General features: G+C 42.9%; 4 protein-coding genes across 11 annotated transcripts in view; 1 reads left to right on the top strand and 3 right to left on the bottom strand.

Annotated features, from left to right (window-relative positions):
- Positions 1–831: 831 nt before the first annotated feature.
- Positions 832–7,829, bottom strand: LOC127009744 (beta-1,4-N-acetylgalactosaminyltransferase bre-4-like). Its single transcript, XM_050883123.1, has 7 exons — positions 7,725–7,829; positions 7,180–7,323; positions 6,767–6,956; positions 6,200–6,436; positions 4,636–4,819; positions 3,589–3,807; positions 832–2,431 (listed from the first exon to the last, which is right to left on the bottom strand). The coding sequence occupies exons 1-7, from the start codon at positions 7,827–7,829 to the stop codon at positions 2,302–2,304; spliced, it is 1,209 nt and encodes a 402-aa protein (XP_050739080.1). The 3' UTR covers positions 832–2,301.
- Positions 7,830–8,500: 671 nt separating this feature from the next.
- On the top strand, positions 8,501–10,550 carry LOC127009526 (uncharacterized). Its single transcript, XM_050882671.1, has 2 exons — positions 8,501–9,115; positions 9,351–10,550. The coding sequence occupies exons 1-2, from the start codon at positions 9,018–9,020 to the stop codon at positions 10,357–10,359; spliced, it is 1,107 nt and encodes a 368-aa protein (XP_050738628.1). The 5' UTR covers positions 8,501–9,017; the 3' UTR covers positions 10,360–10,550.
- A 30,462-nt stretch (positions 10,551–41,012) lies between these two features.
- On the bottom strand, positions 41,013–52,696 carry LOC127009525 (beta-1,4-N-acetylgalactosaminyltransferase bre-4-like). Of its 2 annotated transcripts, none has more exons than XM_050882668.1 (7): positions 52,602–52,696; positions 49,235–49,387; positions 48,744–48,924; positions 45,053–45,289; positions 42,904–43,087; positions 41,746–41,964; positions 41,013–41,223 (listed from the first exon to the last, which is right to left on the bottom strand). In XM_050882668.1, exons 1-7 carry the CDS (start codon positions 52,659–52,661, stop codon positions 41,094–41,096), a joined length of 1,164 nt encoding a protein of 387 aa, XP_050738625.1. In that variant the 5' UTR covers positions 52,662–52,696; the 3' UTR covers positions 41,013–41,093. The 2 variants fall into 2 exon arrangements, with proteins under 2 accessions (XP_050738625.1, XP_050738627.1); XM_050882670.1 differs by having other exon boundaries at positions 49,235–49,430; positions 52,602–52,670.
- Positions 52,697–67,564: 14,868 nt separating this feature from the next.
- LOC127009523 (beta-1,4-N-acetylgalactosaminyltransferase bre-4-like) overlaps positions 67,565–72,089 on the bottom strand; it is a 34,341-nt gene continuing 29,816 nt past the window's right edge. For 6 of the 7 annotated variants that reach the window (XM_050882660.1, XM_050882664.1, XM_050882663.1 and 3 more), the window contains 2 exons: positions 69,158–69,376; positions 67,565–67,844 (listed from right to left, as the gene is read on the bottom strand). In XM_050882660.1, coding sequence (XP_050738617.1) covers positions 67,655–67,844; positions 69,158–69,376 — 409 coding nt within the window. In that variant the 3' untranslated portion in view covers positions 67,565–67,654. The remainder of the gene's footprint in view (positions 67,845–69,157; positions 69,377–72,089) is intronic. The other variant, XM_050882662.1, reaches the window with a different exon arrangement.

The following is a 72,089-nucleotide window of genomic DNA, read 5'->3' as shown; positions in this document are numbered from 1 at the left end:
GCTAAATACAGAAACTATTTAATTATAACCTACTCCTCCTCATCAGTAGGTAGGTATGCCTCCATCCTTCCAGCCACACTGCTAAACTGGAGAAATTGCTTATGCATCTTTCTATTTAACCCTCATTTTCGCTTCTATAAGTTACAAATTAATACTAATGCAATGCCGAATTTACTCAGGAAGACGATACTGGCCTCAGTTTTTCTTAACAGCACGCCGCTGCCTCACGTACGTTGCATTCCTCTGTTTCCAATCAGAGCACGGGAGGTTGTTTATACTGCTGCTAAACATATCGTACGCTGCCGGCAGCAAGTATTATACTTATTTAATATTTTTAATTTAAATCATAATACATACATCTTTAGCATCTTATAACATTATTCACTATATGGAACTCTAAAAGAACAACATATGGATGTGACGATTGTTTATATGGGTAAATACATATATTTTAATTTTCTTTTTCATGCGTTTCCCAGTTTCTTAAATACTACTAGTAAGTCGTGTCTCTATACCGTTGCTACGAGAAGAAAAAAAAAGTGATTTCTAAATACTAGTGAAAAACTTGTAAATAAAATTATTTTGACATAGGCCGCATGCTAATTTTTTTGGTAGCTCCACGAGAGCCACTAGATGGCAGGCGATCTCAGTGAAGGACCCCATTAAAGGGCTCCCTCCTACAACCCCTATCGCGGAAAGAAGAGGTGTACTGAGATTAACAACTAAAAAAGCACATCGGGATAGATACACGGGTTCGTGTGGGTGTGTGGGGTGTGTGTGTGTGTGTGTGTGGGTGGGTGTGGCAGAGAATGGGCCGCCAGACCTGTGGGTAGTAGTGGGTTGAGCGGGCGAAATGATGATTATTTCATTTACTGGGATCAGAAATGCATTTACAGGATAATTAAGACACACATTGGCTAAAGGAGAGACGGTAATTAACCCTGGGGGGGGGGGGGCACTTAGGGGGAAAAATGGGGTGGAAGAGGGAGAGTCACGTAGTACAAACCTGTGGGTAGTAATGGGTTGAGCGGGCGAAATGATGCCCCGGGAGGGGGTGGGGGGGGGAAGATTGCTCCCTCTTGCACGAGGGAGCACGGGCCTTTGCCAAAGGCGGCCCGTAGCAGGGAGCCGACAGACCGACTCTATCGGCGATCGAAATCTAGCCGACCAAATCGGTCTGTCGACGAGGACTGGCGTGTCTCTGACCACGGGAGACGCTACCCCGCTTTTTATACCGGCCCTACGGCGGCCCCGTAGGGCGGGAAAGGAAGCCAAGTAGCGAATTTATAATCAATTGTTATGCCGGACGTGTTACTTGGGTTCCGTGTCGCCGTCAGGAGATTCCGTGGGAGGGAGATATGTAAACACTTTGCACAGCTTCTGTAGTTCAATATTCTTCCTTTGTAGTACACTTCACTTTGACTCTTCACTTACCACTAGCTTACTATGACTGGGACTGGGCTCCTCTCGCCCTCTTCTCCTATATATATCCAGAACAGTACAGTCTAGAATGTTACAGTATATTTTAGATCATACAAGAACATGTAGCTAAAATATGTGCGAGTTGGCAACACTCCCCGCCTGGCGCCTGGCCGCGCCCCGCGGGGCGCGGACGAGGCTTTGCTCCCCGCCCTCCTGCTCGCTTCTCCTGGAGCCTTCTAGAGGCCTATGGACGCCGGGGGAAGCTTCCAGCACAACGCTATTTCGGTTTAATTCAAAATGAAGGGAAGACTAGGGTAGTTTGTATATGGGTACGGTCTCTTAACGTGCAAGGTGACGAAATTTCATGTGGAGCAGCGGAAAAAATCTATGCAAGGGTGGATGACTTTAACTGGTAGGGCATTGACAAGCAAGGGCTGGCAACAATTCCGAAGTGCGTGCGCTGGTAGGGGGAAAGGGAGGAAAGGGAGGGGCGACAGCCGCTAAGTTCTGGCGGGAAAGTGACGTAAGTATTGCACCACATTGTGTAATTGGAGTCTGAGGTGGGGGGGGGATGTGTTATGTTATCGGTTGTGATCAAGAATACCTACTTACAATTTCTTACATATCTATGATGTCCTTATAGTGACTTATAATTACTCATAACTACTTATGGTCACTTATAACTACCTGTAATCACTTATAATGACTTAACCTACGTCTTTTCCTTATACTGTACTTCTAAGTTTCTTCTCCTGCCTTCACATCCCGGCATTACAACAATACCCAGCAAAATGTAAAATTATCTATAGCAATTAAAACAGGGGAAGTAAATATCTACAGTATCTAATCAAGGACGGACGCTCAATCTTGTTGACCGCCTCAGGGGCGGGGCAGAGCCACGAGCATCCAGGTAAAAAGCTGTCGCCGCTCGGTCTTAAGGATCTGATACTTGAGGCTGTTGAGGCCGTTTGTCTTGAACCTTTCCCTCCCTTTATGTAGGACCTCGACTCTGCGAGGTGAATAAAAACGAAAGAAAATAAGGTCTGCACAAACCATCACTATGAATAAATATTAGGAGTCTTGCCTTAACGACTATAGCTACTAATAGGTAATGTTTCTACCCTTAGATGCAGGCTTGTTGCAAGCTTACCAGGACCGTTTCTAGCCTTTTTGGGAGAAATGTTGTTTAAGGGCCCCTATGTTGTGAATCTATGATGGGTTGATAATAAAACAAGTGTTAATAGCACAAAAAACTGTGCTAAATCGGCGTCGCATGACCCTCCAACACCCCCCCAACAATTTATATTATGCAACTAGGGGTCTAAAATGGAAAATGCTAAAAAGTAAAGATGGCGCCACTATAAACACTTGCCTGCGCCACAACGGGCTGGGGCCGACCATCAAGCCCTACTATGAAGGCCTACCGGCGCCACGGGCCAAGACGTAAAAAGAAAAAGAAAAAAAAGAAACTGCTGACTGTTTATAATGCCATGTTGTAGGGTTCATCAGGGCTTACAAATGTTGCTATACAATGTCATGTCTACAATGCATGGGTAAGCCAGGAAAACAACTTGAAGAGAACAACAAGAAGATGGACAATCTGTTGATCGGCGTCTGCGAAGCCGATAAAAAATAACAATGGCAGCTAGGGCCCCAGTTCCTGGTGGCTTCGGGGGCCCTATGCAACCGCATAGTTCGCATATAGCAAGAAACGGACCTGAAGCTTACCATGCTATCTCTGAGAGTCTCCTCTTTGTGTCTTAGAAACATCACAGAGAAGTTCAGCATGCTCTCTTAAGACAATTCTTTCTCTACCACACAAAACTGCATGCAAATTGAAATTACATAATAATACACACACATATGCCGTCTCCGCAAAATTATACTAAAAATAATTACAATAATGAAAGATCCCAACAGTGCCTTGGAGCCCTTATCTGGGAAGGAAACCAGTAGACTAATTCTCACAGATCGGCAGTCCTTTGCAGTGACTCCTAGAGGAGCTATATATATTCAGACAAAAACCCTGTAATCTGTGAAATCAATCAATACTGTACAAACCAATTTTGGTCGGACACCCTGAAATTCCCCAAGAACCCCTTCGGTGTGCGGGTAACCCAAATTGGGAACCCTTGCTTTTTCGACTTGGTTGGTCTTGAGATTCACCTGGTAGGGTTGGGCTCCGCTTTTTTGTGTGAGAGCATGGTGTAGCGGCCCAGGTCGCCGGGGTAGCGGGAAATGTTCAGTTTCTGGTGTCTGACGCGGCTGAACAGGTCGTCGTCCTCGCCGCCCCATCCCCAGAACTCGTTACTGAATCCGTTGATGGCTCTGTACTGATCCGCTGTCATGGCGCTCACTCCCCCAAAGTAACTCTGATAAAGCAGTCTATGGGCGATAATGATTTTTGGGTATAGGTTTATGTTCTTACGACAATATCTTTAAAATATTTTTGTTTCACCTGCCTCCTAGGAGAACCATGGATGGGACTATGATTTAATACGCATGCAAAAGATGAAAGTTGTGTCACACTGTGAAAAATTTGACAAGCCGAGGGCTCCCTGAACGCCTTATAGTCAGGTCGTGTTGGAGAGGTTATAAGTCTGCCTGAATGGGCAGCGCCTTGGTGAGGAACGAGTAATCATTCTAATCCTAATGAATTCTTTAGAACATTGAGATTAAACGCTAACGCGTTAAGTTAGAATTAGTCTGGAACACTTACTCGATGATCTATTTAGTGGCAAAGGTAAGGGAACATTCTGAGTTATGGGACTTGAACTCTTTTGCAAGCATACACTCGAGAAAGATTCGCTTCCTTGACAAGGCTTCCACATACGCCTTGGGATCTCCTTTCTCAACATTTAGGACCGAACCTCAGCACATTATTCAAAACGACAAGAAATGGTGTAGATCCTCACACCGCCGCAGTTCTTAGAGTGGAGGACGCATGAACCATGAATGCTCCTCTTTATTTACATATGACGTTGCTTGCGGGTTACCATGCGTCCAGGTATATGAAAAGTGAGTGTGGTCGAGGGCAATATCTGGCTGCTCTAGTTCACGGCTAGTCAAATTTGACCCAGTGTGATGTTACCTAAGGACCGAAGGATTTATAGACCTGTGGGGAATCAGTGGTTTGATTATTCGTGTTTAAGGCGTAACACTTATAATTGAAAATTCATAGTATTTTGTGTTGCAAGTCTAAAGAAGCCAAACCTATAATTATGGCTGCTGATGGAGGCCGACATATGTCTGGGCGGCTGCGGGCACGTGTAAAGGTTGCGGTCGTCCTCCGGCACAAGATCTACGTCATGGAGCAAGATGCAGTCGTAGGGAAATTCCTTGACGGCCTCCGTGAAACCCACGTTCATCAGCATACCTCGGTTGAACGGACCGTTTCCTGTTACAAAGGACAGAATATTTAACACATTTTGGGGTGGAGTGATGGTCTAATATTCTTACTCGTGGTGTCCAGGCAATATATGTGAAGATAAGAGACGGGGGATTAGCAGGCCTTAAGCCATGACTGAGAGTACGGGGCTGTAAGGGTGACGATGGGGGAGGGAAGCAAGACATCTTGTCCACACCCCTCCAAAGCCCTGTGATCAACAGTTCCTTATGTTTGGAGGTGGAGGGGGTTACACAGGGGTACGAGGCAAATCATCATGTCAACACACCACCACAGCCCCGTGAGCAGCTGTTCACTATGGGTGGGGAGGAAGGGGTTACTCAGGGGCACGAGGCATGTCATCATGCCAACACAACGCCACAGACCCGTGAACAGGAGTTCGCACCTGGGCTTCGTAATGTTAGCTGATGTGACTTTCTCTACCCATCATTTCTGCGGCATGGACTGGCCTGTGTCACTTGTGCTCGCCTATCCATGCATATTGGGCTTGCTTGTATCACTTGTGCTCGCCTAACCATACTGGATTGGCCTGTGTCACTTCTTCTCGCCTAACCATGCTGGACTGGCCTGTACCACTTCTGGTCTATTAATATTGGACTGGTCTGTGTCACTTCTGTTCGCCTAACCATGCTGGATTGGACTGCACCACTTCTCGCCAATCCATACTGGACTGGCCTTTGTTACTTTTGCTCGCTTATGTAATACTGGACTGGCTCGTGTCACTTCTGCTCGCTTACCTATATATACTGGACTGGCCTGTGTCAGTTGTATTCGCCTAGCAATACTGGACTGGCCTGTGTCACCTCTGGCCTATCCATACTGGAGTGGACTGTGTCACCTCTGGCCTATCCATACTGGAGTAGACTGTGTCACCTCTGGCCTATCCATACTGGAGTGGACTGTGTCACCTCTGGCCTATCCATACTGGAGTGGACTGTGTCACCTCTGGCCTATCCATACTGGAGTGGACTGTGTCACTTCTGGCCTATCCATACTGGAGTAGACTATGTCACTTCTGGCCTATCCATACTGGAGTGGACTGTGTCACTTCTGGCCTATCCATACTGGAGTAGACTATGTCACTTCTGGCCTATCCATACTGGAGTGGACTGTGTCACTTCTGGCCTATCCATACTGGAGTAGACTATGTCACTTCTGGCCTATCCATACTGGAGTGGACTGTGTCACTTCTGGCCTATCCATACTGGAGTAGACTATGTCACTTCTGGCCTATCCATACTGGAGTAGACTGTGTCACTTCTGGGCTATCCATACTGGACTGGCTTGTGTCACTTCTGGCCTATCCATACTGGACTGGTCTGTGTCACTCCCGCCCACGTAGCTCACGCCCCTCCGCCAGCAGTCGCTCACCTGCCTGCTCCACCACATAAATGTTGTATTCGATCAGTTGCCGCTGCAGGAAGGGGTGCAGGTGGTGGACGAGGGCCGCCAGGTGGCTCCGACGGTCCCGATATGGGATGATAATAGCGACCTTGTGGAGCGCCGTACAGTTCCTCGGCCAGTAGTGGCCGCCCTTAGTCAGTTCGGGATGGGTCCTCTCCTGTTCCTCCAGACTGGGGGGGTTCCTCTCCACCCTGAGTCGCCCCACTGGAGAAGGGAGAGAAGTCATTACACCCACACCCACTTCTTATGGGTTCAGTTGGTATTTCTGGCTCGTTTGGGCGATGACACACAAGGTTGGGAGCATGTGTGAAGGTGTAACCACAATTTACCTTCCTCAGGTCTCTGTTTATTGATCAGCCCGAAAGGAAAGTACAGCTGAGTAGGCTGCGTGCCAGTTGTCCATGCCGGGATTCGAACCCGGGTCTCGAGAGAGAGAGAGAGAGAGAGAGAGAGAGAGAGAGAGAGAGAGAGAGAGAGAGAGAGAGAGAGAGAGAGAGAATGGTTATCGTCTCAACAAACGGGGTGACAACGTACCCAGGCCTGGAGGGTCGGCTGGGCATGGACGCCTGGCTGTGTGTGCTGTACCATTCTCGCCGCCGCCGTCTGCTGCTGGGACCGCTGGGTCAACAAGGATGGCGGCGTCTCCTCCCGCTTCCCCTCCTTCTGTATTAAGAAACCGGTGCTTCTCTTGCCCGTCCAGCAGCGAGGGGTTTAACCACGTTATCTGGAACTGAAGGAACATCAAGAACAAAATATGCAGCAATACATTTTTTTCTCTAATCCACGGTATGACAGTGAATATGTCTACATCTTTATGTAAATGAACATTAATATAAAACTGCTCTGCACTGCTTTTTCCCAGTTGTTATACATATTGCATTTTCCTTAAGCATAGGGAATATAGGAATGCTGAGAATGTCACCCGACCGTGGATCAGCAGCACCTACCGTAGAGTTGGGCAAGACGGACCCGGGGTGTCTGGAGAGTGTGATGCCGTTGTTGAACAAGAGGAAGTGACCGATCACGAGGGTCACAAATGTCAGCAGAACCAGCCTCCCGCACCTACCGGTGTAGTAGAACGATCGGAGATCCTAGGATATCTGGACTAGTGTTGTGCGCATGCCTTGGGATTCCAACATATCACACTGCGTGTCACTAATACCCAACCTCTCGAGCTGTGACAACAGAGTAACGAAGCTGTTGAATCTCTGGTGCGGGAAGGATGTGCAAACTAGAGGTACTCTTAACTGTTCTGGGAATGGAGATGATTAAATAAATAAAGGTTAAAAGATAAAGCAGATGCGGGTAATATTTCTTCGAAATATTCAAGCCAAGATCGAACAAGTAGGCTATATGTTCAGCGGCCGAGCGACGGAAGTAGGCTAATCTTCATCCATCATATCGTTGGGGTAACTGCGTGAGTTCTTGAATGAGAGGTTTGTTCGCTGCCACGGATCCTAATGTACGGTTACTAGATCAGCTAACATTTTACAACGTTGGTAACGCGCTTTGGATCCGGGTCCAGAGACAGGTGGCGGGAGTCGGGACGGCCTGGGAGAAGCGGCAGCGTGGTGCCGATGGGCACATCGCTGGCCATCGGTGCATGCGCACAACACAGTCTCAAAATATTCTGGGATCCCCGATTGTTCGGTTACACCGGTGTTTTAAACGAAAGGATACCAACACAGTTCTACTAACGGTTTCAGGGGGCGTGTTCCCCTGTTTTTCGCAAATAAAACTTTAACAAAGCGTCGGTCAAGGATGTTATTTTGGCAGTGGATGTTTGAGACCCCGACCTAATGGGCAGAAATATGATTTGGTGTCACATGTGGATAATGAAGCACTTATAAGAGTAAATTAAGGGTAAACTTGGCTAAAAGTTACAGGCACTGTGAGCGAGGCTAGTCCCGCCCCGCTCATCTTCTCGTGACGTCAATGTGACGTTTAGCTATGACGTATGAGTAATCATCCATCCAACCAGCAATTATGACGTCTTACTGCTTCAGACACACACACACACACACACACACACACACACACCGAAGCAATATGTAATCTACTGTAAATATGGATGTTCCTTATATGGACTATCAGTTGGGAAGAAACAGTTTTACTCGAAGGAAATTACTTATCCTTTAAATGGAAAATGTGACTATTGGTAGTACATGCTGCATGTATGTAAGCGTCCCTCGTTGGTTCGTCTACCTCCCCCATACCCAACCTTTCCTTCCTCACACAAGCATCCCCACCCAACCACCCAACAACACCTTTGTCGTTTATGGCATGTTACCACCTAAAGGGTGATACACTGTCTGATACTTTACATACGACCGTATCATTACGAATTTTATTACTAACACATGTGCAGGTTATCACATACTGTACATTCCACAGCTTTTAGAACATTGATACCGAACTTGTACATCTGCTGTGTGCCGTGAGGCTTTATGGCCTTTAGGTAATTTCACATGTCTGACATTTTGTGGCAATCCCTACATTTCCACATTCCAGGGAGACCTGTGAGGTGCTGTAATTCGAAATCTATTGTTATTTGACAATATGATCATTTAGTATTTTGTATTCAATTATGTGTTAGCCATACATCCCTTGATTTTCGGCACATACTTCTGAAATACCCTGTATTTGAATCGCCCTCTCACTCGTACCGTGATCTCGATGTGAAGCCCTAACTATGTAATCACCGCCTGAGCCGCGATCGCTGAGCGAGGTGAAGTGGCGCCCATGCCCTGACAGACGATAGGTTAGCCGAGCAGATGCTTCAGCGATGGTTGGTCTAAGCTTTTGTCCTCGTGGGTGCAAGACTAATTTCGCTGTATACAACAAAGAGAGGATCCGCATGCGGAATATGATAAGTCTGAACAGGTAAGTGGCCAAGAAATTATATAAGTTTAGCGCAATTAATTTATTGCCAGATAATAATGATCGATGAACCCGACTGCTACAAATGAAATATATTCACCTTCCCCAGATTGACAATTGTATTTTCAGCATGACCTTGTGATTTACACACACACACACACACACACACACACACACACACACACACACACACGTTATACGGCAAATCCTACATAAATATTGGCTTTTTTCTGACCAGACCTCCCGAACGCGTTGCGTACGTCATGGGGATGACGCCTAAGGTGGTGGTGAAGCGCGGCAACACGTCTCGGCCTGAGACAGCGGCAGTACCCCCAGCACCGCCAGTCATCGATAACTTCACTGTGGGCACCATTCGTCGCTTCGTTCACAGCATGTTCGCTGCCAAGCAATACTTCACGGTCGGCAAGCTGACGGAGAATCTGAAGAGGGCTGGAATCGTCTCAGAATTTACCTCGGAGACGTCGGTGTGGCGACTCCTGCACAACATGGGATTCCGGTACAAGACTTCTCAGCGCAAGGTCTACGTAAGGAAGGAATCCCTAGACATCGTTTGCCGTCGGATCAACGCTCTCTGGGCTCTGCAGCGCCACAGGGGAGAAGGGAGGGAGGTGGTATACCTCGACGAGACATGGTTCACCACCAGGATGAACCACAGCAGGGAGTGGGTGGACACCACGCAGGCTGTCACCAGCGACAATTATAGTCGGCAGATACCGCCTGGGAAAGGGGAACGATTCGTGGTGGTCGCAGCTGGCACGGCCAGTGGCTTCGTAGAGGGCTCATTCCTCTGCTACGCGGCCAAGAACACCAGCGGCGACTACCATGGCGAGATGATGGCCGACCTGTTCCTCCGCTGGCTGACAACGCAGCTCCTCCCGTTGCTGACCGAGTCATCGGTTCTGGTGCTGGACAACGCGCCTTACCACAGCAAGCTGACTGCGGAGAGTCGCTGTCTCACTACAGCGACCAAGAAATCTGACCTAATCAACTGGTTGGAGAAACGCAGACTCCCCGTCCCACCTGGCGCTACACGACCTAAGCTGCTGCTCATCTGCCACCAAAACCGGCCAAAGCCCCAATACACGGTGGGGCCACGAGGTCGTCCGTCTGCCACCTGCCCACCCAGAGCTCAATGCCATCGAGCAGGTGTGGAGGTGAATGAAGCGCCACGTGCGTTCTTCGCTGCAACGCTTCACCAGGGTGGACCTGCAGACCAGAGTGGCTGAAGCCAGGCTTTGTGCCACCCAGGAGGTGTGAGCGGCTGCTGTGCGACGATCCCGAGACTTCCAGGACGGGTACTGGACGTCGGACAATATTCACGAGCCTGTGGGACCCAAAATTGTTGACCTCGCCAGCGATGAGGAAGACACAGAAGACCTGTACCTTGATAGTGATGTTGAATAAAAGTTAACGTGTGCTAAGTATGTTATTGTTTACATCATTTGTATGGTTATCATATTTCTAGCTTTTGTCGCCGGCTATATTCTTCCTGTAATCTCTGAACCAGAAGTACACAGCATTAGATGAGGCCGATTAGCGTCACATAACTTCAATTTTACTTCAGGACTTGTACTTTAAACTCTCCTTAACATGAATCCTAAGACAAATTTTTTTTTTTTACTTTTGATCTCTATGATTACTGTGTGAGCACTTCAATCAATGCCGTCTAGTGAGTGTTGTACATTTGCAGTATTGTCTCTCCCACGAAACAAATGGGAAGAAGAATCACGAATCTATATCTATTTCAGACTTTATGACGCATCGTTTTTCGCGAATAACTTTTAAACAAATAGTTGTTTCAATAAGCCACTTTAGCACAGCTTGTTTGACACAGTCCTCTAATTTCGGGCACTACAGTGCATTGCAAAGTGTATTTCATTAAGGAGCTTACTCTTGGGTTTCATGGCCATGCTGGTAAGAGCCGAAGGGACATTCGGACAGAGGACGGTTTTACGTGACGAAGTTGTGACATGTATCACACAACCACCTCTTCACCTCTCTCTCTCTCTCTCTCTCTCTCTCTCTCTCTCTCTCTCTCTCTCTCTCTCTCTCTCTCTCTCTCTGCGTTGTTCATGAGATATGAAGCTATGCACATATCACTTGTCTATAATGGCAGATAGCTCGACAGTATATGGTAAGTATGGCAGGGAGTTTTTTATTCTTTTGCAAACGACAGTGATTGTTGTACCAGCGTAACTGGGTGTTGCGTAAGTGCTGCATGAGAATTGTTTGGTTATTGTATAACTGTTGACGGTTGTATATGACCCTCTTCCTCACAGGCTTGATCGTTTATAGGAGACTGTGTAGAAGTGGGAAAGGAATATGGGTATCAGTACCAGACAGTGTTATCACCCTTTAGGGTGGTAACATGCCATAAACGACAAAGGTGTTGTTGGGTAGTTGGGTGGGGATGCTTGTGTGAGGAAGGAAAGGTTGGGTATGGGGGAGGTTGGTGAACCAACGAGGGATGAAACCAGAAACTACTGCTCGTTTACATACATGCAACATGTACTACCAATAGTCACATTTTCCATGTAAAGGATAAGTAATTTCCTTCAAGTAAAACTGTTTCTTCCCAGCTGATAGTCCATATAAGGAACATCCATATTTACAGTAGATTACATATTGCTACGGTGTGTGTGTGTGTGTGTGTGTGTGTGTGTGTGTGAAGCAGTAAGACGTCATAATTGCTGGTTGGATGGATGATTACTCATACGTCAGAGCTAAACGTCACATCGACGTCACGAGAAGATGAGCGGGGCAGGGCTAGCCTCGCTCACAGTGCCTGTAACTTTTAGCCAAGTTTAGCCTAAATTTACTCTTATAAGTGCTTCATTAGGTCGGGGTCTCAAACATCCACAGCCAAAATAACATCCTTGTCTGACGCTTTGTTAAAGTTTTATTTGCGAAAAACAGCGGAGCACGGCCCCTGAAACCGTTAGTAGTTAGTTTCCTGTGCTAAGCTCTTCTAAAATGATGGGTAATTATCCCTCTAACCGCCTGGTCACAATATGCGTCATGCCAAATCATTACACCATGACAACCAATACACCAAGAGCTGTAGTGACCTGACCTAAGTGGCTGGCTGACAGTAAATGCTCCACCTACCCACACAAACACATGCATGCTACTGGAGTGACTCTCCCTTCCCCTATCGCTTTCATTATCTTCTACTTCCTTAGGTCCTTCGCTCACACGAAAAAAGAAGGGAAGTAAAGAAATAATGAAAGTGAAACAATTTGCTGTGACACCCCCCCACCTCATACACACAAAAACGAATTCAGATAGTCTCCATATTCTAGTATTGTGGAGGGAGAGAAATATGAAGGGGTTGCAGGATCAGGAAAAGACGAAAAGCTATGAGGGTGTCATTCACCATCGTCTGATCACGCTCTAGACTCGTGATGACCAGCCAGTACCCTCCTCGTATGAGCTAGGTCTAGGAGCTCAAATATGGGTACGGCTGGAACCTAACATCACACCTACACACGGCGGTGGTTGAGTGGTCAGCGTGCGAGGGTGGTGTCCTGGGGGTTCAAGTCCCGCATGTGGCAAGATGGAGGGGCGGAAAGGCAGTTGGTATATGTAACATCAGTGCGGAGCTGCTCAGCGCTGGAGGTGAAAAAGTTGGAAAGTTTCGTTTAGTCGGCGCAACATCTGTGGTCATATGCCGGAGAGAGACAGGAGGGGGAAGGAATTATAGGAGAAAGGAACAGATCCCAGGAGACGGGACACAACCCCCGATTAATACCTGGTACCCATTCACTGCTGGGTGGACAGGGGCGTAGGGTATCGGAAAAGCCGCCCATTTTTTTCCACTCCGCCCGGGAATCGAACCCGGGCTCTCTCGGTTGTGAGCCGAGTGTGCTAACCACTGCACCACAATTCGGCGTCCATTTTGCATTCGTGCACATTCGGCGAACGGCCGCGAATTTTTCATGCAACATGAAACTTTCGTGGCGGTCGTGACCAACTGTCAAAAGTCGCGTGGTGGACGCAGACATATCCCCGAACTGCCAAGAACAGGCAAGAAAGATGCCGAACTTGTTCGCGACACAGGATGACTTGCATATTCACGCACACTCGTGAGCCAAAATTCGGCAGTGTATTTGGGGCTTTACTCTATGACTGTGAGACATGGACAGTGAAAAGGAACTTGAAGAGGAGGATTGCTGCTTTTGGTAAAAAGTGCCTACACAGAATCATGGGAGATCGCTGGAATGACTTAGTTTCCAGCAGGAAATCTTTCCGTGAGACCGATTCGAGGCCTATTACCTACATAGTCCGTGAACGCAAACTCCAGCTATATAGGCATGTGACACGAGTAGTAACAAATGTACGGAAGTGGGGGTTGGCTCAGTGGGGACTGGGGGGTGAGCAGGGGGTTACGGGAGTGGGGTAATTTGGGGGTTACGGAAGAGGGGTATCTAGACCCCTAACCCCCCCCACACACACACACCCATCTCTTTACCTTTTCACCCCCCCACCCCACCCCTCTCGGACTAGCGTACGGAAGCGAGAAGGTGACGGGAGAAGTGCCCAGCAGGGAGGGGGGGGGTGACGGGAGAAGGATACTTGAAGGGTTAAGATAAGATCTTTCTTTGACCTCGAATGACCACCAGATTATAATCACGGAAAAGGTTAAGGACATTAGGTTAATGACCAGGCTGAATACGTCACGCGCACCTGGTCCCGGTGACCACAAGATTAGAATCACAGAAACAGGTTAAAGACATTAGGTTAATGACCAGGCTGGAATACGTCACGCGCACCTGTTCCCGGTGACTTATCTTTCTTCCCATACACACACACACACACACACACACACACACACACACACACACACACACACGCACACACGCTCACGCACACAGACACACACTCACGCGCACACACACACACACACACACACACACACACACACACACACACACACACACACGCACACACACACACTCACACAAGTTAAGATCGAGATCTCGAGTGACCCCAAGATTGATTACAATCACGGAAAAAGGTTAAAGACATTAGGTTAATGACCAGGCTGGAATGTGCCCCGCGCACCTGTTTCCGGCGTCTTATCTTTCCCTCCTTCCCACTGACGCGCATACACACACACACACACACGCACAGACACACGCACACACACACACACACACACACACACACACACACACACACACACACACACACACACACACGCTCACACATCTGGTCTTACGAGATAAAATCGCGGAAAAAATGGATCGATGACATCTCCATGTATCTGAGGCCACGCCTATTGAAGTCTTAATGATTCAAGTCATTACAATAAACCTCAGGTTATTAAGGACTGACCCGAGGAACACACATGCTTGCGCACACGCACAATCACACACACACACACACACACACACACACACACACACACACACACACACACACACACACACACACACACACACACACACACACACACACACACACACACACACACACACACACACACACACGTGCGCACACACACACACACACACACACACACACACACACACACACACACACACACACATCTGTTCATGTGAGATAAAAATCACGGAAAAAAATGTATAGATGACATCTCCATGTATCTGAGGCCACGCCTTCTGGTCTTCGGAAGCCTTAATGATTCAAGTCATTACAATAAACCTCGGGTCATTAAGGACTGACCTGAGGAACACACACACACACACACACACACACACACACACACACACACACACACACACACACATGTACAAACGAACACACAATGTCGAGGGGTATTTATGGACGTCAAGCCAACAAGCACTTCACAGGCTCTCAAGGTGGTCTCGGGTCAAGAGGTCTCCTGTTCTTGTTTCCCGTAAACATGAGGACCCCTGTACACCCCTGTATCAAATGTTCATGGTGTAATAATTACTTCCGTTGTCCGCACACGTAGCTCATAGGGCGGCCTGACTTACAGATGGCCATGCCACTGGATCGAAAGATATATCTAATAGAAACAATGGTAAGTACTTAAAGGTTTGCTTTACTTTATATGAATGTCATAAAAACAGTAGCAGATGTGGATGACGGAGGGAGGTAGAGAGCTGGGCAGCATGGGCAATATCGACTTTAGTCTTTCTATCTTTTTCAGAAGAGACGTCGTCGACTAGCTCTGATCGATCAGATGTCGGTTTCTCTCAACCAGACCCCAGCGATATTGGAAGTTGTTCTCCACGGGCGGGTCTCAGCGACGAAGCCAGTCAAAACCAAAGGTAGGTCAAAACCTAATATCTTCTGAAATGCAATATTGTTAAAATGTGTTTTACAAGAGACACATTTTCCATATTGTATTTTAAGTGTCACAGTAAAATATGTGCGGGATAGAGGGGTTCAAAAAATTTCATTTGTGTTTCGTATTCCTTAAGGACTATCTCCGAAGAAGGCGGGTCTGGTAGGCTCAGCCATTGGCCCTCCTCTTCAACGATCGGTAGTGGAGAAAACGAAAACAAGCGAATACAGGAACAAACGGTAAGTTTCTACGTTTTTATTGCGCACACGTCTGTTCTAAGGAAAAAATTGTAATTTCACTATTTCTCTCTAATATTATTTTACCTTTCTTCAGACACCTGCAGGAAAAAGCAAGCCCGTGAGGGATTCTCCCATCCAAACAGTTCTCCACAGCCAGGACCCAGCGGTTATAACCCGGGACGGCTGACAACAACACCCTCACCAACACCAGGTGAAATAAGCCAACATTTCAACGGGGCCTTAACAACGATCGACGTGCCCGTCCCACCAGCAGACAACGGCGACATTGCATCATATTTCAACAACAACACTGGCCGTCTTCGCGAGGCAGTAGAGTCTGTATTCCAAGGCTGCCAGCAGGTTAGACCTCCTTCTTTAAAGTGTACGTTGACATGCATCTGCGCTTAGTCAGAGAAGACCCCGACGGTGGAGTTCAATATAGAGATATGTATATGAGAAGTCATATGCAGGTAATTAGCTATGGCGATATGGATTCATATGTACGTGAACTATCCGAATATTTTGTTAATCGGTTTGAACATGACATGTCGGACGAAGAGGGCAGTGGATTTACGTTAGATGAAATAGTTAGCGTAAAATTTTCCTTCTCTCTTATAATGCTGCACAATAGTATTGGAGAGTATGTGCCCTATCCTAAGGGTGTTCCAGGAAAACACAAGTTCTCAACCTTCGGGTCCCACGGACTGTGTTTTCCAAGTTCTAACAGCTTATCGCTATCTAAAGTCAAGAAATGTAGTTCCATCGGGCAGGCAATGGGAGAATGCTTGCTTGGCCTCTATTAATACGGGTAACATTCCAACCCCGGTATCCTGGGAAGACCTCGGTCGGCTTGAAAGATTAAACAACATAAGTATTCGCGTTTACTGTCTAGACAACGTTGAAGACAAAAAGGCGAACTAACTCTAGTCAGAAAGGGCTCAAAGATCAAGAAGTTGTTCATTGTCTGTTGTTGGGGAACAGACACCTAGCTCTTATCCAAGACTTTGACGCATACATGAACCTGTTTACCTGCCAACGTCGCGGGAAAAAATGTTTTGCGATATCTGCCTGTGCGCCTGTGAGAACAAGGCAACGCTTGCTGAACATGTGCTAATTTGCCCAACGATGATCACAAGACTAAGATTCCCACCCGCGGGTTCTACTGTGAAATTTATTAATCATGCTAAGGCATATGAGCCATCTTATTTAGCATTCTATGACTTTGAGAGTATTCTCGTACAGCCTTCTTCGAATGTGTCTGGATGTGTAAAGAGACATCACTTTGCCATAGCGTATGCTTACATTATAGTGATTAGAAACGGAGATAAAGTACAAAGCGGATCCTTTTTTGTAAGTAATGCTGTAAACCATTTTATTCATACAATGCAGTGTGCATGGTAAAAGTTGAAATTTTCTATAGGCTACAATAAAATCAACATGACCGATGAAGATACTACACTTCACAATGAGCATACTCTATGTCTTCTATGCAAACAGGGTTTTTTAAAAGGTAAAGGAGTAAAACATCATGACCATGAAAATCAGGAAACAATTACATTGGAGCTTATTGTAATAGATGCAACCTCCAAATGAAAATCACACATTGCAGCTCACTCTCATTGCACATAATGCTAATTACGACATGTCGTTAATCCTGCGTGAATTAACGATACCTGACTTGAAAATCAAACTAAGACCAAAACGTTCAGTTCACAAATACCATGAAGTCATCATAAATGACTTGAGATTTATTGACTCGTTATGTCTGGTTCGCTCGCGGCTTTAGCGAACCAATTCATCAGTAATGGGAACGAACCCATATGCACACAACAGATGTTGAAAGATGTGCCAGCACCTGCGTTGCCATTATTGATCAAGGGAAAGCAGGTGTTTTGTTATGACTATATGGATTCGATGGAACGACTTTTTGAGACACGTCTTCCATCCCGCGAAGATTTTTCAATTCGCTTCAAGAAGCAGAACTTTCCGAAAGTGATTATAAACATGCTCAGAATGTTTGGAAAGTAGCTGGGTGTCAGAGCCTGAAGGACTATTTGTTGCTTTATGTAAAAGTGGATGTTGGTCTTCTATGTGATGTCTTCCTAGAGTGGAGAGGTCTATTGCAAACCCCGTGGAGGTTGGCTATTGGAAATTATGTTAGCCTGCCAGGATTTGCCTATGACTCTTTTCTGCTAAAAACACAGCAGGAATTAGAGGTGCTTAGAAGACCAGACATATATCATTGCATTCAAACAAATGTGCGGGGGGCTACACAAGTGTTGTGCGTCGTTTTGTACGCGCCAATAACATCTACACGAACCCTCAGTTTAATCCAAAACATGATAGAAGCACTTTCCTTTCATATCTTGACTTCAACAGTCTTTATCCCACTGTAATGCAAGAGAAGTTGCCATGTGGGGATATGAGAAAACTAGATGAGACAGAAATGCAGTCGTTTTTGAGCGGGGGCTTGGTCAATCAAGCAACCGATGGCGATTTTGGATATCTCATTCTGTGCGATACTGAGACTGTCTCACGTGAAGTCGTTGAGAAAACGGATGACCTCCCACTGATCATCAGAAGACACAATATCACCAACAGAGATATATCGTCAGTCACACGCGAATGGTATGAAGAAGAAAACCGTCCAGCACCGTGTAAGAACATAAAACTGATTGGAACACATGCTGCTCAGGAGAAAATGCTATTTGCTCTGCCCCTCCTTAAACTACTTATTCGACTAGGCCTGGTTGTTAAAAAAGTGCATGCTATTTATATTGTTTAAGCAAAAGCACTTTCTTGCGGACTTCATTCAGGATAACATAGAAGCCCGCAAAAGTGCTACTTGCCCTATCAAGAAAAATGCAATCAAGTGTATTTCAAACAGCATTTTTGGTCGATTCCTGATGAACGTGGCCAAATATAGTGAAGACATAGATATTGTCACCAACCGCGAAAAGTTTTGAAGCTGGCCCGAAGTCCTTACTTTAAACGCGTTGTACCTCTCAATGATGGTCATGTAGTTGTAACTCGAAATAAGAAATATTCACGGGTGAATCATCCAAACTACATTGGCTACTACATCCTAGAGCTGTCCAAGCTGCGACTATATGATTTCTATTACAATGTGTTGAAGGCTCATTACGGGGATCGGGCGAAACTAGTGTATTGCGACACTGATTCCTTAATAACAGAAATTGAAACTCCTGATCTATTAACAGAGTACTCGCAGGAACCCTTCAAAAGCTATATAGACACAAGTAACTTTAGCCCTCACATTCCTTGTACAGCACAGACAACAAAGGAAAGCTTGGATTTCTCAAGTCTGAAGTGGGGGAAAGAACCATCTCAGAATTTGTAGGTGTAAAACCAAAATGCTACTCCATCCTCTTGGCAGACGGTGACCGGTTGAGTTCAGCTAAGGGCGTTCCAAAGTTCATAAAGAAGAAAATTGCTCATCAGCGATACAAAGACGCCCTATTCCAGAAGCAAACATTTACCTTTGACTATCAGGGATTCACAGTGCGCAATGGACGAATGAGTACAGTAAAATATCCCAAGAGAGGGATATCTGTAGTTGAGGACAAAAGATACTACATTAGCACCTTGGAGTCGCGATCTTACGGTCATCCCGATAATTCTATAGGGATAGAGGAGGAAGAGCAGGAGGAGGAGGTAGCCCAGATCATGACACTGTCAAACGAAGAAAATTTGGAGGAAGGCGATGAAAGAGGCATAACAGAAGCGAGACTAGCCGAGGTAATGGGTGGGCAAGAGATCGGTGAAATGGGAGAACTAGAAGAAGAAACCTATGAATTGTGGGGAGAACGGGATGTGCTGGTCGAGCAATATTTTCCCTTGATAAAACGGGTAGAGGCGGATGATGACATGTTAATGCAAGCCGCGGAACAGGAAGAAATAAATCAAATGCTCTCATCATCCCCCCTTGAATATATGCTAGTAGATACAGACTTTTCAGAATAAATTGTAGTTGTTTATAAAATAGGGACTGGTGTGAATGTTGTATATACTGTTTATAGTGTAAGAATTTGCCTGCTATTTTTATGTTAAATATAAAATATATGTAAATATATTCTGTATATAGGACTAATGTTGGAGCCTTTGATATTATAAAATTGCACATGATGAATCTGGAATCATAATTTGACCAAATTCCAATAAACATTGAGTTTGTTTGACTTGTTTATATGACCTTTATCAAAAACGGATGAAAAAAAACACAATAATTGTCTTAAAATTTATTCGATTTGTGGAAACATGAATAAAACGCTTTTATGTTTCGATCCGGCTCATGCATAAAAGACTGCCCGCCAAATCAGGCGGGCGGCGGCGGCGGCGGCGGCGGCGGTAGCGAGAGGTGCGGCGGCAAGATGCGACAGGATTGCTCGGGGCCCGGGACGGGGCGGGGCGGGGCGGGGCGGGGGCTGCACGGGGTAGTGGCGGTGACGGGTGAGGACCTGTGAGTGGAGCCAGACCTCTGATTTAAGCATGGTATACAACCACCCCACCCCCCGATAAAGGAACTAGAAAATTACTTATGCTTCATGGAATGTAATACAATTCATTATGAAAAAATCAATAAGTCAATACTTACTTTTTATGAACACGTGTTAAATGTTTGATGACATACGGGCATTATAAACTTGCTGTAAGCGAATCGCATCACGTGTTCATCAGTCCTCGAATATTCGGTCTTGGAAAACTCCATACATATTTTTTCAAGATTTTCTCTTACACCCAAGTGCGAAACATTGTAGGCAAAGTACATGGCACACATCGCTTCGCGTGCTTTGAAGTCGAAATGCATTTTTATACATACTGAGCCCGGGGTAATCAATATATTTGAAATGATCAGAGTATAATTTTGGATCGAGAGCATAACTATCTAGGAACACTGCCATGCCCGGTTCATAGTAGAGACAAATCCAGTGTCCCATTTCTCTTTAGAATAACTTGGTAGCGTATTGACGCAGAACACTATAGGGTTTCTATATCGAGGTCTAGCTTTTACCTCGTATGCCAATAAAACGCCTAAAAACAAGGCTTGCTTTCCTATGTGCCCCCTCAATCCTCTTTCAATCTCCATGTTGTTCATCGCACAGCCGCTTCAAGCGCGCACATCACACTGCAGCCGTCTTTCAGAATTAACTGTTATTATACCCACTGTTTCGCCAAACAGTATCAACAGACGGTTCTCGTTTTCTCCTTGCTTAGATTCAAGCTAAGTCTAAGCCCCCATTCATTTCAACGGGCAAATTATCATTCAAGTTTTCAGCACGCAAATCAAATGTGCAAATCATTGCCCCCTTGCCGAAAATATCCTTTCCGATTAAATGGTCTTTGTGAAAACCAAGTGCATCCAAAGTACGATGGTAGAGCTCAGCATAGTCATGAGGGAATTTACTAGGAATATTATACATGGTTCTACCATTAACACTTAAGCTTATTTGACTTATATCGCCATGGCTCAAATACAATGGATTTAGCGTATAGTCGCCAGAATGAGCTTCCATGCTCGTTATAATAAGCGAGAGTTTTTCCGGAATAACATCACCCCACGGTTGATCATACGTTCCTGAGGTTTGGTCTTTGGCTAGCACATAGGTTTTCAAGAGGGTTTTGGTAAATGTCGATTTCAAAAGATTCCCTGTGGCGAGAGACGCGTTCAAAGCATGAAGTGCATTAGGGTAAGGAAACAGTCGCGTATAAAGCAGCTTGGCTGAATCTATATGCAGACGAATGTTATCGCCAGTTGGAGAATTTAGCAGCCATGCATTACTAGATAGTTCCATTCTGAGTCTAATCGAAATACCATCGAGCAAGTAACTGTCTAAAGAACTTATATCCAGAAGAAGCGGGGTACAGAGTTGTATACCGTGAGTCTTAACCCGCTTCATAATGGTCTTGTGTTGCGCGCTGGCATTGTCAAAGTATTCTGCTGTTACTTTGGAAATAAAACCGTTCTCTGGGATGGTAATATTAGCATTGGCTCCAATTGTATTCAATTTGTTGGGCGACAAAGTATTCAGCATTTTAACGTATGACGTGTACCCATAAAGTACATTATTGTCAACAGCTACATCTCCCAAAAACATTGCACTGATTTGAATAGGCTGTGCGCGGTATTATTTGCAAATTCAACGTGTTGAATGTCTTCGAGAGGAGTAGTATTGTCTGGCTTAGTTAAGCGTAAAGAGGTGCAACACCAATTTCCCCAAATCAATAAAACTGCCAAGTGTTCCAGGAATGAGAAATTCTATATATCTATCGGATAATTTCATATTGAATCCGAGGTTAGTAGGTAAAACATCAGCATCATAACGGAGGCAATCGTTGTTTCCAATAATCTCATTTTGTTAGGGCGGGGAAACAATTCACTGACACCGGCGGCATATTGCCCCAGGGGAGAACGCGGGTTCCCGACACCAACCGCGCTGGTGATGCTCGCCATACTGCTCTTAGTTCAACAATGATTACAACTCGGTAAAGATGTCCTTTGTATAACACCTTTCCTCCCGACTCGCTTGACTTTCTTTTTCCCGCTTCCTCTAGTCAATTTCATTGCAGCTTGCTTTAAGGAATTAATTCCATGCTTTTTTATAGAGCTTCTCAAGTTGCTTCCCTGTGAAATATCATCTAGAACGTTGTTTCCAAATGTTCGAGCTGAAGGCACAATGACATTTTTCACTAGGAAAGGGAAAGCTCTTTTAGCGAGTCCAGCTAAAACCGAGAATAAACCCCCGCCTCTGTGATAGCTTGGTTCATAAGAAAGTGTGACTATATCATCAATACCACTCCCTCGGGTTGATATCTGTTTGCCATTCGAAAACAGGGTATGATATTCTGCTACGGAAGGAGGGATGAATGTAACCCGCATGGCGGCGGCGAGGAGACTGTCTTTTCAAATGGACAACATTCCTATTAATACAGCAAAATGTACTCAAAGATTCAACGCGATCGGATATGAAGTAAACATGTAACAGGGTATCCTTCTTCGAAATGCATAGGACGACCTTTTTGATCTGTGAGTTTAATAGAAATCGAATCAATTACTTTGGATTTAAGGGACTTATATATAGTTGGATGCACGCCTTTTGTTAGACCTCCAGAGAGCGAAAAGGCATCAAGAATATTTACATTTTTCCCTGCATACCTAGAGGGATTGACAAGGTCAGTGTAAATGAGAACACACTGTACGTCACCATTTCTCAACAGAGGGGCATGACCATGTAGCGGAACAAGAACGGGGTTTTTTTGTTTTTCATGTGTACCCAAGGAAGAAAACACAGCATAACCTAAGTTGGGGACAAAACCGAGAACCTGGGCCAGTCGCGCATCAAAGGAAACCTTAATAAATACAACTTGTGGATGATAACCATTGTAGCAGAACAAAGTTAAATGATCATTTGCGGAGCTAAATGCAAGAACCTCTCTAGAATACGCTAGTAAATGGTAGTTGTATCCATCGACCATCTCCTTTATCAATGTCGTTATTATACCGTTAACACACATCAGCAAATACCCAGTGGCATTATACAAGATATTATCATTAATAGCCTTTGACAGTGTGCGTCTTTCAATAGCTTCTGAATCTGGCGTTGGTCTTATACCACATTCAAGGTGTATACTACACTCTGGTTCACCCGGTTTAACAATGTAATACCGACGGGGAAGCAACACGTTCAGTAGACCGACTTCATATTCCACGTCCTTGTCTAATGTTAGAGTTTGTATATTATTAGTAAAGCTAGTGCTGGAATTGGGGTAAATTTCCACATCCGCAATGCTGGTACCATATATATGATGTGACTCCATTTAGTGCAAGCAAGACACTATAAATTATTTTATAATTATTTCATTATATAGAGGTAGACATGACGAGATGCCAATTACATATTGAAGGTAAATCATACTAAACATCATTACATTGTTATTTATTGACATATTTTACATTTAGTGATGTACATAATTATTGGGAAATTGTCTGGAGCTATAGTTATTCAGGATCCACGTCGGCTACAGCACCGTCCCGTTTTCTTTTCCATTCGTCAGCCACAGCATCGTCCTCTGTATCCACCAGTTTCCTCTTCCTGTTTCGCTCGGGAGACACAGATAGAGTTAATTTTGTTTCAGGCTCATCGCAGGTCCACCATCTGTCCAGGATGACGCACGATATATTATGCAGTTGGAGTTCAGCCGCAGCCTCTTGGAGATGCGGTTGGTAGTCAGCTTTCCACAACACGTAAAGAATTCCAGCGCTTGCAATATTGTATGGGAAGACGACACTTGTAATGTTGCTTTTAATCACCCATTCTACCAGTTTTGTGATGGACTCTTTAAACCAGCGGAGGCGGTTATCATAACTGTCTTCCTTTACCCCACGAATGAAATTTTGATCTCTTGACGTCTGAAGATATCCTTGGTTTATAGGGTTATTTTCCAGTTCGCGGCCAGGAGCATACTGGGTTAGGATACACGCCACATAAGGGAGATTTTCACCGGAGGATAGCGAATATGCAGACTACCGGGAATACCACGATCTTCCCAGCGACACCTGTTCAGTTGATAGATCGGGCTTCTTTCGCGGTAGAGATTACTGTGCGGGTATAATCCATGTAGGCGTCCAGTAAACCCCCTCTTTTCGTAGCAGGAACTGCAGTTGAGGGAAGAAACGATGATGGTCTTGTTGTTGCGGTAGATGTCATCGCCAGGAGAACCGTCTTTGTAGTTGAACACGTAGGCGTCCGACATGGTGTCCTCTGGTATACTGGTGAGTGATGAATAGTACCGCTTCAGCTGATGGCGAGGGACGAGTAGCGAACCATCGTCCCATCTGCTCTCTTATAAGCCCGCTCGGGGCACCACCGTGTCCGAGCGTGTTCGTCCTCGCCTCCGGCATTTCTCTCTCCATGACGTCGCCGCCCCCTCTGTATAAGTCGCGCGTCCAACGCGGTTCAGTATCTACAACGTCCATGATTCTGTTTCTTTCTTGAATCACAATGCAGGACTGCACTAGCACATTGGAAAAGCGGATTTAATATGGGTCCCATCTGTAAGTTGCCAACGATGGTTGTTTGGTGAAACCAGATCCCTGAATCTTTTGCCGCACGCGCGTATTTTTTATTTCGCTAGGTAATACACCCGTGGCGTCAATGATGTGTTTTATATCAGCAATGTCAGCAATCGTTGGTTTTGACTTGCATTAGAGAGTAAATTCAACATGTACAGGATATTGGAGGATCGAACAGAAGACAATAGGTTGCCTCGGCTATCCCATTTTACGATGGGATTGTCTTTTATTCGTTCTAGCATCATATTGACGTATGGCACGTCGATACTTTTAACATACAGGGGTATTAAATTACTTATTTCAGGATTGGAGGATATCTTGTTCTCCCTAATCCCTGTGACTCTAAGTTCCACGGGTGGTAGTTTTGTGGTTTTGTATACACCAGATCGCGATATTTTCTTTTTTTTGTAGCTTTTCTTTCTTACAGAGCGAGACGACGGGTTCAATCTTGTAGGAGTGCTTGGTCTTGCACCATGGGAGGACACGACAGGACCGCTGCTGCTTGCTGGCACATGTTCAGAGACCGGCATATGATCGGGATGGGTCGACTGCGGGTTGAAACACGATTGGCCGTTGACCCCGGACTCGTGGAGTTGGCGCATTTAGGCTTAATACCCGTTAAAACACGCTCAGCGGTAGACTCAGGAACAAGATAATACGTGCGCATTATCCAAATAATTTTCCGATCAAGGAAGCGGCAATAGGTAATATAGCAGCTAATATATTACCGCCCCGTCTCGATGTCAATATAAGTCTTTTCTTATGGAGAGGAGTTTTCTTTCTAGCTATGGCACGTATGTCTTCCCGATAGTTACGTAATTTCTTGATAACTTTGCTATTGAGGGTGAGGTGCTTCTTTAACAAATTGGAAAATATTTCAGATATACAGTTCAATTGTTCTCGAGCTGCTTGCTTAATAGCACGGTTTCTATCTTTTACTTTTAATTTCTTCAAAAGTAAGACAAAGTTTTGTGTGCACTGAGGAGTGGTGTCTTTTACGCATTTTCTACAATATCATTAGCGTCAATCCAGCTGTTGAATGAAGCAGGGTATCCCAACCACGATACAAAATACTGCTTTTTCCTTTATTTTTCGTGAACGCAGTATTTTAATATCGTATGTCTCAGGCAGAGCGCTTAAGACGAGCTCTGGCGCGTAGAATATCCTGTATTGGTTCTCCAGACAAATCTTCTAAGAGATAAGTTCTTGGGCGATTCTTGTGTTTAATTGATTTTATGCGAAAGAGCTCGTGAGTATTTTGCTGCGTGTATCCTTTATGGAATACAGAGGAACGAGCACTTCCAACAAGGCGAACTATTTCCCCAACTGCCAGTCGAGAAGTGATGGAAGACGCTGGTTGCTTCGGGTTTTTATACATTGCGTGGAATTGCCGTTTGATTGCAGATGGGTTTTTTAAGTTATGAATATCAATGGGAGTTTGTTTGTTCTTCAGTCCAGAATGGGGCGAGCGGTTGTAGGCACTGACCATGTTTTGCAGCTGATCAATATATCTTGAAGAATTTTGAGACGTGATGAACTTGTAGATGCGTGCTTTAAGTGTACGAATGGCCCGCTCTGCCAAGGCTGCTTTGATCTCACTTGAGTACACACTGTATAGCTTAATGCCCCGGGAACATAAATAGTTTCTTACTTTTCGATTCCAGAATTCTGTGCCCAAGTCGGTGTTTAATCTTCGTAAGCCTTCAGAATCTTTATTTTCCACCACTTGTTTAAAGGCCACGAGCATAGTATTTGCGTCTTTATTCCGACACGGGACAACTTGCATATACCAAGAAAACACGTCTATGCATACTAACAAGTAGCCTATGTTATTATTTTCCTTTCTTATATGTCTCACGTCTGCTAAATCGGCAGCCATGATTACTTTGGGTTTTGAGGCTATTATCTTTTGCCGGGGAAATTTTTAGTCTGTAGCTTATGCAATGTATATGTTTTATTGCTTCTCAAAAGTTGAATACGTCATCACGTGTTATTGCCGGATTTATACTTTTGCTTTCTCCCATAATTTCGCCTGAGAGCTTAAACCATAGGGTTCGTTATGTTGGGAGTATAGTGTGTAAGAGTTCCTTCTTCCTGGAGTTCACCATTGAATACGCGTTCACCTGGGGTTCTCCAACAATGTTTGAGCGAAACTGTAGGGACTCAGGAGTATTTATACCCAAATCAACAAGAAGATATCCATAAGGACGTGAATATACAGCATATTTATATATATCTACAAACTGGTTTGCCTTCTCTTTCCCGAATATTTGTCTGCCCAGAGTGTGAATTTGAGATAAATCGCGCTGTCTTAACAAGAGGAAATGAGAACAGTTCAGGCTAATATTCCTTGCATGCTTTCCACCCATATATAGATTTTGAGTGATAAATATGCATGAAATATTGTTGTGCCGTCCGCGAGTAAAAGCATCAACCACAATTTTGTTCCTTACAGCATCAATGAAAATATCGTCAAGTACATACAATGTCCCTCTCCGATCAAACGTATCCTCGTTGGCAATTGGATCAATTATTTCAGACGACACTATAACTTTAGGTCCTATTTCTTTATTTCTTTGAAGAGGATGAGACGTTAAGCCACATATGACAATTTTTTTGAACTTTTCATGATACTTCAGAATAAGCTGCTGTACAAGTTCCGATTTTCCAGAGTTGCTATATCCTGCAACTATTATGCGCGCAGGATATTGGAAAATATCGAGAAGGTTCTCTGAATATGTCTCAGTCATAGCGGAAACTCTATTAATGATGGTAATTATTAAAGTATGATGCTTATATAGCACAGAATATGTGTGTGTGTGTGTGTGTGTGTGTGTGTATACAACAAGAATAGCAAGAAATAGCAGTTACCCTCACTTTGTGTATGCCCCCCCTTCCGTCACCCCCCCGCTGACCGCCCTCTGACCGTCTTACCCCACTCGTCACCCCCCCTGCTGACCACCCTTTCTTCCGTCACCTCCCTCGCTGACTGACCTACTCCTGCTCCGTCACCCCCCGCTTCCGTACGCTAGCCTGAGGGGGGTGTTAGGGCATGTGAAATAGTGAAAACAATTTTTTTGGGGGGGGGGTAAGGTAAAATAGATGTGGGGGGGGTCTAGATACCCCCTCTTCCGTAACCCCCCCGCAAATTACCCCCACTCCCGTAACCCCCTGCTCACCCCCAACCCCCACTTCCAGTCCCCCCCGCAAATTACCCCCACTCCCGTAACCCCCCCGCTCACCCCCCCAACCCCCACTTCCAGTCCCCCCCGCTGAGGCAACCCCCACTTCCGTACATTTGTTACTACTGACACGCAACCCAGATGCCGACCCTGCTCGCCGCGTTCTTTCTGTAAAAGACAATCTCGAGTGGAAGAGGCCATAGAGCTCGTGGCATTAGCAAGTCGATGAATCCTGCCACGAGGTGTTTAGGATAAGAAAGTGTTAGGCATTAAGACGCCCGGAGAAACCGTCAAATTTGACGTCGTAGGGTGGGGAAGGCGACGCGCCCCCGGCGTATGCACCCATTGATTGATTGAATCTCGTTTCGAATGTACAATTACACTTTAGTCTTATATAAGAACCCTGAACTTACCTCACCACTACATACAAGTATATGCAGACGACATGTGATAATGCAACTTTGATCACCTGTCTCGGTTCAAGATTCAAGCTTGGGAAAGTGTTTCCAAGTCCTCGCAAAGCACCACACTGGACGGAAAGAGCGGCTCACCTGTACCTGTATACACCTGGTAATCAACATACGAGTCAACGACAGCATTATAAATATGCCAGGTGTTAAACGCATAACATCAATATATTGCAATATTCTAAGAAATGTTACAAAAAAAGCAAAATAAAAAAATATAAAAATAAATAAAAAAACAAATAAAAAAATAAAAATGCAGTTTTTTTTGCATTACCATTTTCGTGTTCACCAACCCCCACCTCCCCCTACCCCCCACATCCACGTATGCACACACACGCATACACCTGGTAACAAGTTCATTATACTGCGAGCTCATATAAATACTCTCTCTCTCTCTCTCTCTCTCTCTCTCTCTCTCTCTCTCTCTCTCTCTCTCTCTCTCTCTCTCTCGCTTTCTGATCGAATATTTCAAAAACTTTATGAATGTGGATGATTCCGAATTATTTATGATCGATGCCTTTTCGAGAAAGACATGATGATAAACAAACAAATTCAGAATGCATCAGTTAATTTTTACCCAACATTGTTGAGGCGAGGACATCGAGATCTCTGAAAACTTCACTACCTTGGTAGCGTAGTTCAGTTCAACGGTGGGTCTCGCCAGGAGTCTTACGGCGGATTGGCTTGGGCCACCGTGTTTTGGACTCGCTCAGGACGAGTATATGGCGTTGTCGATACCTTTGTAGAAAGACAAAGATCCGAATCTTCAGATCCCTTAATTGTGCCCTCTGTCGTATTCTATGGCTGTGAGACATGGACGCTAAATAGGGACTTGGAGAGACGGATTGATGCCTTTGGTTATAAATGTCTACGCAGAATCATGGGATATCGCTGGAATGACTTTGTGTCAAACCGGCGACTACTCCGTGAGACTTTTTCGACATAATATTATATTACCTGCATAATCCGTCAACGCCAACTCCGGCTATACCGGCACGTGGCATGTAACTTAGAAGTCGACCCTGCTCACCGGGTTGCCTCTGTAAGAGACAATCCTGAGTGGACAAGGGGACGCCCACAGAGTTCGTGGATTGAGCAAGTCGATAGATCCTGCCACGAGGTACTCAGTATGGGAAGGGGGACTGCATGGAGACTTGCTCTTGGGAAACCCCTGGGTTTTGTGTAGTAGGATGGGCGAGGCGACGCGCCCCCGGGGTATGCCTCCATTGATTGATTGATTATTTGTAGTACTAGAATGGAGTAAACTCTCACCCTCAGTGAAAGATGGCTCTCCAAAATTGCCCCACAAAATCAATCTGAAACTAGGAGGAAAAAAAAATCGCATTGTTTTGTTGAGTAACTTGAGTTGATGCAGGGATGGAATCTTCGTATTCTGTATTCGCATTAGAATAATCATTAGATATCCAAGTATCATAATCCTAATCGAATACTAGGGCAAAGTATACGTATTCGCCGAACACTCTGAAGAATAAGCAAATTTAGTATCATATATAAGCTGAGATCGAGAACATATGAAAAGCATATATTTAAAAAAAAAAAAAAAATGTAAAAGATAAAAACAAAGAATTATTTCGGCTAGAGAAGTACCCAAGACGGCATAAAAAATATTTCTATCCGATCTCTGTATGCAGAAGAAAATGTAAACAAAATCACGGTTACAAAATGCTTTTACAATCGTTCAGCAGTCTGAGCTATATATCATATTCTATATTACTGTTTTATGTTCAGGTCTGTAACCAGAGTTTCATTTCAAGGGAATCGTTAGCCAATTACAACAAAACAATCATATGTTATTTTTTATTTTTTATTTTTTTTGGTGTATATGTGTTTAATTTCAGTGTTTTGTTTGCTGATCAATCCGTCAATACTTTTTAACTTTATAAATGCGTCAAATTTTTTGGAATTTCAATAGATTTCAGGGATAATCCACCCCTCTCCCCCCTGGATGCTAGTTTGGTTGTGCATAATTTTGTTTTCCTGCATTTAAAGCACTGATTAAAACTATATACATATTTTACTTTTACTATTACATATGAACCAAGCAAGATGGCGCCTCTATAAAACAGTTGCCTGCCCCACTAACGGGCGAGGGTCGATCAACAGACTCCATTAATAATAATAATAATAATAATAATAATAATAATAATAATAATAATAATAATAATAATAATAATAATATATATATATATATATATATATATATATATATATATATATATATATATATATATATATATATATATATATATATATATATATATATATATATATATATATATATATATATATATATATATATATATATATATATATATATATATATATATATATATATATATATATATATATATATATATATATATATATATATATATCTATATATATATGTATATATATATATATATATATATATATATATATATATATACAGGGCCAGGGAGAGCCATCACTGGGCCCTGGTACTATGAGTGTCATTGGGCCCCTACCATTTGGCGAGCGAAGTGAGCCCATCCAGCTGGGGGGATCAGGATTTTAGAATTTGACCAATTTTAAGAGCCAATTTAAAGCCATAAATGTTCACTGGTAGGATGTAAATTCTGTTCATCTTGCCGTATTGGAGCTTTATTTATGACTTGCAGTTAACAACTTATTTTGTTATTACATTTCGTATAATTTGAGATAAACAAAACTTACTCATGAAACTCATTAAAGTGGCATTGTGCAGTAAGTCACTGTTGGCCTGTTGCATGTTGTGTATAATTATCATGCATGATAAAGTTTTGATGAATTTGAAATTCAAATTTCCCTATATTAAATAAATCATAAATGTGACTGTTTTATACAAGTATACATGTATAATTATTAAAGAAATACTCCTTTCCTTGCTTTTCAAGCAGCAAAACACTCAATTAAATCATCAAAATCAATCTTTCGTGCCAAATCACTTTCAATGCTTAAAAGACTTAGTGATGATAATCTCTCTTGTCCCATTGTGCTTCTTAAGTGATTCTTAATCAACTTTAATTTGCTAAAGGATCTTTCTGCAGAGGCAACTGTGACTGGCAACGTCAAGAAAATTCTCAAGGCTATGCATATATTTGGAAACAAATCTTGTAGTTTTAATTTTGTGATCTTATTAAGAAGCAGAAGTGGAGAGAGAGAGTTGTCATCTAAATTGGCTTTATGTATATTCTTAAGGTACAGAATTTCCTCAGTTAGCTTGTCACTAGAGATGTCTTTGCTACCCCAGGGCCCAGCGGTCCAGCCCTGTCATACGAGAACTAGACGCGTTCATAGCTTCATCTCTCTCTCTATCACTCAGTATCCAGACTGCTCTACACTGTCCTACATAATGCTACATACTTAAACATACGGATAAAATTATAAGTAGTTTCTTAACTTAAAGTCTGTAAGTTCTGTAACTTACTGGAATATTTGCCAAGGAATGAGAGAGACGATGTACACCCTGCCACAGAATGATGGTGACTGAGCGAGTCGGAGAGTTGACATCGCTTAATTCCAACACAGCTGAGCTGCATTCATTTACGTAATTACGTGGTGTCACTCCAGGCTTAAGATTATTTAGAAAAAGTTTTTCAACAACTATTATTTTACTGATAAACTGTAGAAACTTCTATTATATATATACATATCATGTTTATGGTGTGTTTTGCATATTAGTATTCTCTCTCTCTCTCTCTCTCTCTCTCTCTCTCTCTCTCTCTCTCTCTCTCTCTCTCCATTTACTCTCCCATTTTTTTCCCTCCTGGTCGGGTGACTGGCCCCCTTTGAGGCCGGGCCCCCTTTGAGACCGGGCCCTGGTGTAAAGATACCAGCTTCACCCCCCTCTCACGGGCAGTGTATATATATATATATATATATATATATATATATATATATATATATATATATATATATATATATATATATATATATATATATATATATATATATATATATATATATATATATATATATATATATATATATATATATATATATATATATATATATATATATATATATATATATATATATATATATATATATATATATATATATATATATATATATATATATATATATATATATATATATATATATATATATATATATATATATATACAAACAATACATGAGAACAAAGTCGACCGACAAGCAATTACGCCTAAATAATTATCGACCTTACAATTATATAAGCGTGTGCACGGCACGCTTGTGCACAGTCTACACGAACAGAAGGCCCAGCAACTCTCGCCGCATAGATCCTTACACAAAGGCCGAGATATGTCTGACGGAGGTGATGATGGAGTTCCCAGATTGCTCCAGCCTACTCCCCATACTGTACGCGGCGTGGCAACGTAGCACAGCCAGACAGTTCATCCCGTACCTGGTGAAGGCCAGGGATGAGCTAATTCATCTAAGAAGCCCCGTGTAGAAGCCGCTTGAGGATGTCGTTATGACAGATCCTAAGACGGTTCATGGAGGCAGCCCTGTAGCGAGACCACAGCGAGTTGCAGTAGAGAGAGTAGCATGCTGCAGTGGCTCCTGAATAATTCCAACTTTACCTCTTTGCTGCAGAAGGAGAACTTCCTCAGCAGCATGTTGCCGATGACTGTGAGCTTGGTGGTCTGCTCCTTGATGTCATCATCATCATCAGTCCTTTCCTTGCTGATGACATGGTCGAGGTGTGTGAATCTATCCACACAGGTCCACTCCCAATGAGCCACGCTGATGTCGTAGTCCATCCTGGTGTGGCGGCGGCACTACCATGCACTCTCTCTCTCTTTCTCTCTTTCTCTCTCTCTCTCTCTCTCTCTCTCTCTCTCTCTCTCTCTCACACACACACACACACACACATATACACACGCACTTCCTCACACACGCGAAAAGAAAAAAATCCCCAGCACATGTGGGTCCGTTTTATTTTTCAAACGATATTGAACACATGTCAATCAACACAGCCCACGCCACCACTTGCTAGCAGAAGCAACAACAGTAGCTACAGAGCACCGCATGCTTTGCCGTCCCAGCCCCCGCGTTTTTTTTTTTTTTTTTTTTTTTTTTTTTTACAACAAAGGAGACAGCTCAAGGGCGCGCCTGCCGGCCACCAACGTCGTTGGTGATAGTAATGCCAAATGTTGGTGGTTGGTGGTCCGTTGGTCGTTTTTGAAAACGGAGCGATTTGTGCTGGTGAATCTATCTGTGAATCCGTTGATATCCCATTAATTCCCTCCTGCCATTTGTCTTGCCCTTTGATTATAATTTTCCTTTCAATGCCTTCGATATTTTTCTCATTTCAGTCGTCTGTCAAGTTTCTTCTCCATTTCCACCTCTTTAATTCTTTCCTCCTCCATGAGGAATTCGTATTAATCTGTTGCAGTATTTTTTGTCCATAATTCTTCATTGAGATTTTTTTTTTTTTCAACAATTTGCCTTTTATTATTCTTTCCTGCAAGTGCTTCGACCCATGTTTCTTATTTTCCCTACCTCTGTGTGACCATGCAGAAGCCCCCAGTCACCACCTGTCTAATGATCATGTTCTGTACCCTTTCCAGGTTTGCAATGTCCTCTTTTCTGTATTGAGTTACCAATGACCCAAGAGACAATATTGTACAGCCTCCGATTTTCACACTCCGACTCACATCATAATTATCTGTTAAGCACTTTCTTACCACCAATTATTATCATACCTGACATCCTACGTGCCTTCCCTTCATTGACTTTCCTCTGTTTTTCACTGCCTAGCCCTTCCTTGTTCACTTCCAGTCCTAGGTATACACATGTATCAAACATTTCCAAAACAATGCTTCCCAGTACCCTCTGACTCCTAACTTTGCTGCTAAACTCCATGGCTATGTTTTCTTTCAATAAGCTTAAGGTTCCACTATCTCCCATGTGTTTGATGTATGCAAAATCCCTTCCTTTACATCCTTGAACTCTGTGCCATCAGTACATAATCAGTACATAGTCTCTCTTCTCCTATTTCTTCTCCTTTTTCTGAGTCCCCAATTCTCACCTCGATATGTGTTATAATGTTGGGTACCTTATGCATCCAAGTCTAAGTCCTATATTAGCATCTATCCCGCCAGTAGTGATAAATCCCAAAGTAAATCTAACTACATTCATTTCACTTAAGCTTTTTATTACCTTTACTGCCTGTGTTTTCACTTCAATATGATATAAGGACCTCATGAGCTGCTTTCTGTTTACTGTGCCGTAGGTCTTCTCTACATCTAAAAATAATTAATATGTCTCCCACCTCTGCAGTTTATTCCTTTCAGTAATCTCTTCAAGTATATTTTCCAGTCCTCCTCTACCTTTCCTAAACCAACCACTTCCTTCTGTCCATGACTTAAATTTCTCATTATCGTCCACCAGATCTTTGCCAAGCATTTATGTCTGCTCAGAATCTATGGTTTGATAGGTTTTTCTTATCTTTTCCACTTCTTCTGTGTATCAGTGTTACCCTACAGTCCTACACCCTTTTCCAGCCGAGTGGTACTTCCTGCCCTCCAATACTTCAACAGAGATATACGTAACTTACTATATATAAAAAATTCCCGTGATTCAATATGTTCCTGCACCCTTATTCACTTTTTTTCAATGTTTTCAGCACGTTCTCTACCTCCCCCATCTCTATTCTTGCATCCTCCATATATTATGTGATTTCTTTCTTTCCCTGTGTCCGGGGGGAGGGGGGGGGGCTTCTCTTTGACACTCCTTTGACCTTTATTCAGAGCAGTAAGTAGCGGGCTTTTTTTTAATATTTCTCTTTACGCCCTTGAACTGTCTCCTTAGCTGTAAAAAAAATAAAAAAATAAAAATAAAAGGCTCAGGGGCCAATGCAACGGAGACGGTCACCGCGGCCACGCACAGCTATAGGGCCATATTTTTAAACATTTCTGCGCCCAAGAACACGTAATTTACTAGTCAATCGTGGGAGTTAAGGCATTTCCAAGGGTACTTTTATGACCCTGGTGGTAGTCTGAGCCTTCTTCTGTACCGTGAACCTAAAAGAACACTCATTAGAACTCGATTAACCTCCTTTTTGGCCTTTGGAAATAGTTGGTGTGAGGGATGGGAGCATCTGACAATACCAACCAGAGTGTATGCCCTCAACTCTACCTTACTAACAGGCTCCTTATCAGTCTCCTTCCATCTTTTTTTTCCTCTCTCCGGGACAATCTATTGAGTTTGTTTGCCTGCTGTCCCTCCCGCCTCCCCCTCTTCCAACTAATACGAGTCTGCACTACCCTCTTTACTTTCCTACATTCGTTCCATGCGTTCTCTCAGTCTGGTTAGTATCTACAGCTCCCTTTTTTTCATCATCTTTCCGAATCTCCTCCGTTTCCGAGCTTCTCTTTTATGTTACCCGTTGCTAGTTCTACCTCTTTATCCCACTATGCTTTCAGTCTAGTCTTTAAGTGTATCATGTTTATATGTTTGCCTGCCCTTCAAACCTTACACCCCGCCAGCCAGTCACCTAACACACACACACACACACACACACACACACACACACACACACCTGTATATATCGCTCTTATTTTCTTTCAAACAACACCGATCATAGGACAATCAACCCACGCCACCATCCTCCAGCAGCGACACAAGCTGGCGCGTGCATCTAAAGAGCTCTGCGTGCGCTGCTGCCAAAAAAAAAAAAAAAAAAAAAAAGGAAATATTGGTAACTGGGGAGGGGAGTGAGGGAAGGGGATAGGCATGGGGTAAGGGGTAGTTGCTGGTTGCTCCGTGTGTGTGTGTGTGTGTGTGTGTGTGTGTGTGTGTGTGTGAATACAAGAAATGAGTGTTCGAATGCGGGTACGAATATGTCAAATTTCTAAGAATACGACTACAAATAAATGTGAATTCGAACGCAAATACGAATACTCCATGAAAGTATTTACGGATATTTTTCGTTAAGTAAACTTCTTGCACACTGCGAACTGTGCACGTGACCTGGGGCTGGGTTGGGGGAATATTTATCACCAGCATTTCTCTTGACGTTCGCACAAGATATATACCACAGCGAACCGTCCCCCCCCACCCCACCCCCCAACACACACACATCCGCATATGCCGAGGGGCGGTGAGATCATAAATTTTTCTATCTAAATATCCCCCTTCTTTGTTTTTATTTTACCGTATATGTATTTTTTTTATCTTACTTATTTTATCTCCCCTTATCTTATATTTATTTTCCCTGTTAACCTTTTTCCTTTTTTCTATATTTTTCTTTCCGTATTTACACACACACACACACACACACACACATTACACCACACCACACCACTCTGATAGCTCAGTCGGTTAAAGCTCTGCGCTGCCAGGCTTCGCGGCCTGACAGACGGAGGTTCGAGCCCCGCTCAGTCCGGAATTTTTCAGCTGACACAGAGTGATTACTGTCCCCCCTAGAGCAAGGAGGATGGGGTGTGTGGTGAGTGAGGTCCCAGCAGTAAACAGAGATCGACTATAATGAGTCTTGCTCTTGTTGGGAGGGTACTGTGTGTGTGTGTGTGTGTGTGTGTGTATTACGATAACTTGAAATTATTTTAAGGATTTCCTATGTTACACACACTTGGAAAAATAAAGCTAAAGTAATTCCGGACATGCCCCAACATGCGAGGTCTCAGGGTTGGAAACAATAGCACTATTCTCCATATCAGACCCTATGACATACCGTTTTTCGCAAATATCTTTCAAACGAAGACTCGGATCAGCATGGGGCTTTGGCACAGATTGTTTCACACACTCCGCTAATTTTTGACGCTATTGTGCATTGCCAGATGCGGTTAATTATGTCGTTTACTCTTGACTGTGATGGCAAAACCTGTGTGAGCCACTTACACATTCGAACAAGTGAAGCGTGACGTATTTGTGACGTGTATCCACCACCTACCTCCACCCCCGGCTTCCCACACTCCCATCCCTCCTTTTCCCTCCCTCCTACCCTCCTCCTTCTCCCCCGCACTCTCTCATACCGGCCCCCCCCCCCCCCCCTCTCTCTCTCACTTGCGATGTACACGAGATACGAATACATGCACACATATGACTTGAATTAATGGCAGATAAATTGAAATTATATGCCTTCTGCATCAGCATCAACAGTGCTGACGAGGATGACCTATTTGTCGATGGTGATGAATATTGAAGTAGCATGTGGTCAGTTCTTTACATTATTAATCCACCCATCATATACTCGCTGTCTATTTTTGTGTGCTATGACTTTTTAACATATCTAATTGAACACATATCGTATGGCGTCTTTTCTTAATTTCAGAATAAAATTTTCATATATTTCTCCAATTTCGTTTCACGTTTTTACTCTGCAATGAATTCCCGCTTCAGTTCCACCCTTATTCCTTTCCGTCTCATACGCGATTTCCTATAAATGATCAAGCGTCAGCTACGTGCTTCATCCCATCATACGCTCAACGTAACCTGTGAGGAGGGTCATATACTCGTACTACTTTCAATGGGTGTATAATTGCCAAACAAACCTCATACAGCACTTAGGGCGGCTTTACACCTGGCAATTCCTGCCGGCAATACAGCCGCGACGATCTAGCGGCTGGGTGCTCTCGGGAGCAAGTACGATCACACGTGGGAGGAGCCGCCGGGAGCATCAAGACGTAAACTGCTAATAAATGCAAGGGCATGAATTCATCCCAGACACCCCAAAAGGCTACTACCATATAATAAAACCACAATGAGTTAGGTCCATTAGCCTAATATTGTACAAAATACTTTAAGTAAACGAGTTGTACCTTCAGTAGTATTGATTGGTTGATTGTTCATTGTTGCATTTAACAACAAAGGAGAAGGGAGGAACATGCCATCGCAACCCCCAGGCATTACATAGTGTGATTATATAATACACGAAAATAATCGTTCATTACCTCCTTCGATATCTCGCAGAGATAAACATTTCTCGGATGTTGCTGCCACTCTCTCAAAAGTTGTTTTGCGTAGACTCAGCTTCTCATACAGCTTATCTTGTGGGTCCCACAAGTATCTATGCTGCCTCACTTCTAGTAATGCCACCTAGGCCTCCCGGCTCCAAATCTTGTTGTCTGTATCTGTCATTTCTTGTTTTATTGGCGCCGACATGTACTCAGCCGCCAGTCGGCAATAAGACGTACACGCTCAGCTGCAGAAAAATTGCCGCGAGAAGGGCTCCCAGACCCAGACCCAGACCAAAAATGCAGCCGCGCCTGTATTGCCGACTAGAAATTGCCAGGTGTAAAGCCGCCTTTAAGCAACATCCAGTTACGCTGGAACAGGAATCCGGGTCGTGTGAATAAAACACCCTACCATACTTAGCATATACTTTCGAGTTATCCGCCATCAAGTCATATGTGTGCAAAGCTTAGCTTCACATCGCATGTACACCGAGAGAGAGAGAGAGAGAGAGAGAGAGAGAGAGAGAGAGAGAGAGTATGGGGAGAAAGAGGGCGGGGGGAGAGAGTGCGGGGGAGGAGGAGGGGAGGAGGGAGGGAAAGGGAGGGATGGGAGTAGGGGAGCCCGGGGGTGGAGGTAGGTGGTGGATACACGTCACAAATACGTCACGCCTCACTTGTTCGAATGTGTAAGTGGCTCACGCAGGTTTTGCCATCACAGTCAAGAGTAAACGACATAATTAATCGCATCTGGCATTGCACAATAGCGTCAAAAATTAGCGGAGTGTGTGAAACAATCTGTGTTAAAGCCCCATGCTGATCCGAGTCTTCGTTTGAAAGATATTTGCGAAAAACGGTGTGTCATAGGGTCTGATATGGATTTTTTTTTTTACTAGGGAGCTTTGGCCCACACGTACTCTAGGGTGATGAAAACCAAAAGTTCCACACGTAGACGGATTGACGAGACCGAGACTGAATTGAATGTATTTAAAGCTATCAGTTATTTCGATATCTTTCCCAACTAACGAATACCAAGAAAAGATAAGTTGAATAAATCCTTATTGCTTCAATCTAAGTACAACAAACCGCAAAAAAACTACACACTAAAATCAACAAAAACAAACTAACTAATAGAACACATACAAAGCAAGCATGTCACGAGTAATAATGTACTTTTGTCTGCATTGCTCATTACAGATTACAAATATAGACTTTCCCTAAAACTGATCTTTATGTAATACGAAGGTAGCGCCTGAAATATTCGGTGGTTTGGAAGTTCGGTGAGTCTCCGAGAGATATTCTGATGAAAATATCCTTACCAGTCAGCCTTCTTGGCACATCACATGACGGGTCGAGCTGGGAAACACATGAACTGGAGAATTTAGAGGAGGAATAGACATTCATGAGTCCGACAAGCTGTGACTAACACCTGGTTGTCTTCAATTAAAATAATTAACGATCTAGTTCAAGGCACTCTAATTGCAGCAGCTCCAACACGATCTGCTCGCAAGTATTTCGACGTTTTTTAATTTATTATTCACACACACACACACACACACACACACACACACACACACACACACACACACACATACACCTAGGCCCCCATGGAAACCAGCCCCCCCCCCCACCCATGTATATGCGACATATTTCTGCGAGGAGGTATTTCTCGCAACACCGGCTGGACCGCCGCCACGGCCGCCACCAGAGGAGGCTACGCTTTCGTGAATATTATCCTGTGATTATCCTAAAGTGATTATATTTGAAACTATAATTGAAAATCTGGAAGACTAATGTAACTGTAATTTGTGATTATGATGATGGAATATTTGTAATTGAAATTGTAATTGATAAACTGGAACTGCGACTGTAACTGTAACTAACTTTGAATTATGTAATTACTCCAAGGCTGGTACCAAGCAACTGTGTGGGAGATACTGCCGCTCTGTAGCTTTGCTTTCTTGCCTTTCTAAAGCTATTGTAACAATGATTAACATAATTCTTTTTAAGCATCCATCAACTAATTCAGCTTCTGACTTTCTGATCACCAGTACGGAATCTGCAAGGGGGATTCTACTGGGGCTCTTCTCGCTTTCTTAACGAACTCGGTCATCCTCTATTACCCGTTTCAATGAAACTTATGCTGTTACCTTAGACATCCCGAAGGCTTATGACAGTCTGGTTTTCAGTCTGGTGTCCTTTAATTTGAACAACTGAGATCAGATTTTGGTTACGATACACTGATGAAGAACTTAATTTAAGAGGTTGAATGCCATGACATTCACAATCTTAAACCACAAATAAAAGCTTAAAACACATTGCCTGTGTCTTCGTAACAGACCTGTTGCCGAGCAAAAAATGATCACAAAAACAGGGAAACACAAAATCATGCCTCGCACCAGGCAGAAGAGTTCCATACCAACTAATAAAATATTAATCAACTAAGTCAACAGACAATTTAGAATTGTCTGTAGGCTAGGAACGGTGCTGAGTATAATGTTGGATTGACAATGTATGGAAGCAAACATTTTTATATAACTGCACTAGAAGAGCAGAACAGGAAGCTCGTTACCTCCGGCCATCGTCGTGTGGTGCATCACCTTCCAGCGCGGGACCGGACGGTCGTTGTTTTGCCAATCCTTCCAGTGAGAAGGGCAGCAGAATGGCAGTGGAAACGTTTGTCATTCACAATACCCAGCAATATGTTAAATAATTTAATATAAAACAGAGGAAGTAAATATCTACAGTATCTAATCAAGGTCGGACGTTATCTTGGCCGCCTCAGGGGCGGGGCAGAGCCACGAGCATCCAGGTAAACAGGTGTCGCCGCTCAGTCTTCAGGATCTGGTACTTGAGGCTGTTGAGGCCGTCTGTCTTGTACCTTCTCTTCCCTTTACGTAGTACCCGATGTCTGCGGTAAATTAAAAAGGAAGAAAATAAAGTCTGCACAAAGCATCACAATAGGAAGAAGTAAAAAACAAAAACAAAACAGTGTAAGTCAGTACCGGTGATGCATCTACCCGATATGCAAGCTTACCATGCCATCTTTGTGTCTTAGAAACGTTCTCTCTCTACCACACAAAAAATGCATGCACATTCCATACACATACATATGCTGTCTCCTCAAAATTATACTCAAAATAATTACAATTATGGAAGATCCCGACAGTGCCTTGGAACCTATATCTGGGAAGGAAACCGAAAAACTAATCCTCACAGATCGGAAAACATTTGCGGTGACTCCTAGAGTAGCTATAATAACTATCCTTAATTAGTTCTAATATATTCAGAAAAACTGCAATTAGTGAAATCAATCATTACAAGATACTTTTGTTGGATATCCTGAAATCCCTTCCCCTTGCACCCCTGGGGATGCGGGTAATACAAGTTGGGAACCCCATGCTTTTTGGACTTGGTTGGTCTTGAGACTCACCTGGTAGGGCTGGGCTTCGCTTTTTTGTGTGAGAGCATGGTGTAGCGGCCCAGGTCGCCGGGGTAGCGGGAAATGTTCATTTTCTGGTATCTGACGCGTCTGAACAAGTCGTCGTCCTCGCCGCCCCATCCCCAGAACTTGTTACTGAACCCGTTGATGGCTCTGTACTGATCCGCCGTCATGGCACTCACTCCCCCAAAATAATCTGCATACATCAGTCTGTGGATGATGTATTGAGGGATTGTTATATTTTCTCTATACATTATTTCTGATATATATTTTTACTATGTATACCTATCTCTGTGTCCTAGAAGGATTTAATATACATGCAAGGGGTGAAAGTCACACCCATATTATATAACGGAGGCATCACGCTGGGGAAACTTTGACAAGCATTGGGCTCCCTGGATGACTTGTTATTTGGTCGTGTTGGCGAGGCTTGAATAGGGGAGCGCCTTGGTGAGCAACGAGTAGGTAATCAGTCTAATGAAGTCTTTAGGACATTGTTACATTAGCGGTACTCATATGTAGTACAATATAGTAAATCATCAGTATTTATCTAATTTTCTTAAAGATCTCTAAACTTCAATATGAGTAATATAAAAAACACAGTAATAACATTCGCTAACGTGGAACACTTATTCAATACACTTTTTACTGGAAGGAGTAAGGAAACATCCTGATGTCTGGGACCATACCCTTGAACTTATCTTTAAGTACACACTTAAGAAAAATTCACTTCCTTGGCAAGGCTTTCACGTACACCCTGGGGTCTCCTATCTCAACAGTCAGAACCGAACTACAACACATGATTTCTTTTCTCGTATCAACACGACAAGAAAAGCTGCAGTTCCTCACACCGTCACAATTCCAAGAATGGAGGAGGCAGGAACCATGGCTGCTACTTTTTATTTACGTCTGACGTTGCTTGCGGCTCGCCGGGCGACCAGGTATGGAAAAAGAGTGATTTTGCTCGAGGGCAACACCTGGCTGCTCTCGCTCACGGCTAGTCAAAGTTGACCCAGTGTGATGTTATTTCAGGTCCGAAAGATTTAAAGACCTGTGGGAAATCAGTGGTTTGATTATTCGTGTATAAGGAGTAACATTTATGATAGAAAATTCATAGTATTTTGTGTTGCAAGTTTAAAAAAGCCAAACCTATAATGATGGCTGCTGATGGAGGCCGACATATGTCTGGGCGGCTCCGGGCACGTGTAAAGGTTGCGGTCGTCCTCCGGCACAAGATCTACGTCATGGAGCAAGATGCAGTCGTAGGGGAACTGTTTGAGGGCCTCCGTGAAACCCACGTTCATCAGCATACCTCGGTTGAACGGACCGTTTCCTGTAACAAAGGACTGGATATTTAACATATTCTGGGATGAAACGATGGTCTAATATTCTTACTCGTAGTGTCCAGGCAATATGTGTGAAAATAAGAGGCGCGGGATTAGTGGGCATTAAGCCATGACTGAGAGTACGGGGCTGTAAGGGTGACGATGGGGGAGGGAAGCAAGCCATCTTGTCCACACCCCTCCAATGCCCTGTGATCAACAGTTCCTTACGTTTGGAGGTGGAGGGGTTACTCATGGGTACGAGGCGGGTCATCATGTCAACACACCACCACAGCCCCGTGAGAAACAGCTCCCACCTAGGCTTTACAGTGTTAGTAAATCTTCTTACTGTCTCTGTCCATCATTATTTCCGTTGCATGGACTGGACTGTGTCACTTCTGGCATTTTCATACTGGACTGGACTGTCTCACTTCTGGCCTATTCATACTGGACTGGACTGTCTCACTTCTGGCCTATTCATACTGGACTGGACTGTCTCACTTCTGGCATTTTCATACTGGACTGGACTGTCTCACTTCTGGCCTATTTATACTGGACTGGACTGTGTCACTTCTGGCCTATTCATACTGGACTGGACTGTGTCACTTCTGGGCTATTCATACTGGACTGGACTGTCTCACTTCTGGCCTATTCATACTGGACTGGACTGTCTCACTTCTGGCCTATTCATACTGGACTGGACTGTCTCACTTCTGGCCTATTCATACTGGACTGGACTGTCTCACTTCTGGCCTATTCATACTGGACTGGACTGTCTCACTTCTGGCCTATTCATACTGGACTGGACTGTCTCACTTCTGGCCTATTTATACTGGACTGGACTGTCTCACTTCTGGCCTATCCATACTGGACTGGACTGTCTCACTTCTGGCCTATTTATACTGGACTGGACTGTCTCACTTCTGGCCTATTCATACTGGACTGGACTGTCTCACTTCTGGCCTATTCATACTGGACTGGACTGTCTCACTTCTGGCCTATTTATACTGGACTGGACTGTCTCACTTCTGGCCTATTTATACTGGACTGGACTGTCTCACTTCTGGCCTATTTATACTGGACTGGACTGTGTCACTTCTGGCCTATTTATACTGGACTGGACTGTGTCACTTCTGGCCTATTTATACTGGACTGGACTGTGTCACTTCTGGCATATTCATACTGGACTGGACTGTCTCACTTCTGGCCTATTTATACTGGACTGGACTGTGTCACTTCTGGCCTATTTATACTGGACTGGACTGTCTCACTTCTGGCCTATTTATACTGGACTGGACTGTCTCACTTCTGGCCTATTTATACTGGACTGGACTGTCTCACTTCTGGCATATTCATACTGGACTGGACTGTCTCACTTCTGGCCTATTTATACTGGACTGGACTGTCTCACTTCTGGCATATTCATACTGGACTGGACTGTGTCACTTCTGGCATATTCATACTGGACTGGACTGTCTCACTTCTGGCATATTCATACTGGACTGGACTGTGTCACTTCTGGCATATTCATACTGGACTGGACTGTGTCACTTCTGGCATATTCATACTGGACTGGACTGTGTCACTTCTGGCATATTCATACTGGATTAGAGTGCGTCACTTCTGGACGATTCATACTGACTGGCCTGTCACGTCTGGCCTATTCATACTGGACTAGCCTGTCACTGCTGCTCGCTTATTCATACTGGACTGGCCTGTGTCACTTCTGCTCGCCTATCCGTACTTTACTGTCCTGTACGTCACACCAATTCATACTGGACTGGGTTGTGTCACTTCTACCTGCCTATCCATACTGGACTGACCTGTGCCATTTCTGCTCACCTATTCATACTGGACTGGCTTGTGTCACTTCTACCTGCCTATCCATACTGTGTCACTTCTCGCCTAGCCATACTGGAATGGCCTGTGTCACTCCTGCCCACGTAGCTCACGCCCCTCCGCCAGCAGTCACTCACCTGCCTGCTCCACCACATAAATATTGTACTCGATCAGCTGCCGCTGCAGGAAGGGGTGCAGGTGGAGGACAAGGGCCGCCAGGTGGTTTCGGCGGTCTCGATAGGGGATGATGATGGCGACTTTGTGGAGCGCCGTGCAGTTCCTCGGCCAGTAGTGGCCGCCCTTAGTCAGCTCGGGATGGTAGTCCTCCAGCTCCTCCAGAGTGGGGGGGTTCCTTTCCACCCTGAGTCGTCCCACTGGAGAAAGGAGAGAAGTTTTCTTACACCCACCCACAGGCGGTGGCTGAGTCGACAAAGTGACGGGGCCGCGTTCAGGAGGACGCGAGTTCAATCCCCGCCCGGTGCCACCAAGCTGGGATTTTTCAGCCGCCGCCGAGTGGCTTAAAACTACCCACATGCTGTCCAGAAGACCACCTATCAACCCGGACTCTAGATTCTAGGATTAAAGATGAGTTCCGGGAGGGCAGCATGAGCCAATGCAAGATGGCGCCACTATAAACACTTGCCTGCGCCAGAACGGGCTGGGCCGACCATCAGGCCCCACCGGGAAGAAGCCTTTGGCCGACCATCAGGCCCCACTGGGAAGAAGCCTACCGGCGCAATGGGCCGCGACGTAAAAACAAACAAAAAAAACCCCCCCTCACACACACCCCTAGGCCCCAATGGACACCAGCCCGCCCACCCTGCTGCTGGGGAAGGTCAGTTCTGGTGACGGTGCAGTGTTGGAGCCTCGTCACTCAGGTGGGACATGATGCACGCCGCCCCCATCAAGGTTGTGCACTTGTTCCCACAACAGACAACGTGTATCAGTCGGGGAGCAACCGTCCCCTTTAACTTGTCGGTCCAGGAATTAGCACCTCATCGCTATAAGCTGACAATCTGAGTGACCTCCCGATACCGTTCGACCTGCATCCCACCATCAGCTGTCACCTGACCCAGCGTCTGACCTGAAGATAAATAAGGGGCTCGCACACATTTCCAGTCACGGTCCCGATCGTCCCCGATCACTCCCTGTCAGCCAATCGGGGCCTGACCGCCGGCAAGATAGGCAATATTCCCGGAACCGACGGCGCACCTGCGGTTTACCGCCGGTGTACCGCAGGCTGACCGGCGGCTTATCGTCGGTCAGTGGTGGGCACGGTTCCGCTAATCCGCTAACTGCACATTAGCGAAGCTAACTTTTTCGTTATCTGATTAGCGTTTTCGCTAACTTTGGAAACAGTTAACGGACCAATTAGCTTCCGCTAAATGTAGTTCCTCCTTCACTAACTTTAAGTCCACTAAAAAATTCATACAGGTTTGTTCTTGTCCGTTGTGGGCTGCCCACAGCACCAGTTGAGCCACATGGTGCAATAATTCCAGGGCTTCCACTTTGGGTAAATTACGCCTTAAAGTAGGCTGATTGGACAATTATTAGGGAAACTTGTTAGTATTTTAGGGTAATGGATCTTCCATTTCCAACTCTTTGAACTCGGGATTATTAACAAGAAATTGATATGTTCCACCTGACAAGAAATAAACTTAAAATAATAGGAATAAAAGTGTCAGTTATGGAAATACGTATAAAATGCGCAAGTTTGCGGGAAATCTTTGGTAAAATATACGGATTTAGGATAAACTGGAGGCTTCTTTCTCAACTGATTTTGACATACTATACCTTTCTGGAAAGCTCTATGTCTAAGCTGCAACATATTGAAATTTCAGCTCACTAGGTCTGTTTTTAAAGGTTTTAGGGTCAAAATACTAAATCGAAGCTAAATTCATATAAAAAAGTTAGCAGTTGGGGTTAGCTTCCACTAATTTCTTTATCAGTTTAGCGGTTTAGCGAAAGCGAAGCTAACTTTTTAGTTAGTGGATTACCTGTTAGCAAAGATAACTTTTCGGTTAGCGGTGCCCACCACTGCCGTCGGTAAACCGGCGACCATATACGATTTTCGATTTTTCTCCGACCGGCGACTGCAGCAGGTCAGCCTGCGGTAGGCCGCTGGTTTACCGCGGGCAGACCTGCGGCACGTCGACGATCAAACACGTTCGTTGCCACACCCAGTGTGTATAAAAAAACGCCCCAGCAGGTGTTTTTGATAATTCATGTATCTGACCTCGCCATGGCTTTCCTCAGCTCTCGTGAACGTGAGATTGAACTCCTTACATTTGACGTGGATAGTGACCCAATTTTGTTGATGCTCGTTTACCTGCTGGAAAATAGACGGTTGAAAGGAATAAAAAAGAAGAGACGTGGGGTAACGTGGGTGAGAACATGGATGCAGAGAAGAAAAACCTGATGGGCATGAACAGGGACATGTTCCAAGAGGTACTGAAATGAGTCGCACCAGGTGTTGTTTTAGTGGGGTCCGGCCGCCTAATCGCATGCCACTCCTCGCTAATCTCCAGGTCAACCACAGGAGTTAACTCGCAGTCTACCGCCAGTTTGCCGCCGGTAATCGCCGGTGTACCGCCGGTATTGCTCGATATCGCCGGTCGACGGGGAGCATCCCCGATAATTTTGAAAATTTTGAAGTTGACCGGCGGTGGTCAGCGGTGTCTACGGTCATCAGGGTTTACTGGCGGTGCACTGGCGGCTTGCTGCCGACAATCCCCGATCTTACCGCCGGTCAACCGCCGACTGGCTTATCGGGGGTGATCGGGGAAGGTCGGGACCATGACCGGAATGTGTGCGAGCCCCTTAACACCTTACCGTCATCTGGAGGAGGCCGTCCTTCCCCCCTCCCGGCACCACCACACTTGTCTACAACCCCCGCCTCTCCCCCAAGCACCATCACCGCAATCTTCCCAAAGATATGTCAGACACCGTCCCCATACCCCTTTTTTGTACTTGTTTTAAGGATTTACTTTCAAATGTATCTATAATTTGTACATTTTCAGAATATCGGCTGCCAAAACTAAATAACTCGTATTATTATTATTATTATTATTATTATTATTATTATTATTATTATTATTATTATTATTATTATTATTATTATCACCCACACCCACACCCACACCCACACACAGGGAAATAAAGATAAAATGTTTCGTTACCCCCACACACAAACACCTTGCCGCCCCCTGTCACCTGACCTGAAACACTACACCCCCAGCCTCCCACACCTCACCACGACCCGCCATTATTGTGAGCTGTAACTTTTCGGGTCAGTTCGACAGTCCAACACAGTCATTGTAAGCGCCCAAACCAAACTATGTTCTCCACAATGATCTGTTATTTCTACTCAATGCCACATACAAAATAGATTTCCTGTGTGGTTTTCTATAGTTTCCTTCTTTTTATATAAACCCCAAATAGTATATAAGTAATTTTCGTAGTATTCTGTGTTTGGTTGGGGAGCTTACAAACATGCTGTGCTGGACTGTCAAACTGGCCCTTCAGCCGAAAGGTTGATAAGCAATGAATAAGCTATTTATTATCACTATCATCATTATTATTATTGTTATCATTATCATTATTATCAATATTATTATTACAGTTAAAGGGAAGGAAGGTTTGTGTGTGTGTATGTGTGTGTGTGTGTGTGTGTGCGTGTGTGTGTGTGTGTGTGTGTGTGTGTGAGAGAGAGAGAGAGAGAGAGAGAGAGAGAGAGAGAGAGAGAGAGAGAGAGAGAGAGAGAGAGAGAGAGAGAGTATTTGTTCTTTAATTCTCGCTTTAACAAACAAACAGGGTGACGACGTTTACCTAGGCCGGGAGGGTTGGCAGGGCACGGAGGCCTGACTCTGCGGGCTGTAACATTCTCACCGCTGCGAGCCCATTGGTCCTCTTCGTCATCATAATAGGAGGGGATGTCTTCTTCTGACTCCTCCTCTTCTTCCATATTCAGAAATTTGAAATTGACAGGCAACTCAGTGGGCGATTCGACCTGCAGTAAAGAGAGAAACCATGTTAATTTCGATTGGAGAAAAAAAACATCGCGAACAACATTTAATGCTTTTCAGTTGATTGGAATGTAATTTGTACTAGACAACATTCATTGTATTGTACAGTTATTAACAATAGTAAATGTAAATGAAATAGTGCCCACCCTTAATTGACTCTTTTGCGGGTTTCACACACAAAAATCTTTCCTTTAACCACAATAAGTGAAGGTGATGCAAAGTGACAATATGTACTTGTACAGGTCTATAGTGACTTCATCTGCCTTGGACTGGCAAGCGTCAACCAACACCTACCAAAGCAGACCACTTGGGAGAGTAGAAGGAAGTGCTGCCGAGATGAAACAAGAGGAACTGACTGACCACCAACGTCACGATGGTCAGCAGTCCCAGCTTCCAGCACCTGGTAGTGCCTGCTACTCGTACTGTCGCACTCACTGCACCCACCATCTGACCAGCCGTTCAGAGTCGCCGTCAGGACACATCCGTTATTCTAATGGGAAGAAAAGCTTGTTGTTATTTAAAGGTGCATTTAAGTCAGCGACATGCAGTTCTCTCATGCAATGGTAAACGACTTCATCAGTCAGCCACTACGGAAAACTATTTTGAAGCTCCTGACAATCTGGACAATTCGTAACAAATCACCGAAGCCGATTCAGACGATCATTAGTGGCAAAATACGAGTCTTGCGGTGACATCTTGTTGCGTTTGAAATGATTGTAACAGTCTTCCAATGACAATGAAACTCAGTATGTTGTGGGTGGTCATTGCATCAGTGGCAGAATCTCGCATGTTTAAGGACTTTAATCGGATTATTTGTGATGGCTGTCCCACGTCGTCAGTATCATGTTATACAAAGGAACTGATCTCTCCAGTTTTTCAAGGAATTAGGTTTTCACCTTACCAGGAAGTGAATGTCAGTCAGCGGAGGAATTGCAGGTGTGAAATGCTAACATTTATTATGTTAAAAGATGGGAAAAAAACAACACTAAAACATAACTATAATTAACATACAAATGACAATACGCATAGTCTATATTTTTTTTATTTTGTAATTTTTTGTGTGATCCGAAGTTTGAGCTTTAGCCCCAGAGTTTGAACAATGGCGGCGTAAAATCAGCTGCCATAACACGTTCTGCACGCGTTATCGCACAGAGACTACATGGCGACGCTACCGAAACTTCTTTTAGGAATAATTACGTCCGCTTGGTTTTTGTCTTGTAACTGTAACCACAAGTTCCTTTCTTTCTTGTTCGGTATATGGGCATGAAAGGTATTGTTTAATATTTGCTAATGGTATTTAGGTTACTACCTATTTATTAGACTGGATACATAGAAAGTGTCATGGCTGTCATTAGGTGTTTAGGAATAACCCAGGTGAAGCCATGAACATTCGGGTTCGTGAGTGCTAGGCGGGTAGAGGCGCAAATAAGTGTGGACAAAAATATATTAGTAAAATAATTTTGGGTGCATGGGTTGGCAAATGACTAATGTGTGGCCTTGCAGAGTTCTTCACTGACTTTTGCGAGGGAGCCACTTCAGCAAAGTACGTTCGTGAGACCTGCAGCAAGTCCGCATAATTCAGGCAAATGAAGTACTATTCCCCTCTAATATAATATAACAGACAAGAGCGTTTGGATTCTGCAAACCTCCGCCATGGCTTGACTGCCAAAAGCTAAAATCTCGTCTCCTAGCCTTTCCTATTCAGACGGTTTTCCCATGCAGTAAATATCCTAAATTTGTGTTATGACAGAATTCCATGAAGTTGAGGTCACAGATGACACCGACACATTAAAGGGTTTTCAATTAAACTTTTTTTTTTTTTTTGTGTGTGTGTGGGGGGGGGATCCTGAGTTTTGTTGCTGAAAACTGACGGCTGTTCGCAAGCCGAGTAATGAATATCATGGGCATAAAGATACACTGTTAATGGGAATGTTGCTACAGGGCGGCAAGGCTGATGCAATATGAGTATGTATCTAAGGATGATGACATGATGATGGGAATGAGCATGTCTTTTTTTTTTTTTTTTTTTTTACAGCACAGCAACTCAAGGGCAACAAAAAGAAAGTGTAGAAAAAAAGCCCGGTAACTGTCGCTCCCATATAGCGAAAAGTATAGAGTGGCCAAAAGAGAGGTCAATTTCGGATGAAGAGGTGTCTTGATACACTCTTCTTGAAAGAGGTCAAGTCATAGGCAGGAGGAAATACAGACGAAGGAAGGCTGTTCCAGAGAGTTTGTGATGGAATAAAAAAAAGTTCCCGTATGTGAGGAAGTTATGATGAAATGCAGATAACGATAGCACTCGGAGAATGCACACCTCCGCCAAAGATCGTCCTGAAAATTGGTATGGGCATCAACTGTGATCCTACACATCATATGGAAGCATTTGTTTCGAAATTTGATGAAATTCTATTTTTTTGGAAACTTTGACCTTGGGCGAACTTTTCGAGGTCAAGGTCAAAGGTCAAGGTCAAAGCCATGGAAGGTGCGTCGTTCCATGAGCTAAAATATGAATTAAGTCTGAAGTCTCTACGATGACGAGAACCGAAGTTATGGCCAAAAATATGTGAATCTGACGTTTTGTGCGACCTTGACCTTGACCTTTGACCTTTGACATAAAAAAAATTAATGAGTTTTATTCTGGAAGAACACGAAGCTTCCCTGAAAAATTGGTTGAGATATCCGCAAAATTCTGCACAGGAGACTGTTAACGAACAAACAATCAAATAAACATACTGACCGGACCGAAAATATAACCTCCTCCAATTTCGTTTTCGGAGGTAATTATAAGTGATTATTATTATCATTGTCATTCTTCTATTGCAACATACACAGTATACTCCAGGGCTACTCAACTGGCGGCCCGCGGTCCGAATCCGGACCCTCTGAGTGTTGTAGCTGGACCCTGGGCTCCAGGAGAAAAATATAATTAAATAACATGAAGGTCCTGGCGATGGAGTCTTGCCTATAGTTAGTCGAGGAAATAGACTTGCGAGAATCCATCGCCAAGACCATCATGTTATTTAAAAAAAAATTCTCCTCCTGGAGCCTGGGGTTCAGCTACAATGTTTATCCGGACCTATGGATACACCTCCCGTGTGAAGCGGCAGGTGTGTTGCTGTGAGTCAGAGCTTCGACATTCGGGAAAAAAGAGGCGGAACCAGGAAATTCCACGTGGAGAGTATGTCCACCAATTATATGTGGTAAAGATACTCGCGCTTGCACTATCATTTGATTATAGTTTAATAAAAAAACAACTGTGTGGGACTTCACCTGCCGGTATCGGTACTGTTTTCCAAAGTAATGATAAATTTCTAGTGGGCAGCTATGTACAACAAATGTTTCCTTTTACTTAATGAAAACAACTTTCTATGGGGTTCGAAGAGCAAAACTGTTCCAAGGTTTATAAGAAACTGAAAGCTGCGGAGTAAGAATAATCATGTTATCTTTCTTCACAACAAAAAATGGTCTAAAAAGCTGCAAAACAAAATATGAAGCAAAAGCTGTCGCACAGCGATAAATTACTGACCGAAATATCTTTGGACGCCTGTATCAAAATGCAGTTGACATTTATGCATTAAAGATAACAACAGAAAATGCACGGATAAGTTTTAGTCGTGATGGTTAGCCTCAGACCGTGCGGGATATATGAACACACGCTTACCTGAAGCAGAGGCGAAGGTGTATACTTGCTGGAGAGCGAGCGCCCGCAGTATGACACCATTGTTTATCATGTGATTAGATAACACACTATCATTTTTACCAGTACAAAGCCGCTCGCAAATACTATTTCCAATGATGTTGGCTTTTCGGGGGAAGTGAACTCTGTATTATACAACACATAAAATATGTGTGTGTGTGTGTGTGTGTGTACACACACACACACACACACACATATATATATATATATATATATATATATATATATATATATATATATATATATATATATATATATATATATATATATATATATATATATATATATATATATATATATATATATATATATATATATATATATATATATATATATATATATATAAAACATCTCTCACACTTCATGGCGTTGCACCTTTAGTGTTTTCCCGAGTTAAATACAGGTTAGCTTGTAGCACAGCCCGGGATAGGTCGTGGTACTGCTCGGCATAAGTCCTAACAACTCTTGGGCGCTCCGAAAAAAAGAACATGTTCAAAACATTTCGTTGCTCGGCAAAACTCGTGGTATAGCTCGGCACTACTCAGGAAAGCTCTGTGGAGCTCGGCACATCTCGGGAAACCTCGGAGGAGACTTTTCATGCTGATTAGATCACAAGGTGTCCCCAGTTTTCCCGAGTCTACCTCGCAATCTTAGGGATATGCGAACTTGACTCGTGAAGCTCGTGATAGTTATATGAATTTACAACTCCGAGCAGTTCGCCGTGCTACTCGGCAAAGTGTGAGAATAACTTAGGACTCATTTTAAAATATGTATATTGCACTGTCACTGCTTGTTAAAGATACATTCTAGGTGACAAATGGTATATCAAAGAAAATAAATATATACTCGTAGCCCTACAGTGAGCAGTGTTATCTGGTAATAAGAATTTGCATATATTATCATATTTTTCTTTGCAGATTTAGGTGCTTGGTTGAAACAAAATCGTGTGTTGGTGATTCAAATTGTTAACAGGACGCCAAGCAAAGTGCAACATCAGACACGATGTTTAGTATTTGAGTTATAAGAACTGTAGCTAGACAATTCCAACGAAGTCACACGACAAATGATTACGTTGTCAGTATATTTGTCAACGGCCGTATCAAGAGATGCTGGGGCCCTGAGGCTTGGCATTTAGTAGAGGTCTTTTTTTATTCTAAGAACATGGAATTTTTAATATCAGCATTCACTCTTGCCTTGTGACGGTCTCATTCATCTTTTGGCCCAGTGACTATAGCGCTTCGTTAAATCTGACCCTCCCTGTCAAAAGGAACCATGCAGGAGGCTCATGTGAAATTGCCTCTACTCTGATACTATGGGAGGAAAAGGAGACTCGTTGTCTAAAAAGTCAAAGGTCAAGTTAGTTATCTCATCAGTGACGTAGTAAGATTACGAGATTCGTCCTGCGCACATACACGATAGCCTTACGTCATGTTCAGCCACTCCTAAAAGACAAACGAGTAACAGTTGTTTTCACGTCTTACTGTCATCTTCTTTCCAGCCGTACACAACACTGAATCATTTATATTTGTTGAGGAAATGCATCAGAACATGTACCCACGTACCGAGAAATATAACGAAGACTATCACCGTTTTGTTTTATGGCTGTAACTCTTATCACTCAAGGGAATACTATCTCTATTCCGTGAAATAAATGGATTTAAGATAACAGTCACGTTTCAAGTCTATTTTGTCAGCTGGAGAACACAGGCTAGGTGACTTAAAAGAACATAGACACCCAATATGGGAAGAGACCAATTTTTTTACGTCAAACTAAGCAGGCCAAGTGCAAAATGAAATAAAACACGCCCCTCCCATCAAAAAGATAACAGACGATGCCAAAAATAGTAATCAGGTTTAATCAAAACGGTGTTGTGTACATTAAAACTTTGTCTTTGAGAAAGAAAGTATAGTAACTGTATCTTTTTATTTTGGGGAAGATGATGCATAAGTTAATGTTGAGTATTCCCCCTAACTTCTATATTGACGAGAACCGTTTAGCCATCACGTTGCGTATACACTTCAACTTGCTGGTAAAGTGCGGTTGTAGTGGGTGGACGTCTGGGTTTATATGCATCAGTATGGAAACCAATTGGCAACCCATACACGCAAGTGTTGCGATAGCAGCTGTTCCTCTCACAAAGTTATGTTAAGAAAAGGAGAGAGAGAAAAAGAGGAGAAAAGGAGAGGAAGAGAAAAGAGAAAAGGAGAAAGAGAAGAGAAAAGGAGAAAGAGAGGATAAAAGGAGAGAGAGAGAGAGAGAGAGAGAGAGAGAGAGCGAGAGTGAGAGGAGAGAGAGAGAGAGGAGAGAGAGAAGAGAAGAGAAAGAGAGAGAGAGAGAGAGAGAGAGAGAGAGAGAGAGAGAGAGAGAGAGAGAGAGAGAGAGAGAGAGAGAGAGAGAGAGAGAGAGAGAGAGAGAGAGAGAGAGAGAGAGAGAGAAGACGAAGATGAAAAAGGACAAAGAGAAAGGAAGAAAAAGAAATTATATGAATGACGGGGAGTTGGCTTATGGTAGCACGTGCAAACACTGTCACAGTTGAAAATATACTATGGAAGATGGCGATGATGGGAAAGTCGTTACGTAAAATTCGCTACACACCTGCTTCCGCCCTTCACCCCCCCCACCCTCCTCTAGCAGATGTGTTAGGTATCTCCCACTCTCCAGCGTTAGGCGAACAAAGCTGAACCCTGGTGGGGAATGGCTTAACGTCACGGTGTTGACTCGTCTCTGTTGCGGGATGATGGTACATTTCTCGTGAGAATGAGAAGCAATGCTTTGTGTAAACAGTGTGGGAGACGAAAGTCGTTTAGTGGATTGTGTCGGTCGTGCGTCGACAGTGACCGCCGTGGAAATGACTCTTTGATTAAACATTGTGGGAGACGTTTCACATCTCTCCTTCCGTCCATGAGTGTTCTTCACCACGAGCTAACAATGCAGAAAAACTCTGTGAAAGCTGTGGAATGGTATTCGGCGGGATACATCTGCACCCCCTCCCCCCTTTCCCGCGTTTTTCCGGGAGTCAAGATAAAGAATTAAACTACCACCGCGATAGTCTTTATATAAGGAATAGTTAAAATGAATAGGATTTTATGATTTTTATTGATATCTAGTGAGAAACTAACATGCCAAAATCTTATATTAGCTTAATGCAGGTCGATTATTTTTCGTTTGTGTTAAATCCAAACTTAATCCAGTCTGAATAGTTAAACCATTACATGAACACAATAAATTTTGAATTACACTCTAAAAATACATCTTAATTCTGGATGAGAGGGATTCAGACAAGTTATAGTACACACATATGGCATACATGATAATAATAATAATAATAATAATAATAATAATAATAATAATAATAATAATAATAATAATAATAATAATAATAATAATAATAATAATAATAATAATAATAACACTGTTAAAATGCATCTTAATTCTGGATGAGAGGGATTCAGACAAGTTATAGTACACACATATGGCATACATGATACTACTACTACTACTACTACTACTACTACTACTACTACTACTACTACTACTACTACTAATAATAATAATAACATTGTTAAAATGCATCTTAATTCTGGATGAGGGGGATAATTCAGACAAGTTATAGTACACACACAGGGCATACATGATAATAATAATAATAATAATAATAATAATAATAATAATATTGCAACGTTCTGTGGATCATATGTACGTTTCTACTACCTAGTTACCACGTCCCCATCACCTTTTAAGAACCCTTTTACTACATCCCATTACGCCAATGCTATGTATTGGTACCTTTAATGTGCATATTCCCACAACCTTTCTGATAATCGGGGGGGGGGCTTCGTGGTGCAGTGGTTAGCACACTCGGCTCATAACCGAGAGAGACCGGGTTCGATTCCCGGGCGGAGTGGAAAAAATTTTGCTGGATTAAACCTTCCACACTCATATCCTTGAGCATGCGAAGACAATGAAGTGTAAAAAAAAACTTGCTTTTTTATCTCGTAAAGGAAGAAATACAATCACAAAGGAGTAGGTCAAGTAGGTCATTGCGTTTTTTTTGTGTGTGTGTTTTTGCTACGTTACTGTTACCTTTAGCGTGAATATTGCCACATTCTTCCTACTAAGCATACCATTACCTTTCTGCTACGTTTCTTGCAACGGTTCCTTCTATTACCTGTGTCATACATCATATCTTCGTTAACTGCTCACAGTCACATAACCATAAATTTTACTTTTCGTTAATGCATATAACCGACGCTGAAAATCAATGTAGTTACACTTGAAGATGAGATGATCGTAAAAATCTAACTTGTTCTACGTCAGCAAATGGGCAAAGATAATAAATTCATGGTTAGTGAGGTAAGCTGGAGTTAGGCACACAGGAGATGCCTTGTCGGTCGGTCTCATGCAATTTTTTTTTTTTTTCTGAGATATGAAACTTGTCATCACATGTACTGAAACCTCATTGCGTCATGTGGTGAAGCAATATGTCTCAGCCGAGGGTAGTGATCCTAAAAGAGTAGCCTATTTTATATTTTTTGACTTATTTATGTTGATTAACAACCTAACAAACTTGACCCCCGCCAATCGACTATACCATGCTGTGCGCAAACTGTTCTAGGATAGACATGGTTACGTTTGGTCTGGTTAGTTACCTTTAATATTTTACGCTAAGTATGTACGTTACGCTTCTTACTCTGCCTTTGTTGTTACTGACAGCCAAGTAGTCTATTATTGTGCAACACGGGTTTATGTCGAATGTGGCCACGTGGGTTAACACACCCATTTCATGACTATTCTCACGGTTATTATGGTATTTCTTTCTTTCGTTACCGTTTCAGTTCTCGGAATTTTTTGAAGAACAGAAGGATATAAGAACGCAAAAAAAAAAAAAAAAATTGCATGAGACCGACCGACAAGGCATCTCCTGTGTGCCTAACTCCAGCTTACCTCACTAACCATGAATTTATTCAAGTTCTTCTTGAATGTATTTATGATACTGTCACGCACAGCATGACTGCCAAGCCTATTCCACTCATCCACACCTCTTTTGGTAAACCAATGCTTGTCCATGTCTTTGTTGAATCTGAAATGATCTATCTTAAGCCCACTGCTACATGCATTACCCGACTATTTAACAACAAAAAACCCTATTAAAGCCCTTCATCCCTTTATAAATGTCAGTCACGTCTTCTCGTAACCTTCGCTTCTCTAGAGAATGCAGATTTAAATGCTAAAGTCTATCCTCATATGGAAAGTTTTCCGTCCTTTGAATCACTTTTTTTCATCTTACTCTGTACAGATTCTAACATCCTGATATCCATTCTTAATGGACTGACCAAAACTGAACCACATAATCGAGATGAACTCTAACTAGTGCTAAGTAAAGCTTGAGGATGACTTCAGCGCTTTTATTGGTAATGCACCTTTTTTTCTTCCATTCGATAGTTTTAAACCCTTTTGAGTGTTTTGAGGTGTCATTTGTTGTGCAAATGAATATTAACTATAATATAACCATGTCAGATAGATGGATAGGCTATGCTAGGTACGCTTTAAGTCCTATTGAGACATCATGGTCACGCCCATTTCAACTTTTCATGTCTATTTTCACACTTTGATATTTCTTTCCTTTATTATTATATCCTGTTTTGTTTTGTATTTTTCTTCCATTTGATAATTGTTAAGCCTTTTTGAGTATATTGAGGTATCTCCAATCTTAACTCCGTTGACGTGGTCATATAACGGCTAGTATTCATTTCCACAACAAATGATGCTTCAAAACACTAAAGAGCTTAAATTCTGTCAATGGAAAAAATAGAAAGAAAAAAAAAAAGAGAACCCGCGAATAGAGGAAAGATTTACCGTTGTTTTCATCTATACACTCCCAATGTTCTTTTTTACGGAAGGTTTAAAGGGTAGTAGAAAATATATAACGCATTATGTAACGTGACGTAACGTAACGTAACATGTAACGTATAGCAACAAAAGAGCAGTTGGCTGAGTAGAAAACGAGATGTCGGCGCGTGAGTAATACAATCTCCCCAATTGTCATATTATGGTTATTATTCATTTTTTACAGCAAATGAGACATCAAAACACTCAAAAGTGTTTAAAACTATCAAGTGGAAGAATAAAATTCCAAAAGGAAAAGTGGTAATAGAGGAAATATTCACCCTAATTGAATTAAAGATCATGAAATACTGGTATTAAGAACTACTGATCATAGTGTTCACAAGTGGGAGGATTTATTTTTCAATAATCAAAGTCTTCCAGGAAGAATTTATATGAACAATATTCATTGAAACGTAATGTTTATTGGTTTTTTAATTTTTTTTTTCTGTAATTTTACTCAGTTTACTGTATATACTGTGAATTCCATGTATTTAGTTTTTGACCCGCAATTCCCTTTTACGTACCTGATCCTAATCAATGAACTTTTTTTTTTATCTTTTGATACTATGTGTAACCAAAATTGATATGTACTTGTCGTACTCTTTTATTTTCAGTTTAATTTGCTAGTCATTTGGTAACTCCTTTATTTTCTCTGCATACAATATTTGATGATGCATAGGATACGCTAAGATTAGGATAAGGTAATCCAGTAATATATTCCCTATTAAGCTGTCGGTTTCAACAATGCTAGATCATTGATTGTCAGCCTGTATGTCCGGAATACTGTAGAGCCTGTCTGGTTTCTAACATGCTTAATTTGGTACTTGTTTTACATTCACTTATCTTCTATTTATTTAGTGTGTATTCCCTTTTGGTAATGATCATCAACAGGTGAAAAGATTAATAATACGCTAAGCACATAAGAGAGTGAGTTCTGCACCTTAGTTATACATGATGACATGTCACTAATACCCTTCCATACATTAACTAATTGGTTTCCTCCAGTACGTTTTGATAAGTTTCTCTGAAGGCCCGGTTCAGGCCCATGGTTATCCCGCGTCCTTTCTCTAGGTTTAAAGTGTTCTGGCAATACAGAAATACATAAATATTTTAGTCCTCGTTGGTCTCTGGTTATAAAAATTAACATTACTGGTCACATTAATTGATAAAAAAATATGGTTCTCTAATTTTCCTCCATATCTGAGTATCATGCGTTGATCACATTAACTCCATGGTTTCCTGGTGTTTGGGTTCCATTACATACTGCTTTCTAATAGGATCTTGGAGATACACTTATATTGTTGACCTAATCCTGTGGTTTACTGTGGTTTGGTTCCATTCCACACTACTCTAATAGGACCCACTATAATCCCTTGGTATTGTTGACCTTGTCCTTAATGAATTAGGTAAAATATTATAATATATTTGCTCGATAAGATCATTTTATTTCAGAGGAAAGTATATCTATTTTTTTTTTTTGTCGTTTTTGTTGGTGTTATTGACAGCTTGACTTACTCCTTTGTGATTGTATTTCTTCCTTTACGAGCAATACCTTTTTTTTTTTTTTTTTTGCCATTCATAGTGTGGGTGGGATCGAACATTTGGGTAGAAAAAAATGTGATGAGTATTTTTTTTTTTTTTATAATTTTGATGGTTTTTTTTTCACACCATTGTCTTCGCATGCTCAAGGATATGAGTATGGGAAGGTTTAATCCCAGCAAAATCATTTTTCTATACCCCCTAAAAAGTGCATACTCTGCTTCCTAATGTACTTAAGATTCATTTTGAGAATTGTGTGTCATGTTATGGGAGTTTTTTTTTAAGTGTCTAGGAAAAAAATATAGTTAAAGTTGTAGATTAAATTACCTATTTTTCTGAAAGCTCAAAGTATAACTATCTTTTCTTTCTTATTATATCCTCCCGTAAGCAAATGAATTTGTGGAATTAGTGAAGGTAACAGCGTTACAATGCTTATATGGAGTTCAAGATTTTACCGTCATCAAAATCATTTCCATAATGTCTGGAAAGAACAAGTCCCTTAACTAGCGAACTATATTATTCTGTCTGTTTTTTGTTTTGTTTTTTCAAATAGAAAAAAAAATCACCCTTTCAATAATTAGCACTTTGACATGTTCTAAATAAATGTGTTATATTGGATTGCATATACTGATTTCCGCCCCACACACAAAAAAAAAGAGAAAGGAGAAAAGTATGAATAAAATATAATAAGTTAAGAATGTCTTGTCTTATCTTTGCCCATTTGCTGACTAAGAACAAGTTAGATTTTTACGATCATCTCATCTTCAAGTGTAACTACATTGATTTTCAGCGTCGGTTATATGCATTAACGAAAAGTAAAATTTATGGTTATGTGACTGTGAGCAGTTAACGAAGATATGATGTATGACACAGGTAATAGAAGGAACCGTTGCAAGAAACGTAGCAGAAAGGTAATGGTATGCTTAGTAGGAAGAATGTGGCAATATTCACGCTAAAGGTAACAGTAACGTAGCAAAAACACACACACAAAAAAAACGCAATGACCTACTTGACCTACTCCTTTGTGATTGTATTTCTTCCTTTACGAGATAAAAAAGCAAGTTTTTTTTTTACACTTCATTGTCTTCGCATGCTCAAGGATATGAGTGTGGGAAGGTTTAATCCCAGCAAAATTTTTCCACTCCGCCCGGGAATCGAACCCGGTCTCTCTCGGTTATGAGCCGAGTGTGCTAACCACTGCACCACGAAGCCCCCCCCCCCCGATTATCAGAAAGGTTGTGGGAATATGCACATTAAAGGTACCAATACATAGCATTGGCGTAATGGGATGTAGTAAAAGGGTTCTTAAAAGGTGATGGGGACGTGGTAACTAGGTAGTAGAAACGTACATATGATCCACAGAACGTTGCAATATTATTATTATTATTATTATTATTATTATTATTATCATGTATGCCCTGTGTGTGTACTATAACTTGTCTGAATTATCCCCCTCATCCAGAATTAAGATGCATTTTAACAATGTTATTATTATTATTATTATTATTATTATTAGTAGTAGTAGTAGTAGTAGTATCATGTATGCCATATGTGTGTACTATAACTTGTCTGAATCCCTCTCATCCAGAATTAAGATGCATTTTAACAGTGTTATTATTATTATTATTATTATTATTATTATTATTATTATTATTATTATTATTATTATTATTATTATCATGTATGCCATATGTGTGTACTATAACTTGTCTGAATCCCTCTCATCCAGAATTAAGATGTATTTTTAGAGTGTAATTCAAAATTTATTGTGTTCATGTAATGGTTTAACTATTCAGACTGGATTAAGTTTGGATTTAACACAAACGAAAAATAATCGACCTGCATTAAGCTAATATAAGATTTTGGCATGTTAGTTTCTCACTAGATATCAATAAAATCATAAAATCCTATTCATTTTAACTATTCCTTATATAAAGACTATCGCGGTGGTAGTTTAATTCTTTATCTTGACTCCCGGAAAAACGCGGGAAAGGGGGGAGGGGGTGCAGATGTATCCCGCCGAATACCATTCCACAGCTTTCACAGAGTTTTTCTGCATTGTTAGCTCGTGGTGAAGAACACTCATGGACGGAAGGAGAGATGTGAAACGTCTCCCACAATGTTTAATCAAAGAGTCATTTCCACGGCGGTCACTGTCGACGCACGACCGACACGATCCACTAAACGACTTTCGTCTCCCACACTGTTTACACAAAGCATTGCTTCTCATTCTCACGAGAAATGTACCATCATCCCGCAACAGAGACGAGTCAACACCGTGACGTTAAGCCATTCCCCACCAGGGTTCAGCTTTGTTCGCCTAACGCGGGAGAGTGGGAGATACCTAACACATCTGCTAGAGGAGGGTGGGGTGGGGTGGGGGGGGGGGGTGAAGGGCGGAAGCAGGTGTGTAGCGAATTTTACGTAACGACTTTCCCATCATCGCCATCTTCCATAGTATATTTTCAACTGTGACAGTGTTTGCACGTGCTACCATAAGCCAACTCCCCGTCATTCATATAATTTCTTTTTCTTCCTTTCTCTTTGTCCTTTTTCATCTTCGTCTTCTCTCTCTCTCTCTCTCTCTCTCTCTCTCTCTCTCTCTCTCTCTCTCTCTCTCTCTCTCTCTCTCTCTCTCTCTCTCTCTCTCTCTCTCTCTCTCTCTCTCTCTCCTTTTATCCTCTCTTTCTCCTTTTCTCTTCTCTTTCTCCTTTTCTCTTTTCTCTTCCTCTCCTTTTCTCCTCTTTTTCTCTCTCTCCTTTTCTTAACATAACTTTGTGAGAGGAACAGCTGCTATCGCAACACTTGCGTGTATGGGTTGCCAATTGGTTTCCATACTGATGCATATAAACCCAGACGTCCACCCACTACAACGGTACAACCGCACTTTACCAGCAAGTTGAAGTGTATACGCAACGTGATGGCTAAACGGTTCTCGTCAATAGAAGTTAGGGGGAATACTCAACATAACTTTGTGTTTTTGTGTACTTAACGTATATGCTTAACATGTGTGCGGTTACTTATGCATCATCTTCCCCAAAATAAAAAGATACAGTTACTATACTTTCTTTCTCAAAGACAAAGTTTTAATGTACACAACATAACTTTGTGTACTTGATTAATCTCAAACTCTTATTTACCATGTGTGTGTGTGTGTGTGTGTGTGTGTGTGTGTGTGTGTGTGTGTATGCAAAGCTAACAGGTAACAAAGGCGTAACTGTTAAGTATAGCATCTCAGCATGTCTCGCCGCTCCCGGACTCGTCACCTCCCACCAACCGCACCATAACACATCCCTCGCTCCCTCCCCATAGCATGTCACTGCCGATCCCTCTCTGTCCCGCCCCACGCTCCCTTGCCCCGCCAAAACAAGCCGCTATGACATAGGATACTACGGAAGTCTTTCCGCCTCCGCCCCACGCTCCCTTGCCCCGCCAAATCAAGCCGGTATGGCAGGCGCCACTACGGCTGTTTTTCCGCCCCGCCCCACGCTCCCTTGACCCGCCAAAACAAGCCGGTATGACAGGCGCCACTACGGCTGTTTTTTCCGCCCCGCCCCACGTCCCCTTGCCCCGCCAAAACAAGCCGCTATGGCGCAGGATACTACGGATGTCCTTCCGCCCCCCGCCCCACGTGTTTTTCCGCCCCGCCCCACGCTCCCTTGCCCCGCCAAAACAAGCCGGTATGACAGCCGCCACTACGGCTGTTTTTTCCGCCCCGCCCCACGCCCCATTGCCCCGCCAAAACCCGCCAGTATGGCAATATTATAACTACTGATACTACTGCATTAGATTCCTCCATACAATCTGATTCCCAAGTGACAAGTGAGAATCTACGTAGAAGACACATCCACACACGTGCATTTTGGATGAACCAACATGTATGATGGAGCGCCCAGGGGTCTGTAGAGACGAGGAAGGGTAGAGTAGGCGGATAATAGTAACGCTGACGGGAAGACGTGTTAGTAACGGTGAAGGGACAACGTGTCTTCTCGACTTCGCTGTCTGCCTCTGTAGAACTCCGCCTAGAGGAACACGAGGAACAGAACGACTGAGGCGTCTTCAGCAGACCTGAACATGTAGGTGCACTCGCCTGAGTATGATAATATATTTGCTTATTTATTTGATTATACAATGTACTGTTGTAAGTGACATGCAATGTTGGAAGTTAAATGTTAAGTGAAGTGCATAGCTGCCCCGTTTAGGGCTCAGAGACACGGGCGTTTTTAGTTTCATTCTTGTGATCCTGAAGGTCAATGTTATTGTTGACAGGTTTGACCACATAATAACGTGCGTCATCGAGCAGAGTCGTTGCATTCTCCTACCGCTCACGGAGCGGCGATATTAGACTACGTCTGTCATATTTCGTAAACTGTGGTATACCGTAACCCTCCTTTTAATTTTACAAAGTTGGTATAGCCTATGTACAGTTTGCCCTGATAATCACTGCGCGCCCCCGAAAAGGGATTGTTTACACGCACCATTTTCATACCTCTCAAGTCTTACGTTTTTTGTGGGTCTTACATTATTTCGGTGATTTTCAAGTCTTACGGCGTAAGTTGAAAATCTTACGTTTTTTCTCCGCTTGCGATGTTTTTTTTTAATAAGTTTATTTTAAACAATTTGAAATATATCGTACGTACGCACACATTTGCTCGCTCGCTCTCTCATGGTGGTGGGTGGCTCACCTCTGAGCCACACCATTGTCGACAGGTTTGAGAGAATAGTGGCCGAGATAGGTAAGGTAGGTAAGGTGGGTGCGTACACTATAGCTGCGCGTGGCTGCGGTGCCCATCTCCGATCCGTTGCCCCTTTGAGCCTGTGGTAGGTAAAAAATATTTACCCGTGGACACGGGTCATTGTGAAATCCGGGATTGCCATAGTTCACCTTCTCCAGGTTTCCCCATCGACCAGGCCGAAAGAACAGCTGGGTGAGCTGCACACCGACTATCCGGGACGGGATTCGAACCCGGGTCCGGGGAGTAGTAGCCAGTCACGCTGTCTACTAGACCACGAAGGCGTGAGGAAATCGGCCAGAAAGGAAACTGGAGATAAAAGTACAGAGAGAGGGATATAATCCGTAGGAGGATAAAGTATTTCCACGAGAAACTGGCGGGTGGGGTAGTGGCGGCTGCGGGGTCTACTAAGCCTAAAGAAATAAAATGCTGTTTTATTATGTGTTATGTCATATGAAACAGTAATAAAAGGTGAGTTTTTCGTATTGACAAAAAAAAAATCAAATTTATGAAATAAAAATTTTACGAAATGAAAATTGACATATATGGTAATAATAAAGATTTTTCGTCTGTCTGAAATGATAATCAAGCTTTTCATCAATACAGATTGTTGATATTTCTAATAACGTTCAATGGAACATTTTTCAAATCCAGTGACTGAAAATTACAGACTGAGGAACAAGTCCTATATTAAAATGAAGAGAATAAAATTTCATGAAACTCACATATGACCATCCGTGCCAACATACATAAAACATTTCGTGGAATCAAAGCCATAGGTCCAAAACTATGGACCTCCCCCCATACGCTCCTCTAAAAAAAAAAAAAAAAAAAAAAAAGATGTGTAATTTCAATAATCTGAACTTCTTTTCTTTCAAAATACTAACTTTGGTTATGATCATCCATAATGAATCACATTCTCGTACCTTGCTAAACTTACTCGAGTATATTAATGGCCACAATGATGCGAACATAGTGGTCAGGTTAGCAAGGAACGAGATATTGTGGCACACTATGATTGACCATAAAACAGTGAATCAAACAATGTCAGTATATCATTAGGGTTATATTTTGTTAAGAAAAGGAGGTACTACAAACCGATTTTTTTACATCATATTCATCATTATTCATTTTATGTAAAAGAACAAGGATAAGATGTTGAGTAACGACGTATTTAATATGTAAAATAAAAATACAGAGCGCAAGAGGGATATGAATGGGGTGACGCGAGACAGTAGTGATGTCCTTAATCACGCGGCCCCGCCCTCTCCCTGCCTGCCGCATCCCTGCCTCCCTGCCACCTCTGCCGCCGCCGCATCTTGATGCTACTACTCCAACAGTAACAGCACCAACAAAAGCTTTGACTACTACTGCTACTACTACCACTACCATTACTACTACTACTACTACTACTACTACTACTACTACTACAACTACTACTATTATTATTACTGATGTAATACTACTACTACTACTACTACTACTACTACTACTACTACTACTACTACTACTACTACTGCTACTACTACTACTATTGCTACTACTACCATAAACTTATACTTATTTACATACTTACACACACACACACACACACATATATATATATATATATATATATATATATATATATATATATATATATATATATATATATATATATATATATATATATACTACTACTACTAAATATAAGTAAATATTATCAATTTAACACAAAATGACAATGCAAAGTGCTACTGCAGATGATCGAATAGAGAAAGGCACATAAAGGCAGCCCCAGGAATGTCGTTGAGGACAGAGTGCATACAACCTACAGCAAAGTGACTCACGGCTTACACAAGCCTGACGGCTGAGCAGCGTCTTACGGGGCCCGCCAAAATTGACAACGTGAGATGCGGTCACAGGCATTTCGCTGTGGGGAACCACGCGAGAACACAGGCGCTGCTCGGCAGAACCGACCGACGGATCAGCCTCCTTTGGTAAAACAATCTCAGGCCACTCTTAGTGGAAAACATTAAACCATGTGACAACGCAGGCGATGCTCGGCATAACTGACCAATGGGCGAGACAATTCCAAGCCACTCTTTGTAGGAAAGATTTAACCATGCGAACATAGGCGATGCTCGACATAACTGACCAAAAGGTGAGGGAATCCTAAGCCATTCATTGTAGGGAGCATCAAAACCTCGCAAGCACACAAGTAATATTCGGCATGATTGATCTACGGGTGAGAGAGTCCTAGGACAGTCTGTGTGGGGACCATTACAATAACTGATATAAGATTTCGGTTACGATACAAATATAAAAAAAAGAAACGTAATTTAAGAGGTTGAATGTCATGACATTCACAATCTTAAATCACAAATAAAAGCTTAAAACACATTGTCTTTGTAACAGGCCTGTTACCGAACAGGAAAGGCCCACATGAAACAGGGAAGCACACAATCATGCCTTGCACAAGGAACAAGAGTTCTATTGCAACTAATAAAATATTAACCATCTAAATCAAGAAAGAAATAATTTAGAATGATCCGTAGGCTAGGAACATTGTTAAGTACAATGTTGGATTTCCAATGTATGGAAGCAAACAGCTTAATATAACTGCACTAGAAGAGCCGAACAGGAAGCTCGTTACCTCCGGCAAGTATCCATCATTGTGTGGTGCAACACCTTCCAGCGCGGGACCGGACGGTCGTTGATTTGCCGATCCTTTTAGTCACTAGTGGGAAGGGCAGCAGATTGGCAGTGGAAACGTTTGACATTCACAATACTCAGCAAAATGTAAATTTATTTGTTACAATTACAACAGGGGAAGTAAATGCAAAGTGTTACAATGCAAGATCTACTACAATATCTAATCAAGGACGGACGCTCCATCTTGGCCGCCTCAGGATCGGGGCAGAGCCACGAGCATCCAGGTAAACAGGTGTCGCCGCTCTATGTTCAGGATCTGGTATTTGAGGCTGTTGAGGCCGTCTTTCTTGAACCTTTTCTCTCCTGCTTTGAGGTTCTTGTGCCTGCGAAGTGGAATATGAAACAAAAAGAAGACTGCCCAAATGAAGACAGTTATTATAGTTAGGAGGATATGTATAAATGTTTATTTATTTATTTATTTATTTACATTAAGGACGATTAACCACAGCAAAGCCATATATTTTTAATGAAGTTATCTACATATATTAAAAAAAGCGGAGATGAAAGTGAATTTTCTTTTTAAATCGCCAGTGGCTCATGACTTGCTTTGGGTGGGAAAAGAAAATAAATTCTGAGAATTTGTTTACTCATTCGGAAGTATTTTATTGGGTCATTTTATGCAGGTAATGTATTGTGAGTGTGAATCAATAGTTATCTGAGTAAATTCAGTCAAAATGTTATGATTCCCAGAAGTAGATTGTCTCTCCGTTATTTTACCAGAGGTGAGCAAGTGCAGTACTTAGTGCGGTAGTGCGGTAGTACTGCATCACAAAAAAAGTACCGCACTACCGCAAACTTTCTGAAAATACCGCACTACCGCGGACAGCACTAAAAAATCCTGCGGTACTTTTAACGGTACTGAGAAACCATCGAAGACATTTGCAGCGCGGCATGCGCGCGCGCGCACACACACACACACACACACACACACACACACACAAAAAAATCTATATCTATATAAATATAAATATATATATATAGATATATATATATATATATATAAATACATATATATACATATATATATATATATAATATATATATATATATATATATATATATATATATATATATATATATATATATATATATATATATATATATATATATATATATATATATATATTTTTTTTTTACAGTGAATCGGACTGAATCAGTCAATCGGTATCAGTCATCAGAATCAGTGATTCAATCATTTTGACTTTTCAGTTATTGTTCAAAATTAAATACTAAATAATTACCAACATCTCCAATATGGACTATGAAGCCACAGTGGTGCAGAGTGACATTAGGGTGGGTCGGGAGTGACTTGAGTAGGGAAGGAAAGGGGGATCTGGACGTAATAGATGATAGGTGATTTAGTGTTAGGTACTATTAGTGATATGGTTGGATGCCACAGTCATTATCGAACAGAGTTGGGGCTAATGACCTCCAAGCTATGGAGCCCTCCATGATTATGTGTCGGGAAAATAAACATGGGTGGAGGTATCATTTATGTAGTAGTAGTAGTACTACTACTACTAGTACTACTACTTCTACTACTACTACTACTACTACTACTACTACTACTACTACTATACTGCTACTACTGTAGAAGCCACCCGAACGTATTCGGGACCGTCTTCCGAACATTCGGAGACGACTGTAAGAATGGCCCCAAGACTCACCTGGTAGGGTTGGGTTCCGCTTTTTTGTGTGAGAGCATGGTGTAGCGGCCCAGCTCGCCGGGGTAGCGGGAAATGTTCAGTTTCTTGTGTCTGACGCGTTTGAACAAGTCGTCGTCCTCAGCGCCCCATCCCCAGAACTCGTTACTGAACCCGTTGATGGCTCTGAACTGATCCGTTGTCATGGCGCTCACTCCCCCAAAGTAACCCGGATAAATCAGTCTGGGAACACAAATACAGACAAGAATATAACAGGTGTGCCAGAGGACAGCCAAGCTACACAATGCAGCTCCTGAAAACCCATTATTCACTTCTGCCATCGCCATCCATAACTACTTTATCAATATCAACAATTGTTTAGCCTTTCTACTCACTTCAGTTAGGCTACCACGAACTGTTCACCTTTATAGTGAATGTAAATGCAGCTGTTTTAACCTTTTATAGAATGCTAAGTTTCTTGAATGATATTTAAAATTGTTTTCTGCAAAGACTGTAAATTATATAAAAGCATAAACCCCGCGAAGCCTACTAATACTCCGCTTTAGATAAAACCTAATGCCTTCTCAGTGTAGGTTGGGAGTGTGTGTGTGTGTGTGTGTGTGGGGGGGGGTAGGGGAGAGGTGGAGGCGGAGTGGGGTAGTGGGTTTGGTAAAACCCGAGTCACACATTCAAGCTCCAGTCACACATTCACGACAATGACTCCCGGCGCCCTCCCGACAGAGACCACGCACTGCCAGTTTTGGAATGTCGCGCTGCCAGACGTACGTAACGACCATCGTAAGTCCATCCCCTTGAGTGCCGACCATAGCCGATGTCGAAACGACGTTGTTACGACGTCGTTGAGATGGACATCCGACGGCCGTAGCTTATTCGTGACGGGTGACAGATATCGGGGAGGGCCCCGATTGTTTTGAAAATGTCCAAAACTGTCGGCGTGCGGGCCGACGGTGGGAGTCGTGGTCTGAGTCGGGAGGGCGCCGGGAGTCATTGTCTTGTATGTGTGACTCGGGCATCACGACAATGACTCCCGGCGCTCTCCCGACTCAGACCACGCCTCCCACCGTCGGGCCGTACGCCGACAGTTTTGGACATTTCAAAACAATCGGGGCCCTCCCCAATATCTGTCACCCGTCGCGAATAAGCTACGGCCGTCGGATGTCCATCTCAACGACGTCATAACAACGTCGTTTCGACATCGGCTATGGTCGGCACTCAAGGGGATGGACTTACGATGGTCGTTACGTACGTCTGGCAGCGCAACATTCCAAAACTGGCAGCGCGTGGTCTGATGTCGGGAGGGCGCCGGGAGTCATTGTCGTGAATGTGTGACTGGGGCTTAAGGGGTTACAAGTCGGGTGGGTATGGGTTGGTAGGGGGGTGGACATGGGTAAGGGGGTAGGGGAACTTCAGCTATGCCGGGGTTTACATAGATTTACATAGAAAATCAGACCACACCCATGGTCCAGGCTAGGTGGTCTGTCCTTAATTAAACCTTACTGATTCTACATTAATCAAATGGCTCCAAAACTTTGGATTTCAACTCTAGTTAAATTTAAGTTGAAGGAAGTGTCGGTCGAGTAGTCAATCATGTTACACTGGACCCCTGAAGGTGGGAGCTTATTCCATTCTCGCACTACAACGTCGGTGAAGAAAAAAATGGTGCAGTCTGAATTTACTTCCCTACTTTTAAGTTTTGTGCCATTACTCCTCGTTCGCAAACAATTTTGATTTGTTCACATTCGTGAATCCATTAAGTATTTTAAAACATTCGATCAGTTTTCCTCGGAGGCGACGATTCTCAAGAGGAAACATGTTAAGGGTGGAAAGCCTCTCGTCGTAGGGTTTGTTGCGCAAGGAAGGGATCATTTTTGTTGCCTAACGTTGAACACCTTCTAATTTGGCAATGTCCTTTGCATGGTGGGGAGACCAAAACTGTACCGCATATTCCAAGTGGGGTCTGACTAAACTATAGTAGAGCGGAAGCATTACATCTTTATTTTTTGATAAAAAGTTTCTTTTAATGAAGCCCAACATTCTGTTCGCTTTATTTGCTGCATTGATGCATTGCTGTGAGAATTTGAGGTTTGACGCGATTTTGACACCCAGGTCCTTGACTTATTGAACGCTTTTGAGTTTGACGCCGCGCATTTCGTAATCGAACTTCATATTTCTTGTTCCAACTTGAAGGACCTGGCACTTTTCTATATTAAAGGGCATCTCCCATCTATCAAACCAAGCTGAAATTTTATGCAAATCCTAATGGAGGCTTTGTCAGTCTTCGTCAGTGAGAACCGAATTACCAATCATTGTGTCGTCTGCAAATTTACTCATGTGATTATTGATTCCAACATCCACATCGTTAATGTAAATAATGAAGAGCACTGGGCCAAGAACCGAGCCCTGAGGGACGCCACTAATGACCGGCGCCCACTCTGAGTTAAATCCGTCGATCACCACTCTTTGTTGTCTGTTGCTCAACCAATTCGCGACCGTCAATACTTAGTTGCTTTAATTTATGAAGTAATTTATGATGTGGGACTTTATCAAACGCTTTCTGGAAATCACGATAGACTGCGTGCAACGATTTAGTTAGGTCATAAACTGAAAAGAGGTCGTTATAAAAAGTCAATAGGTTTGTTAGGCAGGATCTTTTGTTACGGAAGCCATGTTGTGAATCCCCACTTAATGAGTGGCTTTCAAGGTAACTCACAATTTTGTCTCTAATTATGATCTCGAGTAGCTTACCTACAACTGAAGTTATACTAATGGGCCACGTTAGCCTTTCTCCAATCCGAAGGGACGATGGCTTGTCGCAAGGACATAATGCATACGGTTGTGAGGGAGGAGAGTATTTCGCTTTTTGTTTATTTAAGCAGTATAGGATATACTTTGTCAGGTTCGGGACCTTTATTTGTTTTAAGGGACTGGAGAGCTT

Source organism: Eriocheir sinensis, chromosome 41 (genome assembly GCF_024679095.1).
Source record: "Eriocheir sinensis breed Jianghai 21 chromosome 41, ASM2467909v1, whole genome shotgun sequence".
Taxonomy (NCBI): Eukaryota; Metazoa; Arthropoda; class Malacostraca; order Decapoda; family Varunidae; genus Eriocheir; species Eriocheir sinensis.
The sequence above is the reverse complement of the archived record's forward strand: the minus strand, read 5'-3'. Positions and strand labels throughout refer to the sequence as shown.

Bases quoted from the DNA above. Each gene is read 5' to 3' on its own strand.
- LOC127009525 (XM_050882668.1), bottom strand. From the start codon at position 52,661: ATGGTGTCATACTGCGGGCGCTCGCTCTCCAGCAAGTATACACCTTCG. The intron at 48,925-49,234 runs GTAGGTGTTGGT...TCTTTACTGCAG, and splicing joins CTCCCAAGTGGTCTGCTTTG to GTCGAATCGCCCACTGAGTT. The intron at 43,088-45,052 runs GTGAGTGACTGC...CCTTTGTTACAG, and splicing joins TTATGTGGTGGAGCAGGCAG to GAAACGGTCCGTTCAACCGA.
- LOC127009744 (XM_050883123.1), bottom strand. From the start codon at position 7,829: ATGGCCAGCGATGTGCCCATCGGCACCACGCTGCCGCTTCTCCCAGGC. The intron at 6,957-7,179 runs GTAGGTGCTGCT...CTTCAGTTCCAG, and splicing joins CCGTCTTGCCCAACTCTACG to ATAACGTGGTTAAACCCCTC. The intron at 3,808-4,635 runs GTTTGGCTTCTT...TATCGCCCATAG, and splicing joins ATCAGCAGCCATAATTATAG to ACTGCTTTATCAGAGTTACT.
- LOC127009526 (XM_050882671.1), top strand. From the start codon at position 9,018: ATGGTTGGTCTAAGCTTTTGTCCTCGTGGGTGCAAGACTAATTTCGCT. The intron at 9,116-9,350 runs GTAAGTGGCCAA...TTTTCTGACCAG, and splicing joins AATATGATAAGTCTGAACAG to ACCTCCCGAACGCGTTGCGT.